The sequence below is a fragment of the Bubalus bubalis genome, chromosome 3 (assembly GCF_019923935.1).
Source record: "Bubalus bubalis isolate 160015118507 breed Murrah chromosome 3, NDDB_SH_1, whole genome shotgun sequence".
Classification (NCBI taxonomy): domain Eukaryota; kingdom Metazoa; phylum Chordata; class Mammalia; order Artiodactyla; family Bovidae; genus Bubalus; species Bubalus bubalis.
The window spans coordinates 21,963,351-22,035,439 of record NC_059159.1 but is presented as its reverse complement, the minus strand read 5'-3'; the positions used below and the strand labels follow the sequence as shown (position 1 = coordinate 22,035,439).

Below are 72,089 nucleotides of genomic sequence, written 5' to 3'. Positions count from 1 at the left end.
GCCGCATGTGGGGCAAAGATGTTTCACCCGGACTGAGTAGGATCTGAAGGAAGTGGTCCTCAAACCTCTCTTTGAATCTGTTCTTGTGTAGCAGCTTTATGATTCCTAATTCATCCTACAAAGTATGCCATGAACATCTGAAAGAAATGTCCCTTATTGTTAAAATAAACTGGAATTCTAATCTGTACATTAGTGTTGTATAAATATAATCATTGTCAGTCTGTCTTCAAATGCCAGGTCACCTTGGGTATACTAGTAAAGTCAAGTTTTTGGACATGAAAGCCTGAGAAAGACAGATTATAGGCTGTAGAAAGTTTTTCAAAGTCATTCTTATTTATATCACTTACAAACCTTCTTGATAATTAGTCTCATGGACAGCCTTCTGTCTACATTGTGTATTTCCATATCCTCCGCCACTAGTTTTAGGAATGCTATCAGTAGTCATCAGTTTCAACAGTTAGTTGGTAAAGAACATAGAGCTTGTATTCACTCAAGAACTGAATGAAAACATGTAGACTAGAGATGAGAAATACAAAGCATTCTTGTTACCACTCTTCTGTCCTGTATTTGTGCAAACTAATTGATAATGACATTCTTTCCTCATGAACCTAGACTGACCATAGAACTCTTCTTAATGACATTAACCCAGAAAATCACAACCAGCAGCCTAGATTGGATCCATGTGAGGTAAAACTCTGCCCTTTCTAGTTTAGATGGGTTGTCAGGGATTCTGGCCATCAAAATTACAGAATTCATCAGGAAAAGATGGAAAGAATGGTTAATCCTTTGAGTTTGATGTCATGGAGAAAGCAGATAGGCTCTTTGACCAAAAGTCCCTGAATATTTTGACAGACTAGATAAATTGACAGAAATTATCAGAATGAAATTATTTAGACAGTGAATGCATTCACTGCCATGGGGGTGTCAACCAGAAAAGAATTTGCAAGAGACCTTACAGGTCATCAGTTGTTCAGTTGCTCAGGTGTGTCCCAGTCTTTGCAGCTCCATGGACTATAGCATGCCAGACTCCTCTGTCCTTTACTAATACCCAAAGTTTGCTCAAACTCATGTGCATTGAGTGGGTGATACTATCTAACCATCTCATCCTCTGCTGCCCCCTTCTCCTTTTGCCTTCATTCTTTCCCAGTTTTAGTGTCTTTTCCAATGAGTTGGCTCTTTGAATCAAGTGGCCAAAGTATTGGAGTTTCAGCTTCAGCATCAGTCCTTCCAATGAATATTCAGGAATGATTTCCTTTAGGACTGACTGATTTGATCTCCATGCAGTCCAAGGGACTCTCCAGAGTCTTCACCAACACCACAGTTCAAAAGCATCAATTCTTCAAGGCTCAGCCTTCTTTATGGTCCAGCTCTCACATCCATACATGACTACTGGATAAGCCATAGCTTTGACTATAGAGATGGACCTTTGTTGACAAACTGATGTCTCTGCTTTTCAATATGCTGTCTAGGTTTGTCATCGCTTTCCTTCCAAGGAGCAAGTGTCTTTTAATTTCGTGGCTGCAGTCACTGTCCGTAGTGATTTTGGAACCCAAGAAAATGAAATCTGTCACTGCTTCCACTTTTCCACCTTCTATTTGCCATGAAGTGATGGGACCAGATGCCATGATTTTAAGTTTGTTTAATGTTGAGTTTCAAGTCTGCTTTTTCACTCTCTTCTTTCACCCTTATCAAGAGGCTACTTAGTTCCTCTTCACTTTCTGCCTTGAGTGGTATCATTTGCATATCTGAGGTTGTTGATATCTCTCCTAGCAATCTTGATTTCAGTTTGTGATCATCCAGCCTGGCATTTTGCATGATGTACTCTGCATATAGGACTTCCCAGTTAGTGCTAGTGGTAAAGAACCCTCCTACGAATCCAGAAGACATAAGAGACACTGGTTCGATCCCTGGGTCAGAAAGATTCCCCTCGAGGAGGGCATGGCAACCCACTCCAGTATTCTTGCCTGGAGTATCTCTTGGACAGAGAAGCGTGATGGGCTATAATCCGTAGGATTGCCAGGAGTCAGACATGATTGAAACGACTTAGCACGCACGTACTTTGCATGCAAGTTAAATAAGCAGAGTGACAATATACAGCCTTGTACTCCTTTCCCAGTTTGAATCAGTCAGATGTTCTGTGCCTTGTTCTAACTGTTGCTTCTTGACCTGCATACAGGTTTCTCAGGAAACAGATAAGGTGGTCTGGTACTCCCATCTTTTTAAGAGTTTTTCAGTTTGTTGTGATCCACACAGTCAAAGGCTTTAACATAGTCAATTAAGCAGAAGTAGATTTTTTTCCTGAAACTCCCTTGCGTTCTCCAGGATCCAACGAATGTTGGCAATTTGACCTCTGGTTCCTCTGCCTCTTCGAAGTCATCCCAGGTTTTAAATCCTAGCTCTTCCTCTTACTGGGAATGTAGTAAGTTAAGCCTTAGTGTCTTCATATGAGAAGTCATATCCATTTCATAAGTTTGAGACTGCCAATTCAGATAGCATATAAAAAGTGTTTGCAAAATGAGATCCTTGCAAATGTTGGCTCCCTTCTTGCTTCTCTTGTTTAAAATATTCAACAATGAGCTACCTTATCAGAACTACCTTATCAGATGTCTCCAGTCTCTACTTGAATATTTCTAGTGAAGGGAAGCTCATTGTTTCACAAGGTATTCAATTTTGATCTGCTGTAATTACTTAAAAGCTTGTCTTTCTATTGAATGGGAATCTGCCATACAATATAACTTGCTTTGCCACATAGAACTTAGCTTTGTAGTCTTTTTGATATTTGAAGAGGAATACTCAACTCTTTTAAAATATTTTCTTTTCTAAGCTATAGCGTCACCAGTCCATTCAATTCTTCCTAAATGACACTTCCATTATCTCTAGGTTGCCACAGCTTGGATCACTTCCAAATTTGCAGGATTTATCTGGCTTTTTTGTTTCTTTCTATCTCTAGCATTAGTTCCAGGAAAAAAAATATATGTATGTATGTATATATATATATATATATATATATACTGTGTTTTATTTCATTTCATCAATTCCCAGCATAATATTACTTCTGGAGCTAGAATACAGTGCAGAATTTCTTGCTTTAAATCTATAAATTTAGATTTCTATTAAACCTATAGAAATTATTTAAACTTAATAATTAATAACTAATCAGTAGTAACAAAATTCTCTTCCTTGTGGTTTCAGGGCTTTCAGAATGGCTCAAGTGCCTTGAACACATTTTAATGGAAGCTCGTTTTACTCACTTTTTGGGTTCACCACTTTTCTTGGGTGTGGGACCAAGGCTTGTCCCTTAGATATTTCTGATTGTGGTGTTGACTAACTAGTTGGTTCCTAAGCTGTAATTATCTTCCTCCTTCAATTAAAATTACATTTCTACATTACAACATGGGCTATTGCAAAATCTAACAATACACATTGGATTTTTATTTCCCTCTAAGCAACTTTTCCTGACAATACGTGTTTTTATCTTTGGGTTTTTCAATTGTTAAGTGCTGAGGAGGACACTCTTCCTAACAAAGATCAATCAGTGGGCACTTTGCAGTATTGTTATTTTTGGTTTTCCTGTGTCCTCACTTGCTGTTATGTAGTAATTCAAATACATGATTATTTCCAGCTTAGAGAATTTTGAAAGACTCATGAACTAGAGCTCATCACATACTGATGTGATAGCATAATTGGTGCCAATGAAACATTCAGTCAACATATGCTTTTATTTTAAAATGTGCTGAATGATGGACTTGATTAATAGTTTATGCAAGATATTAATTCCCCAACCAGAGATCAAACCCTGTGTCCTCTGCAGTAGGAGCAGAGTCCTAACCACTGGACCACCAGGGAATTTTCCCTTGATGAATAGTTTTAGTTGAATTTTATCCAATACTTTCCCCTAAATTTTTAAATTATTTTGACAGTGTGTAAACTGAGTATGATGTTTCTAAGCATCACTTCAACCAACATGTATTTGGCGTACCTACATTCCACCAGACCCTGCCTCAGTGCTGGGTATTTATTTCTAGATGATCAACAATACACGGTCCTGCCTTTGAAAAGGAATCAGACACACACAGTCAGTCAGTCAGTTCAGTTGCTCAGTCGTGTCTGACTCTTTGCAACCCCGTGAACTGCAGCACGCCAGGTCTCTCTGTCCATCACCAACTCCTGGAGTTTCCTCAAACTCATGTCCATTGAGTCGGTGATGCCGTCCAACGAGCTTATCTTTGGTCCTCCCCTTCTCCTCCAGCCTTCAATCTTTCCCAGCATCAGGGTGTTTTCAAATGAGTCAGTTCTTCGCATCAGGTGGCTAAAGTACTGGAGTTTCAGCTTCAACATCAGTCCTTCCAATGAATATTCAGGACTGATTTCCTTTAGGATGGACTGGTTGGATCTCCTTGCAGTCCAATAGACTCTCAACAGTCTCTCCAATCAGGAAGCTTCTGTAAGCCTCTTATCCTTCTCCATCAGAGGGCAGACAGACTGAAAACCACAATATGAAAATTGGTTAGAAAACTAACCAATCTGATCCCATGGACCACAGCCTTGTCTAACTCAATGAAACTATGAGCCATGCCATTTAGGGCTACCCAAGACGAACCGGTCATGGTGGAGAGTTCTGAAAAAATGTGGTCCATTGGAGAAGGGAATGGCAAACCACTTCATTATTCTTGCCTTGAGACACACACAACTCTTTTAAAAATAAAGAGATTGAGATTTTATATACTCATCTAGGCTCTGCTCAAATGCTTCTTTCACCAAAAGAGTGGCCCTAGTCCTCGTGCCCCAGCCTTGTGTATTCTCTCCCTCTTCCAAACTTCTCTGGCCCCTCGTCTGCACTTTCTCTCATAACCAAGTCTCCTTATACCTCAAGGTAAGGTTATTTGCATGTATGTCTATGTTTGCTCACAGCTATTTCCATAATGCCCAATAAATGTTGGTTTGATTGAGAGAAAAGTCTATTTTAGGTAGAACACCTTGATTAACTAAGGGAGAACAAGTTCTATTTTGGTTTTGATTGCCAGGAGTGTTAAAATTTTAGACTCAATGTTTTTTTTTTCATGAAAAACCAGTCTTCCATAAGTTTCTTCAAGATAATTGAGTTTCAGTTTGTATCCACAGTTTGTGAATTTCCTATGTACAGATCACACTCTCATGTTTACTAAGAGGTTTCTGAGGTTTTTTCTACAAATGAATGTTAATGGATACATATTTTTTTTTCTTATAAAGACTTTCTAGAAATCAAGTAACTATTTTGTGAAAACAACTCCTAGTACTCTTTAGACAGATGGGAAAAAGTCCTCAGATTAGTTTGCTTAAAAAGTCATAAATTAAAAGACTGCCCATTGAAACTGAAGGTAACTTTCTACTGAGTCATCAGAAGCAATGTATTGAGCAATATGATCTATATCAATATGTCTTATGAAATTGCCAAGTTAAGAGTTGTATATTTTAGATAAAAAATTTATGTCTCCACTGAGTGTCAAGTATCTTTAAAGTTTCCTGAAAATATTAATAGAATGCAATTAATTTCTCAGTAAAATGCAAACGACATTAAAAAAATTTTTTAAATGTGACTTTTTATTCTGAGACTTTACTTGGGTTCCCAGAGACTATGAGAAGAGCTTTTCTTGCTCTGATAATTATCACTTTAGCTCTGGAGTTTATGGTGGCTGGATTATGATTCCCTCTAGGGGACTGATGCAAACAATTTCTTAATGGTGTTTTGGTCCCTGACAGCATGATTCCTTTAAAGAGAGTGCAATAAGTGGGATTTATATCCATGTGACTCATGCATTTAAAGAAATAAAGTAGCCAAAATTAATAGATTCAAATTAAATATATTCAGAGCATCCTCTTAATGCCACCTATGTAATGGCAACCACTTATTCTCTGTGCATTGATGATTCTGTTTGCATTTTGTAAGTGTTGTATATTTATTCTGTATTTTGTAATCTGCTGCATGTGTGCAAAGCATTGCATTGACACAGGATTTTTCTAAAGGTTATTCTATGCTTGTCAAAAAAAAAAAAAAAAAAGAAAACAAACAACAAAACAAACAGATCCCTAAGATTATGAATGATAATCCCCAGGAGCCCTGAGGTTTTCCTCAGCCTGTTTTCTATGCTCTATATTTACTTGTTGAATGAATGAATAAATAAAGTGATGGATTCAGGAGACATGGAACTTGACCTAGTGGAAAAGCTGCAGTTGAAGGATTTTTAGACCAATGTTGATGATGGGATAACTTACTTGAATTATTTAGCTAAAGTTCCATTTGAGATGCAAAATTTTGTTGAAATAGTGCTTTCCTATTTGGTGATTTTTCTTACCAAAACAAACAAATTAAGTGACCCCAAACATCCTAAATGGAGATAAGTTATAATGATGCTGTAAGACGTCAGGATATATGTGTATCTAGCAAGTGTCTTGTGATGCACATTACCCATTTTTGGGATGAAATTTTGCATGATTTAAGTTTTCAGGGTCCCATTGGTTGGAAAGTGCAGCTAATCAAGAAATCATTGTTTAACCTGTTGCTCAAGCTTTGTATCATGGGAGTTAACAATATTATATCTTCCTTTAACTCCTCAGATCATCTCCTATTTGCTGTGTATCCTGGAGGTGACAGATAATGCTGATAATGATGATTAAATGTTCACTGGCTTCTCCCTACTGAGACCTACCTTCCCCTAGAGCTGTTCTGGTCTTCCCACTGGTTAACATTCAAGTATCCTTGCTCATTCCAACTCTACAAGCTGTAAAAACACCTGCCAGAGTCACATAGGAGTGGGAGAGATTCCACTGCAGGCTTCAGTGGGGAACTGAGTCAAATTCTCCCACCTTTATGTCACCCCTTGGAGGACTTTTCCTTCCCTTCAGCCTCTGACTCATAAAACAGTAAAGCCAAACTTTATTGTTTTGTTTTATCTCTAACACCACCATCCAATGAACTCTGAATTAGTATGGATCTAAATCTGTGCTTTTTGTTTCAGGATTATCTATTGATTAGATGCTGATTGTATATGTTTGTTTTTTTAAATAATGATGAAAATTTATCTTAAGCCTACTCAGTCATTTATTAGGTAAAATAGAGAAGTTAGATATCGAAATTGCTCTATTCAGAACCAGCACATAAGACTGTTTAAAATGAGTGTAGGATAAAAATAACTTAAAGTACATTGGAGTTAATTTTACATAATGAAACATGTAATATAAAATGTAATTAAATATTTAAGAGTATCATAGTTTTAAAATATGCCCTCAAAATATCGGTTTAACTTATCAAACCCATAAAATGCTTCTGCTGCTGCTAAGTCGCTTCAGTTGTGTCTGACTCTGTGCGGCCCCATAGATGGCAGCCCACCAGGCTCCCTCATCCCTGGGATTCTCCAGGCAAGAACACTGGAGTGGGTTGTCATTTCCTTCTCTAGTGCATGAAAGTGAAAAGTGAAAGTGAAGTCACTCAGTTGTGTCCGACTTTTAGCGACCCCATGGACTGCAGCCCACCAGGCTCCTCCATCCATGGGATTTTCCAGGCAAGAGTACTGGAGTGGGGTGGCATCGCCTTCTCCATAAAATGAATGAGGAGGTGTCATATCTTCTAGGAGGAATTGACCAAGTCTCTCACACTTTTTAAAAATAATCAGTATGTACCATATGTGGAGCAATGTCACTTCTGCCAATGAAAAATGGTGATGACTTACTTTATTCCATTTATGCCTATTCAGCAAAGAAAAATAATGTATGAAACCTTATCATGCATTTACCTTTAGTTCATAAAAACTGAGATTATTGTCACTAGATTATGTAAAGACTTACCTATAATTGGTGCTAAATAAATATTTATTGAATGAATGAATACACAAATAAATGAATACAGGATGCTTTATTTAAACATTTAGTTTAAATTTTTTAAAATTTAAATTTATTTATTTTAATTGGAGGCTAATTAATTTACAATATTGTATTGGTTTTGCCATACATCAACATGAATCTGCCACGGGTGTACATGTGTTCCCCATCTTGAACCCCCCTCCCTGTACCATCCCTCTGGGTCATCCCAGTGCACCTACTAAACATTAAAAAAAAATAAATATTATACTTCAACTGGTTGTGTGTGTGTGTGTGTGTTCAGTTGCTCAGTTGTGTCCGACCCTTTGCAACCCCATGGACTGTAGTCAGGCTCCTCCATCCATGGAATTTTCCAGTCAAGAATACTGGAGAGGGTTGCCTTTCCCTACTGCAAGACATCTTCTTGACCCAGGGATCCAACCTGCGTCTCTTGTGTCTCCTGCATTGCAGGCAGGTTCTTTACAGCCTTAAGCAATTTTTTTAAATTGCATGATATTTTTCAAGTAAATGAAATATTTCAAAATGGATACACTTTCCTCAGCAGAAACTTCATGTATATGTAATTTTAGGAAGTGGTTTACAAGAGGATAACTAAAATGAATATATTCTGACCAGCCAAGTTCACAATACCCTGTATTTACAGTGTTTTTCCTGAGAATTCCAAATGCTGGGCTAATGTGATTATACATGCTATTCTTTTGTCTTTTCCAGAAGGTGAATCATCTCAAGTTGAGTAACTTGTTTTGAGTAAAATAATGACTCACTGAATGAAGCCTGAAATACCATCTAGTTTCTGGTAGATCCCCCTACCTCTCTGTGGACTATTTTATTTATAAGTCTGCTTCTAAAGTCTATTTCCATGATTTTGAAAAAAATTGCATTTCTTTAAGAATATATGCATTGTTAAACATAAGCAATAGCATCTTTCAGCAACTGAAAATTCACAGGTAATTTAATTTGAAGGAAGATCAGAGTGTAGAAATGGTTTCTAAAAAGGCTGGTGGAAAGCAGGAATAGAAGGAACATACCTCAACATAATAAAAGCTATATATGACAAACCCACAGCAAACATTATCCTCAATGGTGAAAAATTGAAAGCATTTTCTCTAAAATCAGGAACAAGACAAGGGTGCCCACTTTCACCATTACTATTCGACATAGTTTTGGAAGTTTTGGCCACAGCAATCAGAGCAGAAAAAGAAATCAAAGGAATCCAAATTGGAAAAGAAGAAGTAAAACTCTCACTGTTTGCAGATGACATGATCCTCTACATAGAAAACCCTAAAGACTCCACCAGAAAATTACTAGAACTAATCAATGACTATAGTAAAGTTGCAGGATATAAAATCAACACACAGAAATCACTTGCATTCCTATACACTAATAATGAGAAAACAGAAAGAGAAATTAAGGAAACAATTCCATTCACCATTGCAATGGAAAGAATAAGATACTTAGGAATATATCTACCTAAAGAAATTAAAGACCTATATATAGAAAACTATTAAACACTGGTGAAAGAAATCAAAGAGGACACTAACAGATGGAGAAATATACCATGTTCATGGATTGGAAGAATCAATATAGTGAAAATGAGTATACTACCCAAAGCAATCTATAGATTCAATGCAATCCCTATCAAGCTACCAACAGCATTCTTCACAGAGCTAGAACAAATAATTTCACAATTTGTATGGAAATACAAAAAACCTCGAATAGCCAAAGCGATCTTGAGAAAGAAGAATGGAACTGGAGGAATCAACCTACCTGACTTCAGGCTCTACTACAAAGCCACAGTTATCAAGACAGTATGGTAGTGGCACAAAGACAGAAATATAGATCAATGGAACAAAATAGAAAGCCCAGAGATAAATCCACGCACATATGGACACCTTATCTTTGACAAAGGAGGCAAGAATATACAATGGATTAAAGACAATCTCTTTAACAAGTGGTGCTGGGAAATCTGGTCAACCTCTTATAAAAGAATGAAACTAGAACACTTTCTAACACCATACACAAAAATAAACTCAAAATGGATTAAAGATCTAAACATAAGACCAGAAACTATAAAACTCCTAGAGGAGAACATAGGCAAAACACTCTCTGACATACATCACAGCAGGATCCTCTATGACCCACCTCCCAGAATATTGGAAATAAAAGCAAAAATAAACAAATGGGACCTAATTAACCTTAAAAGCTTCTGCACATCAAAGGAAACTATTAGCAAGGTGAAAAGACAGCCTTCAGAATGGGAGAAGATAATAGCAAATGAAGCAACTGACAAACAACTAATCTCAAAAATATACAAGCAACTCCTACAGCTCAACTCCAGAAAAATAAATGACCCAATCAAAAAATGGGCCAAAGAACTAAATAGACATTTCTCCAAAGAAGACATCCAGATGGCTAACAAACACATGAAAAGATGCTCAACATCACTCATTATCAGAGAAATGCAAATCAAAACCACTATGAGGTACCATTTCACACCAGTCAGAATGGCTGCGATCCAAAAGTCTACAAGTAATAAATGCTGGAGAGGGTGTGGAGAAAAGGGAACCCTCTTACACTGTTAGTGGGAATGCAAACTAGTACAGCCACTATGGAGAACAGTGTGGAGATTCCTTAAAAAACTGGAAATAGAACTGCCTTATGACCCAGCAATCCCACTGCTGGGCATACACACTGAGGAAACCAGGAGGGAAAGAGACACGTGTACCCCAATGTTCATCGCAGCACTGTTTATAATAGCCAGGACATGGAAGCAACCTAGATGTCCATCAGCAGATGAATGGATAAGCAAGCTGTGGTACATATACACAATGGAGTATTACTCAGCCATTAAAAAGAATACATTTGAATCAGTTCTAATGAGGTGGATGAAACTGGAGCCTATTATACAGAGTGAAGTAAGCCAGAAAGAAAAACACCAATACAGTATACTAACGCATATATATGGAATTTAGAAAGATGGTAACAATAACCCTGTGTACGAGACAGCAGAAGAGACACTGATGTATAGAACAGTCTTATGGACTCTATGGGAGAGGGAGAGGGTGGGAAGATTTGGGAGAATGGCATTGAAACATGTAAAATATCATGTATGAAACGAGTTGCCAGTCCAGGTTCGATGCACGATACTGGATGCTTGGGGCTGGTGCACTGGGACGACCCAGAGGGAGGGAATGGCGAGGGAGGAGGGAGGAGGGTTCAGGATGGGGAACACATGTATACCTGTGGCGGATTCATTTTGATATTTGGCAAAACTAATACAATTATGTAAAGTTTAAAAATAAAATAAAATTAAAAAAAAAAGAAAAAAAAATAAAAAGGCTGGTGGCCCTATGTTTGCATTCTATAGAGTTTAAATATTTACTCTGAAATTTGCTATCTATGACATATATGTAAAGCATTGCATTTACTCAGAATTTTCTTAAAAGTTATACCATGCATGTTAAAGGAAAAAACAAAAACCCTGAAAATTGTGACAATCCCCTGGAGTCCTAAGGTTTTCCTCAGCCTCTTTTCTATGTCCTGTACATGTAGAACCCTTCCATTCAATCTGAGCAGTGGTGTTAAAATTAGTGTCTTACAATTCTGACATGATTTGCAGCTTACAATACTCTTTCACAGAAATTGGTCTTTTTGATGCTCACAACAGCTTGTGATGTAGGGAGGATAGATATTATTACACCAATATGTCCTGTTAGAAAATTTGACCTTTTTAGCAATCAGCTAAGGAGAAATACTTCAGGTGAAAAAGAAAATTGCACATTTCTTTTTTGAGATTGAAATTTTTTGGGAGTTAGCATGAAGAGAAGGGAAAGAATGAATAAGTCTAGTGGTCTGAAAGAAAATCTGCAAATTAATTTCTTTAGTTACAGAGTGACTTTGTTTCCTCTTTCTATAACAACAGTTACCTTTTAGTTAATGCTTATTCTGTGAAATGAGAATTAACTCACTGAAGCCTCATAGCCTTGATTTTTACAGACCAAAGAACTGAAGAACAGAAGGGTAAATAAAACCACTGAAAAGTAGCGGAGCTGGAACCCAAACCCAGGCGTCAGCTTCCGCATCTGTGTTCTTAATGACTGTGCTGTGGTGGGCGGGTTTAAGCCACCTCTCCAGCAGAACACATAAGCAGAGCCCAAAGCCCATAGTGCAGATATTCCCATTAAGGCCAATTTCAGGTTGTTGTTTAGTCGCTAATTCATGTCTGACTCTTTTTCGACCCCATGGACTGTAGCCTGCCAGGCTTCTCTGTTCATGGGATTTCCCAGGCAAGAATACTGAAATGGGTTGCCATTTCCTTATGCAGAGGATCTTCCTGACCTAGGAGTTGAATCCAATGGTTTAATAACCAGCTTGTGAAATTGCCGAGTATTTATTGATCAGCACTTAAGAGCAGGTACAACCCTGCCCTAGTACATTGTCGATTACCCTACATGGTGCTTTCAACACAGCACTGTCATGAAGACAGACTATTTAATTACTACTGTTGTTTAAAAATCAACTTTGAAATATGATTTACATACAATAAAATATACCCATTTTATGTGTATTGTTTGAAGATTTTTTGACAAATAGATATACCATCTTCATAATCAAGCTACAGAACATTTCCATTAGTCTTAAATGTTCTCTTGTGACCCTTCTTAGTTAACCAGTTAATCTTCACTCCACCACCCATTTCAGCCCTGGCAACCACTGATCTGTTTTTTTTCTTTTTGCCACACAGTATGAAGGATCTTACTTCCCTGACTGTCCAGGGATCGAAACTGTGCCCCCCTGCAGTGGAAACATGGAGACTTAACCAGTAAATCACCGCCACGGATCCATTCTATGTCACTGTAGATTAGTTATTTTCCCCCCTAGAATTTCATATAAATGGAATCATATGGTATGTATTGTGTCTAGCTTCTTTTGTTCAGTAGGACAGTCTTAAAATTCATCTATGGTGTTTTTGTGTCCATTCGTATCTACGGGTAAGTTGTATTCTATTGTATGTATGTACCATAATTTATGCATTCACCAGGCGATTATTTTTCAACTGTGAATTCTGATCATAAAAAGTCCTTTTATAAATATGTTGCTGAATGTTGCAGCCATAGCTTTTATTAAAAGTAGTGATGGAGAGACAGAGAAGGCAATGGCAACCCACTCCAGTGTCCCTGGAGAATCCCAGGGATGGGGGAGCCTGGTGGGCTGCCATCTATGGGGTCGCACAGAGTCGGACATGACTGAAGCGACTTAGAAGAAGCAGCAGTAGCAGCAGTGATGGAGAGAATATATTTAATAATGGTTTTTAGTTTGATGTTGAATTTATGATACTAATATTAAGCAATGGTACTTTAATCTTAGATCCAGTACCAAGATTTAAGAAACATTTACTACCTCATTAAAAAGTCTTTTACTTAAGTATATGAATATAGGTTTTTATTTGATGTTTGGATATATTTTTAAAAGACTCTTGAGAGTCCCTTGGACTGCAAGGAGATCCAACCAGTCCATCCTAAATCAGGATGGACTGAATCAGTCCTGAATATTCATTGGAGGGACTGATGCTGAAGCTGAAACTCCAATACATTGGCCACCTGATGCGAAAAATTGACTCATTGGAAATGACCCTGATGCTGGGAAAGACTGAAGGCAGGATGAGAAGGGGACAGAGGATGAGATAGTTGGATGGCACCACTGACTCAATAAACATGAGTTTGAGCAAGCTCCAGGAGTTGGTGATGGACAGGGAAGCCTGGCTGTTCAGACTGGGAATTTGCCTCCTTACCGGTGGACTTTTTGGAAACTAATACCACTTATTTAAATAAGAAAGCTTTAATTTATTAAGCTGATACTTTTAAACAGACTTGCTTTTTTCCTTCTCTTCTCTTTCTCTTTCTTAAGCAAACAAATTCCAAACCCATTTTGTAGTATTCAACATATCTCAGTTAGTCAGTTCAGTCACTCAGTCGTGTCCGACTCTTTGCAACCCCATGGACTGCAGCACAACAGGCTTCCCTGTCCATCACCAACTCCTGATGCTTGCTCAAACTCATGTTTATTAAGTCAGTGGTGCCATCCAACTATCTCATCCTCTGTCCCCTTCTCATCCTGCCTTCAGTCTTACCCAGCATCAGGGTCATTTCCAATGAGTCAATTTTTCGCATCAGGTGGCCAATGTATTGGAGTTTCAGCTTCAGCATCAGTCCCTCCAATGAATATTCAGGACTGATTTCCTTTAGGATGGACTGGTTGGATCTCCTTGCAGTCCAAGGGACTCTCAAGAGTCTTTTCCAACACCACAGTTCAAAAGCATCAATTCTTCGGCACTCTGCTTTCTTTATGGTCCAACTCTCACATCCATACATGACTACTGGAAAAACCATAGCTTTGACTAGATGGACCTTTGTCAGCAAAGTAATGTCTCTACTTTTTAATATGCTGTCTAGGTTGGTCATAGCTTTTCTTCCAAGGAGCGAGTGTCTTTTAATTTCAAGACTGCAGTCACCATCGGCAGTGATTTTGGAGCCCCAGAAAATAAAGTCTGTCACTGTTTTCCCATCTATTTGCTGTGAAGTGATGGGACTTGATGCCATGATCTTGGCTTTTTGAATGTTGAGTTTTAAGCCAACTTTTTCGCTTTCCTCTTTCACTCTCATCAAGAGGCTCTTCAGTTCCTCTTGCTTTCTGCTATAAGGATGGTATCATCTGCATATCTGAGGTTATTGATATTTCTCCCGGCAATCTTGATTCCAGCTTGTGCTTCATTTTGCATGATGTACTCTGCATGTAAGTTAAATAAGCAGGGTGACAATATACAGCCTTGATGTACTTCTTTCCAAATTTGAAACCAGTCCATTCATTGTTCCATGTCTGGTTCTAACTGTTGCTTCTTGACCTGCATACAGATTTCTCAGGAGGCAAGTAAGGTGGTCTGGTATTTCCATCTCTTTAAGAATTTTCCCCAGTTTGTTGTGATCCACACAGTCAAAGGCTTTGATGTAGTCAATAAAGTAGAAGTAGATGTTTTTCTGGAACTGTCTTGCTTTTTCAATGATCCAATGGATGTTGGCAATTTGATCTCTGGTTCCTCTGTCTTTTCTAAATCTAGATTGAACATCTGGAAGTTCTCGGTTCACATACTGTTGAAACCTTGCTTGGAGAATTTTGAGCATTACTTTGCTGCTGCTACTAAGTCATTTCAGTCGTGTCTGACTCTGTGCGACCCCATAGATGGCATTACTTTGCTAGTGTGTGACATATAAAGTGGCTTAAAAGGCAGGATTAATTTTTAAAATCTCATATCCTGAATTTCCAGTAGGTGGCACTCTTACAAAGCCTAAAGACTTCTGTTTTGGCAATCCATGGTTGCTTTCTAGATGATTCTCTTTCTACCCTCACCTGCTTGCAAACCCATTTGTTCTGGATAACTTAAATTCATTTCCCTCTAATTATCAGGGTTATGCATACTGTTTGTTAAGCATTTAAAAATGTTCAAAAGAAGAAATATTCTTCAAACCCCTTAATTTCCAAGAGATAACCACTGCAACAATATAGATGTACAATATTTTCCAGACCTTTCTCTAGCCCTCACACACAATAAGTGCATATAAAAGTTAAAATTTACATTAGTAAAAGTTTAGATTTTAAAATAATGATATGCTTGCCTTTGTTTTCCGATCCTGTACCTGGGCTTTTTCTTATGCGTAGTTTCCCTTTAAGAAAGACCTCTCATTTCTGCAATTCATTAATTGCTGAGTCCAAAAGGACCTTTCCTGTTGGTGCTGAACTAGGGCATGTGGTCCAGTGAATGATGCCTGGACTTTCATGATAAGAATTCTGTGCTAATTGCATTTCTTGGCAGTGAGAGTGGAGTAAGGAGAATTTAAATAAGAAACCTAAAGCTTCCTTTGCCAACTGAAGAGTATAGAATATTCTAAGATTTTATCTGAATAGGATTGTGATTTTTGAATTTGCTGGCTGTTCCAGGAGATGTTCACTGTTGGTGTATAGTAGGAAATTTTATGAAATCACTGATTTTTTTATTAAAGGTAGATTCCGCCCCCCACCCCCTCCCGACAGTATTACCTTGCTGCTGCTGCTGCTAAGTCGCTTCGGTCGTGTCCGACTCTGTGCGACCCCATAGACGGCCTCCTACCAGGCTCCCCCGTCCCTGGGATTCTCCAGGCAAGAACACTGGAATGGGTTGCCATTTCCGTCTCCAATGCATGAAAGTGAAAAGTGAAAGTGAAGTCTCTCAGTCATGTCTGACTATTCGCGACCCCATGGACTGCAGCCTACCAGCCTTCTCCGCCCATGGGATTTTCCAGGCAAGAGTACTGGAGTGGGGTGCCATTGCCTTCTCCAATAGTATTACCTTAAGGGCAGCTAATTTCCCCCAGAATGAGCAATCCAAGAGACCAAGTCAGACAAAAATGCTTTTGTGACCTAACCTTGGAAGGTATACACTGTCACTTCTTCAGCAAAGTGAAGTGAAGTGAAGTCCTCAGTCGTGTCTGACTCTTTGAGACCCCGTGGACTGTAGCCCACCAGGCTTCTCCGTCCATGGGATTCTCCAGGCAAGAATACTGGAGTGGGTTGCCATTTACTTCTCCAGGGGATCTTCCCGACCCAGGGATTGAACCCAGGTCTCCCACATTGCAGGCAGATGCTTTAACCTCTGAACCACCCTGCTGTATTCATTGTGGGAGAGGACAATGCTCAGGGGCTTATGTACTAGGAGGTAAGGCTCCCTGGGGCCATCTTGGAGGAACCACAAGGAGTAATCAACATAGGTGGTTACCTTATCTGTTTACTTCACTGAGGTATAATTGATACCTAACATTATATTAACAGTTTTAGGTATACAATGTAATGATTTAATATTTGTATATATATTGGGAAATGGTGACTGCAATGAGTCTAGTTAATATCCATCCACAGATGGTTACTTTAAAGCCATGAGATTAGATGAGATCACCTAGGGAGTAAGAGTAGAGAGAGAAGATAGCACAATTAAGTCAGCACTCAGAGGTCACAAAGAAGAGTCAGAGAAAGCCTCCAGGGAGGTGATGATGCCTTTGGGAGCCCAGTGGAGAAAGTATTTCCAAAAGAAGAGAAGGCAGAGAAACTAAGATAATAGCTAAGAAATGATCACCAGATTTATACCTATGCAATACCCATTTCTCCTTGGAAGTGAAGTGAAGTGAAGTCGCTCAGTCGTGTCCGACTCTTTGCGACCTCATGAACTGTAGCCTACCAGGCTCCATCCATGGAATTTTCCAGGCAAGAATACTGGAGTGGGTTGCCATTTCCTTCTCCAGAGGATCTTCCCGACCCAGGGATCAAACCCAGGTCTCCCGCATTGCAGGCAGACACTTTACCGTCTGAGCCACCAACAAAGGAGTCTCCTTGGAGTCTCACACAATTCAGATGTAGTTGTAAGGAAAACAGGTGTTGTTTAAAACAGTAACTATTTGCAGCCACTTTTGAGTACCAGAAAGTAGCCTCATGTATTATTTGTGGGTGATAGAGCTTGTGCAGGAAAGACCTTGATAATCTCTTTGGGTCTGAACAGTAAGGTTCTCCTAGAGTTAGTTCTGGAAGGTGAGGGCTGGAGAGTTGAGTTGCCATCCATAATAAAGGAAGAAGAATGGAGTATCTGAGACTGCTAATGAATTTAAAAGAAAGTGTGACTTCAGAAAGCTGCATATGAAGCATGTCAGCTGAGAATGACAAAATAACTAAGCTTCTGTGGGCTTTTGCACCCAGGACTGGAATTCCTCCAGGCCTCTACGACCCTCTTCTCTCCATTCTGCTCCTCTGACACTACTTGTTCCCCTGGTTTCTCCATAGGATTTTGGTTACACACAAAAAGCAATCATAGGACAAAAATACTGAGTACTTGCTAGGTTCCAGGGACTGTGCCTACTGTTTTATGTACACTACCTCATTAAATTTTCACAAAGCCACTCCACTGTAAGAATAGGAACCTGAGGCATACAAGAGGTTAAGTTACTTGCTGTTAAGTATTAAGGTCAGAATTTGAACTCAGTCTGGCTTCAGAGATTTGGTTCTTAATCAGTAAATTTTGCTCGTGTTCTCCTTTTAGGGTTTTGAATTTGGCAACTCAGACTGAACCAGTCTGAATCACCGTCTACTCAGGCTTAGACTTTGGCCATCTTCTGCCCTAGCCAAGAACTTGACATCTGTTATTGACCTGTGGGTCTGACCCACCCCAGTAGAAACCCCACCCTGGACCTTGCTGGTGCCAGATAGGAGAAAGGCCGCCAAAACAGTGTGTGTTCATGCCCCTATGTCCTTTCATACTTGCTTCCTCTGTTCCCTTTCTCCTTTCTCTGCCTGGTTGGTTTCTGCATGAAGTATTTGGTTGCCTCGTCACAAATTTTTCTTCCTCCTTCTAGTGCCCTTTGATCTTCTATCCACCCTGTCTCAGCATATCACCATTCCTGGTAGATGTCTATCTCTGCCCTCAATCTCAATTGTGAGCTTCTCCAGGCAAGGACTATACCTCTGAGTCTCCAGTCTGGCACACTATGAGGGTTCAATAAGAGTTTCTTGACTGAATGAAAGAAGGTGCTGGAAAATGAACAGGGCAAATGTTATACCCTGCAGTGAACAATACATTTTTCTTATTTTTTTGTAACCTTGATGGGCTCATGTAAAAAGGAAAGAACTATAAGAATCTTTTTTGTTGTTGTTAATTATTCTATATAAGTGCTTCTTTTATTTTTTTTGATGTGGACCATTTTTAAAGTCTATTGAATTTGTTACATTATTGCGTCTGTTGTTTATGTTCTGGATTTTTGGCCATGAGACATGAGGGATCTTAGCTCCTGACTGGGGATCAAGCCTGCACCCCATGCCTTGGAAGGTAAAGTCCCAACCCACTGGACTGCCAGGGAAGTCCCAAGAATCTTCTTAACTTAATCTCCAGCCTCAACATCTTTAGCTCAGTGTTTATCGACTTCATCAGTAGTATTTCACAAACCTCTCTCTACGCCCTTGACTGTATGGTTGGCGTCAAGAAGGTACACATTTCACATTATTACCTGGAGAAGGCACTGGCGACCCACTCCAGTATTCTTGCCTAGAAAATCCCATGGGCAGAGGAGCCTGGTGGGCTGCAGTCCATGGAGTCGCTAAGAGTGGCGTCAAGAAGGTACACATTTCACATTATTACCAGTCACCTTTTATTAAAATTAACTTTATTAAAACAATACTACTTGATTAAGGTCCTATGATTAAAAATATGTTCTAGGTCAATAGAAAAAAGTTTATTAAAGGACTACCTCAGGTCCAGAAAGATGTAAGGCAATTTTGATTTGTTATCAAGACCCACATTTCCACAATTATTTGTAATTAAATTTTGTTTGAAGACCAAGAAAAAAAAAAAAAACAGACTCAAAGTTAATCGGGAATCCAAAGAAAATGAAACAAACAGAAGCAGAGATTGAACTAATATATCATCTTACTCTAAAAGGAATAATTTCTACTTATAAATTTCTTGTTCCTAAGGAACTAATCATGGGGCAGATCTTGTGAAATTTTACATCAGTTCTTCAATTTCCTTAACTTGGGATGAGACCACCTCACCATTCACCACTTCCTGCACAATTGTCTTGATTTTCCGGGCTTTGTTAGGGTCTAAAGATTAAACATGGAACAAACGGAGCAAAAGTTAGTGCTTCAAATATTCATCTAACATTTGTTGTTTAACTTAGGCTTCTAAATTAGGTATTGACTGATACTCTAAACAAAATGCATTTTATTTAATAAAATGTATTCAGTGTTGTGTACAAATGAAAATGATTTTCTTTTTAAACACTTAAAAATTGTTTATGATTCTCATAATACCTCTTTGTAGAGTAGATTTTTTTTTCCTTCCTGAACTTACTGAAAGTTTTAACCCTGTGCAGACTACTCAGTTTATCTGCAGGAATGCATAAATATTTTTTCTTGGTTCTAAATACAAATATACTTCGAATATACATGCTATATTTAATGAGATCTTACAGTTTTGGTCATTAATAGATGTGATTCTGACTTGTTCTACATGATTCCTAGGGAATCTGCATACCTTTAGAGGAATCAGTTGATGGTGCTTGAGATGTGGAGGCTGTCACATATGAACTTTCCACCAGAGAGTCACTGTAAAGAAAACAAGGGAGTTGATATCACATGATGCTTTCTGGAATGAGAAGGAAGAACGAATTTGCTGTTTGGGCTTTTAAAATGGCCAATGAGAGAAGGTATTCTAAGTTTCTTGATTAAGAATGATGGAGCGATGCATCCTGAGAGTAATCAGTTGTGCAGCTACCTTTGTTTTCAAACCCTGCCTAAAAAGGGTTCTTGAAGTGAAGCCAACTGACAATTAATGGAAGATGTGGTTTCCCAATTTATGATCCTGAATTCTTCCCACCAGTCCAGGCTGCTGTTACTTTTGGAAAGTTCCCTACAGTAGTTTCAAGGTGGTTGCATGGCTGATATTTGATGTGTCATTCTTAGCATTAAAATCAGAACTCTACTGGCTGATTGTTCTAATACACGTCTGCAGTATGCCTCTGTCTGTGGTGCCATTTTTCATCCCAGCATTTTATGAACTTTTATCAAGGAAGATAATGGTGACAACCCTTTGCAAAGTGTAGAGGATTTAATAAAGCTAAGGCATATTAAACATGTCCGACTCATTCGCGCCGGACTCTGCGACCCCATGGACTGTAGCACACCAGGCTCCTCTGTCCATGGGATTTCCCAAGCAAGAATACTGGAGTAGGTTGCCATGCCCTCATCCAGGGGATCTTTCCCACTCAGGAATAGAACCTGCATTGAAGGTGATTCTTTACCGCAGGGCCACCTAGGAACCCCTATGTCTTTACCAGATGTGTTCTTTTCTGTCAACTAAAGACTCCTTCCCGATTCTGTTGCCCTTATACTGCATCTGGTGTCCACTGTCGGTCAGCCATTGAGGTTATTGTCAATCCGTTATCTGTTTACCCTTGGGCCTCGCCGTCCAGCAGGCGGCGGTAGGTCTCGATTTCCAGCTCCAGGCGGGCCTTGACGTTCAGCAGCCGCTGGTAGTCGGCGCTCTGGCGCTCGGCGTCGGCGCGCACTTGCAGCAGCTGCTCCTCCAGGCTGCCGATGAGCTGCTGCACCTGGGACAGCTGGCCGCAGTAGTCGCCCTCGGTTTCAGCCAGCGAGTCCTCCAGGGATTTCTTCTGCACGTGGGAGAGAAACGGCACAGACTTAACAATGAAGGGGACCGAAATTCGGAAGGCTGCCAATGGCCCGTCTTACTCATTTGGATGCATCTCTTGGCACGCGCCCTACCATGGCGAGCTGGGACTGGAGCTCGATCTCCAGGTTTTGAAGCGCGCGGCGCAGGTCGGTGACCTCGCTCTTGCTGGACTGAAGCTGCTCCGTGTTGCTGCTGATCTCCTTCCTGAGCTCCCCGCTCTGCCGCAACAAAGAGGGGTGAGGGGACGTGAGTCAGCTCAGCTCCCCTTTAATACAAGCGTATCCACGCCTCTTGTTTTTGTTAGCAGTACCTTTTCAATGAACCAGGCCTCCGCATCCTTCCGGTTTTGCTCAGCGATGGTTTCATACTGTGCCCGCATGTCGTTGAGGAGCCTGGTGAGGTCCACTCCGGGGGCAGCGTCCATTTCTACGCTGACCTGGCCTGGGCCGCCGGCCCGGCAGCTTTGGAGCTCCTGGGGACAGCGGGTGAGAGGGGCGAAGGGGCCCATTGTGACTTTCGTGGGCCTCTTCATCCACAAAAAATAGGAAACATTACCTTTTACAACTGCGTTGGCTTAAAGACAAACCAGTTAATAAAAACTATTCAAACATCTTTTATCTAAACATTAGTAGTTTTCTCCTGATTTTTGAAAGAGCTTGAGATGGGCCCCTAAACTCACTGCGGGTCCTTGGTGCTGTGCCTGATGGATGAGCTGGCCCTGCTTCTTGGGGCTCCATGGCCTTCACAAGATGGGAAGGCCTGGTGGAATTGGTGCCCCCTGGGCTTTCAACCGCAGCTGCTAAACCGAGGGCTGCAGACAGTCCCTGGGTTTGCTCACCGGTTGTACCATATTCATTGGTTTCCAGTAGAAAGCTCTTTAGGAGTCTTGTGCAAGGGTTATGCTTAATTACTGACATACATTGTGGTATATCAGAGTTCCATGTGTGTACTACACTGGGTATAAACAGTTTCTCTAGCATATTTAACAGTATGTATTATTGGTAGACTTTTATTTTTGAACTTTAAAAATACTGTATTTTTGGAACTTCCTTGGTGGTCCCGGGCTTCCAATGCCAGGGGCACAGGTTTGATCAAGGGACTGAAATCCCCACATGCCACTTGGTGTGACCATAAACCAACCAACCAAACAAAAACACCAAAACTATATTTTTAAAATCATGAAATCAGGACAATTAAAATTCTGATTGTCCAATGTATTATGCATATCTCTTCTAACTCCATATTTATACATTTGAAATGATAATTGTTGAATCTGGGAGAAAAAAGCTGCTTAGAGAGCTGTCCTTTCTGGCTCTCACCTCCTCGTGGTTCTTCTTTAGGTAGGCCAGCTCTTCATTCAGGGTCTCAATCTGTGTCTCCAGGTCAGCTCTGGCCAGGGTCAGCTCATCCAGCACCCTGCGCAGGCCGTTGATGTCAGCCTCCACATTCTGACACAGGGCCAGCTCGTTTTCATATCTGAAAATCAAGTGCAAAACAGTCTGGGAATCCACACACCCATTTGAATAAGGCCCCTGCCATTTCAGGGCTTCTTTGCAAATAAATCTGGCAGCAGTGTAATGAATGATCTAACTTTTTATTTTCTTTTTTTAAAAAAATGATAATTTACTTCTTAGTTGGAGAGAAGTGAAAAAATTATACTTTTCTATCAGCAGTGAACCCCAGCAGCACTGCATCCCAGGCTTACAACTTCACTTCTGGCTGGCTGCTCTGGCTATGAACAGTAGCAACCCCTCTCTAGGTGGAGTTCCTGACGGAAGCTTAGAAGTGGTTGAAAATAAAACAATCATTTAGTCATCTTGCTTAACTTTTATTCAAGATTTAATTTAAAACAGCGATATTCCTTTAGTAACTTGTAATAGGTTTCAGGATCATCACCAAAGCAATATCTTGTGTGGAAATTCTGTGGAGCAAACAGGACCTTAGGATTTTCCTCCTTATATCTGAGGGGAGGGGGTGGTGTAGAAAGGAGGAAGGGATATAAAAATAAGTACATGATTAATATTTTAGTTGTTTATGTGTCATCAGGAAAAAGATCATTTATTTAACTCCCAGGCACAAACATTATTAATTCATTTTGATGCATGGAAGACTGAGGTTTAGGATCCTGGTGGAATTATCTTGGCACTTCATGAGTCAACAGCAAATGTCAGATATGGTAATCCACAGCCCTGGGTTTAAGCAACTTATAATTAAGGACATGTAGTGTCACTCTATTGAATCTAGATACTTTCTAGAATGCCCAGTGTAAATTTACCAAAACATGTGTGGAACCTGTGAACTGAAGAAGGCTTGAAATATTTGCCATCAATGAAGGAAGGAAAATAGAAAGTAAGAAGAAATGCTGGGACATGTCAGGTATCATTAGTCATTTATCTTACTCACTTCATTCTGAAGTCATCGGCAGCCAGTCTTGCATTGTCGATCTGCAAGATGAGCTGGGCATTTGCGATGTTGGCAGAAATGATCTGGCGAAACAAGGGAAGACACACAAAATGATGTCACTAAATACTAGTGTTTTGCAAATTTATCTTTGGCAGGAAAATTTTAGGTAATGTTAAAGTGCTATTTTATGAAGAGTATAAAGCAGCTTAACTTTTTAAAAGAGAATATATGTGGAGAATCTTACTTAAAAATTAAGAAACATACCTATCCCACAGAAAAGGTAGTGGGAATACAGTTATTTTATGGTAAATGATAAAATGAAACTATAGGCTTCCCTGAAAGTTCAGTTGGTAAAGAATCCACCTGCAATGCTGGAGACCCCAGTTCGATTCCTGGGTTGGGAAGATCCCCTGGAGAAGGGATAGCCTACCGACTCCAGTACCCTTGAGCTTCCCTGGTGGCTCAGATGGTAAAGAATCCTCCTGCAGTGCAGGAGACCTGGGTTCAATCCCTGGGTTTGGAAGATCCCCTGGAGGAGGGCATGGCAACCCACTTGAGTATTCTTGGCTGGAGAATCCCCATGGACAGAGGAGCCTGGAGGACTCTATATAGTCCATGGGGTTGCAAAGAGTTGGACATGACTGAGTGACTAAGCACAGCCCAAATATCTTGAGATGAGAATTTACTCCAAATACAGTTGAACGGAAAAATATCTAAGTTTTAGGTGATTTATCACTGTAAAATCTTGAAATAGAAAAAAGGAAAGTAAAAAATAATTCCCAAAGCCCCCCTTGAAAGAAACCATTTTGTTACCTTATTCCTGAGGTCTTCAATCAATGGATAATATTTACTGTAATCATTCTGTGACCCGGGGTCTCCAGTCCCAGAGCCTCGTGTTTCATACCACTCTCGAATTTTGGTTTCTAGATCAGTGTTAGCCTCCTCTAGAGCTCGAACCTTATCCAGATAGGAAGCCAATCTGTCGTTAAGATTTTTCATGGTTTCCTTTTCTGACCCAGAAATAAGGCCTCCATCGATGCCAGGGAGAATCCCTAGAGAGCCCCCTCCTGAGCTTCCTCCGAATCCAATCCCCAGGCCTCCAAAGCCCCCTCCCCCAGCTCCTCCATAACCAGCACCCAGTCCTCCTGCAAAGGAACTTCCACAGGCACCACCGAAGCCAGAACTAGAACCAAAGCCAGAACTAGAACCAAACATGGAAGCAGCAGAAAATCCTCCCCCAGAGTTGCCTCCGAAGCCAAAGGCGCTGCCCCCGTAGCCGCTTCCAATGCTCGAGGCAGACATGCCCATGGCTCTGCCCAGCGTCCCACTCTGGGAGGACAGCCACTGAGGCAGCCCAGAGGTGCGCACAGAGAGGGACATGGTGCTGCTCGAGGGACCTATAGCTCAGGAGGGGGCAGTGTCAGCAAGGCAGGAAGGCTAACCTTTTATAGGTCTCTGAATGGGTGTTGCCTTGGAAAGTTCGCTCTCTCCATCCAAAGTATAGTGGCCCCCCTTTTTTGGCCAGCTTAACAAGAAAATGATTTATGCATATTGACAATTCACTGGTATAGATATAATTGAATTATTTTTCCCATTACATATTTGTGATAGAAAGAAGAAATCTGGGTGGAGTGCAGATAGGTTGTCATAAAGAATTTTTCTTCTCCAAATTATTCTGTTGCTCGCATTCTCTGCACTGCACAGTGTCTTATGCATAGTGGGGAAGCAGTGAGTGATTGTTGAGTGGGTAAATTAATGAATACTTCTTCCTAAACATTAAGCTTCTTAATGTTCTTCCCTCATATCTCCTATTTGTTTCCTTTTGAAAACTCAGTATGAACCATCTGATCATGATCTAGTCTATCTTCTAACAGAATATAGTTTCAGAAACAGTTGTAAAATTCACTGGGAGAAATAGGGAATAAATGCATTTTCCAGATTGATACTGGAGTTTGAGTTTCCAAGGATTTAAAAATCTTGTCATTAGGTTGTTGCATTTTTTTTTTTCTGATTCAATAAGAATACCTCTTAAACATTGAAAATACTCTTTTTTTTAAAAAAAATCTTTTTACTGCACTCCATTGGATCTTAGTTCCTCTTAGTTCCTTGACACTGGAAACATGAAGTCTTAACCACTGGACTGGACCAGTGGTTAAGGGAATTCCCACTGGACTAGGGAATTCCCTGAAAAATGCTATTTTTGAGTAGAATATGATACTAGTAATATTTCCAGCAGATCTTCCTTTACATAATATTTGACCTTAGCAAACTCTGTGAAATCAGAAGCCTTGTCCGACAGCTCACTACTGCCAACTTTGTTAGTACATATATATATGTGTGTGTGTGTGTGTGTGTGTATATATATATATATATATATAAAACCCAGTTGCTCTTTTTGTTATTGAAATTGTACCAATGCTCATACAGTCAACCCCTGGACCCCCAAATATCCAGATATTGTCTGAATATTATCTGGCTCTGACTCCAACCTCTCTGAAGGTAAGGTTCTTCAGTTCTGTGAGCACTCCTGTGAACAGCTGGATCTACCTGTGCCCACTAGTTGATTTGGGGGCAAATCAGAGGGGTTCCACTTGAAGTCCATGTCAGACCTCTAGAGGGAATGCCCAATGTCAATTCTCACAAATGGAAGGACCTTGTGACCCTCTTTATATTTTCCTAGGGACAGGGATTGATGAACTCAAAGTGAAATCCTACTACAACTTCCTTTTACCTTTTTATAGGAGACACATATGCCAAAGGACATATTTTCTCCCAACCTAGACACATCACAAAGAGCAAGCTAGTGGGACGCCTAAATAAAGGATTTTTTTAAGCAAGAAATTTGCAGAAATTGCATGTTCTTCTTCACAATAGATATAGAAAGGAAGCAGCAGTCTAAAGCAGACTCAGCTTGAAGAGAGGGGCCATCATACAGCCATTTGTTTCATTTCTTGAGAGAATGGAAACTTGTTAAGTTGAAATGTCAGGGGTCCCAGTTTCATATGGAGATTTTTACCAAGAATTCCATTCATCTATGTTACCAGCACTTTGTCTGAGCTTGTCTTTTTTGAATCATTAATAGTTATTGTATACTTACGATGTTCTAGACAGTGGGCAGGTGAACTACAGACATTATTTTTAACCTTTCATGGCAACCTCTTAAGATGGCAAATTTTACCCCATTTTATAGATGAGTAGTCTGAGGGTGAGGATGTTAAGTGGCTTATTTAAGGCCACATAGCCAGGAGATGACCAAGACAGGATCTGGGGCTGCAGATAGACAACACAACCCTGCCTCTAACAGAACAAAAAGGACAGAGGGTCACTCTGACCCCCAAATTGTGAAGCTAGGTTTCTGCCCTGCCCACCAACCAGGAGTTTCAGTGCTTTCCCTTTTCAAAATTGAACTTCATTTCTCAGTGTTTAGCATGAGACCCAGCAATTTACTCTTTAAGGTTTGCAAGAAATGGCATCACACATGAAATCCTGCAAACCTCTAGGCAAATGTGTTTTTACTTACACATTTTGAAATGTAACCACATCTCCAGAGATCTTATGAAGTACTAGTTAAGTGACAGCTCCCCAAGACAGAGTGATTCCATTTTTTGGCCCTGGAAATGAAAGCAAATATTACTTGCTTACAGAGTCAGAAGGAATGTGCCAAATTCTGAGCTATAACTTTGTGATATCAGATAATATGGAAATATGATTAACTTGAATTTTTGAACTTGGAAACAATTTTGTGCTGAAATGTATACTTTCTAAATCTCATGCCTACATGTAAAATTTAAATAATTTGGTTCAATGTATAACACTGTTTGCACATATACCTTTGTGTTTTTATACATATTATATATTATCCTAGACTGAAAGCTTTTCAGGCGAGGACTATAGCTAATTCATTTTGTATCCTGACTCTTAGCCCAGTGTTTGCTAAACTTCATTCTTGCATACTTAGAGTTATTGCACTTGAAAGAACTTAATCCTTAATATATTTGAATCTGTCATTTAAAATTTATTTCACTTGAAAAAGACTTTGCTCTAATTTACTGGTTTGCTTTGACCAAGATTTATTCTGAATCCAATTGTGAATGGGGAGCAACTTCAGAAGTGGAAAAGAGAAATATTTCTTCTTCAGTGGATTTTTTTTTTAATAGGGAGAGGGAGGGCTAAGTTAAATAATTAGGCCTCTATTTTAGAGATTTTTTTTTTCTTTGGCTACACAGCATAGCATGTGGGGTCAGGGTTTCTTGACCAGAGATCAAACCCACATCCCCTGCATTGGCAAGGCAGAGTCTCAACCACTACCTCAATTCCCATCAGGGAATTTCATATTTTAGAATTTTTAGAAGTGCAAGTAACTTTTCTGACAGCTGTAAAAATATAGGAAGGTGGAAATGTATAAAATGGGGTTGTTGGCAAAATGAGGCACAGGGGAAAATGACTACAACCAGGGTGAACTGTTCAAAAGAATTATATCTCCATTTTTTGGTAGAGTTTAGGGAATATTCAAAATAAGAACTATTATTGACACGGCATTTGTAAATCTTTAGACTTTATTAAGTAGAACGTGTGCTCATCTTATGTCAGATTGGTGAGTTTCCTGGTCTCTGACTGCAGAATCTCCTCCTGAGTTCTTTCTCTTAAAGACAGACCTTTCACTTTGTGCAATTCACTGATCAGCTTTTCTTTTTTTGGTCCGTAACAGCTTTTCTTTTTGCTTTGAATAACATTTTATCCTATCAGTGAGTGAAAGACTATTGAATTACTGATATAGAATGCTTTGCTTTTGAGATGAGGATGAACAAGAATCCTAGTGGTCATGATTGAGGTTGGTTTCTGGACTTCAGAGCTCAGTGGTTCTCAGAAGCAGGGGAGGATTGTACGTGGTAAGAAAGAGAAGCAGGAAGATAAAATAATACCCTGGTAAGGTGAAGTTGGAAGTGAGTCTAGGAGAGAAAAGGGAGATTAAAAAAATAGAGATCACTGAAAGTGAAAGTTACTTAGTCATGTCCAACACTTTGTGACCCCATGGACTATACTGTCCATGGAATTCTCTTGGCCAGAATACTGGAGTGGGTAGCAGTTCCCTTCTCCAGGGGATCTTCTCAACCCAGGGATAGAACCCAGGTCTCCCACATGGCAGGCAGATTCTTTACTGTCTGAGCCATGAGGGGAACCCAAGAATACTGGAGTGGGAAGCCTATCCCTTCTTCAGGGGATCTTCCCAATCCAGGAATCGATCTGGGGTCTCCTGCATTGCAGGAGGATTCTTTACCAGCTGAGATACCAGGGAAGCCCAATGCCTTAAGTTGGAATTGTTATTTGAGGGTGTAATCAGGTACCTAGAGTCGGACACGACTGAGCGACTTCACTTTCACTTTTCACTTTCATGCATTGGAGAAGGAAATGGCAACCCACTCCAGTGTTCTTGCCTGGAGAATCCCAGGGACGGGGAAGACTGGTGGGCTGCCGTCTATGGGGTCGCACAGAGTCAGACACGACTCAAGTGACTTAGCAGCAGCAGCAGCAGTAGCAGCAGCAATCAGGTACCTGAGATCACTCCCAAGTGAGAGTGAGAGCAGAGGGTATCCTCAGGTAAAGTTTTGATTTCATATCATTTCATTTTTTTTTCTTTTTATATGTTGTAACGACTCTGTGTGGAAATAATTCCCAAAGCCCAGGAAAAAAAATGTTCTCTCCACCCTAACTTCACCTCTAGGGATTCTCTCTGCATTGGGTAGCTCCATGTCTGCACTGATAATCTCATATTAAGTCACAAAACACATTGATGGTGATTCTAATGTATGATAAAGAAACCTGTATTTACTGACTATGAACCTACTCTGGATCTGTATGTCTGTCAGAAATTGGATTGTCCTGTTCTGGTTCTTAGCTCCTGTAAGAAGTATATAGATAGATACAGAGGTTAATGCTTAACTCTCACACAGTTGCTACTGGCAGAACTGGAGATAGAACCATCTGTTTCCACGAATATGTATGGTCTCATCTACTTTCTTTGAAAGATTACTTGGAAGAAACTAGAGTTAGACCAAAAGGCAAGGATTGATCTTCATTTTTTATGACAGGATTGAGTCAAAAATAATAGTCCCACCTCTTTTTTAACAAAGCATCATTATTGTCATATGACAATGGCCGTGTGTAGTGAATTTCAAAAGCATCTCCTGTAAGTTTTTTATTAGTTAGACTCCCAATGTCAGATATTTGTATGTTAGAGCTTCAGACTCTTCCGGAACGTGTCTCAGGATGTGAAAAAGAATTCACTTCTAAATATTCTTAGCATCTTTAAAAGCAATTTACTAGCTGAAGTGACTTGGAAGGAAATTAAGAAATGAGAAAGAAACCTCTTTACTACTTTGAAAAGTAATAGATTGAGAAGGGACGAGAATAATATCTTTTCTGACAAAGGCTGTGCTGAATTAAATCTTGTGTGTGATATAAGCTGGACATTTGTGATAATTGGATATTGTAAGTGCCTGGCTAGTGAAAAATGACAATTAGTAAATGACAAAACAACTAAGGATAGGCATTCATTTCAAGTGTGACTCAGTAAGTGTTTGACAACGTAATTAGTTGCTGAAAAAGATATGATTAATTTAGACAAACAGCTCTGAGTTCAAACTTGCTCTGTTACTTGGTAACTGTGACTTTGGGAAAGTACTTATTTAGTGTCTTCATATATAATTCTCCAGAGAAGGCAATGGCACCCCACTCCAGTACTCTTGCCTGGAAAATCCTGTGGACAGAGGAGCCTGGTAGGCTGCAGTCCATGGGGTCTCAAAGAGTTGGACACGACTGAGCGACTTCACTTTCACTTTTCACTTTCACACATTGCAGAAGGAAATGGGAATCCACTCCAGTGTTCTTGCCTGGAGAATCCCAGGGACGGGGAAGCCTGGTGGGCTGCCGTCTATGGGGTCGCACAGAGTCGGACACGACTGAAGCGACTTAGCAGCAGCAGCATATAATTCTCATTTGTCCTTACGTGTAAAATGGGAATAATATGGTAGGTCAAACCAGGTAAAATTGCTATTTCTGAAGGTCAAAGATGATCATATATTGGCAAGTTCATATGATTCAATCCAATTCCCTCTGCCTCACAGGCAGAAGACTTTCATTGTAAAGATTAAATGGGAAAGGCGTATAAAATGCTTGCACACTGTTTAGCTCATAGGAAGTGCTCAGTAAATGGTAGGTGTTACTATCTTAAGTGAATCACATTATTATTTTCAATATAATAATCACTCAAAATCCTATTTATTTATAAACGTGAATATTACAATTTAAATTTGAGCTATCCATTTACTAGAATACAATGATAGAGGGCAAATTAATTTTTTCCTGGAAACATTTGCAAGGCAGTTATTACAAAAATGCAAATTCAGTGAGATTTAGAATTTAGAAGTCTCACTAGAATACAATATGTGACCTTCCGTATCTGGTGTCTTTCACTTAGTACCATGTTTTTAAGGTTCGTCCCTGTTGTAGATGTGTCAGTGCTTCATTCCTTTTTATTGCAGAATACTGTTCTATTGTGGGGCTTCCTCAGAGGCTCAGCGGTAAAGTACCCTCCTGCCAATGCAAGAGACACAGGAGTCAGAGGATTTGATCCCTGGATCGGGAAGATACTCTGAAGGAAGGCATGGCAACCCACTTCAGTATTTTTGCCTGGAGAATCCCGTAGACAGAGGAGCCTGGTGGGCTACAATCCATAGGGTCACAAAGAGTCAGACATGACTGACGTGACTGAGCATGCAAGCGCTATTCTATTGCTGAGATATACCACATTTTGTGTATCTGTTCATCAGTTGATGGGAGGCATTTGAGTTGTTTCCATTTTGGGGCTGTTATAAATAATGCTGCTATGAACATTTGTATACAAAAGAACACATTGTATGATTCCGCTCATATGAAATGTCCGGATTAGGCAAATCCATAGAGGGAGGAAGTGGATTAGTTGGTTTTCAGAGGTTGAGGGGAAGAGGATTGGAGTGACTGCCAAAGGAGCTTCTTTTTGGAGTGATGAAAATGCTCTAAGATAAGATAGCGGTGATAGCGGCACAACTCTGTGAACATACTAAGAGACAGCTGAATTGCATACTTTAAAAGAAGTAATTTTATGGTGTGAATTATACTTCATTAAAACTATTATTAAAAAATAGTGAGAAACATTTAATAACATACAATTACTATGTAAAGAAAGAGAGCACCCGATGATGATTTATGCGGTTTATTATATCATAAGGAGAAGCATTCTGCCTTGAGAAAGGTTTTGCTAATTTTGTTTTTAGTCTATTCCCATTTCAAGCATAATGTACTTCATTCTTATTCTGCTCAGCGTTTATGATTGGAATTTGACTCTCAAATTATTCAGAGCCGACTTGAGTTTTAAAGACAGCCAAGACAATAAGGGGGGAAGCAAATATAATTTAAAGCTAGCAGAATTATACTGATATTAAAAATTCAGTGAAATTAATCAAGAAATTGACTCAAGAATCCAGGAAGCCCTGAAAGGAGATTTTTGCAGTTCAGAAATGGAAGGTGTTAGAGAGGTTCATTTGTAGTTTGCATAGCCTCCTCTGTTTTGTAAGGTTTAGTAATGATATTAGGTGGTCTATAGCTTGTGATTAATGCATTTTGTGTTAAAGGTGGCAGTAATGATATTTTAAATATCCCAGTGATCATTGGATTTCATTTTTGCAGGCAATTTGCAGCTTCTCTGAGTAAAACATATATATTCAATTACACAGACTGGTAAATGGACTCCCCTCTCCCCCCTCTAATCACCAAGAAACATTAATAGTGCTTTCTGATGCCACTTTCTTGAAGGGAGTGAAAGTTATAGCTACATGTCTTTCAAAACCTCAGCAGCATCACTTTCTGCCAGCCCTTCATATATTTTCTTCCATTTCTTTGACTTCAGATGACACAACCTTGCCATCCACTACTTCTTGCACGACTGTCTTAATCTTCCTGGTTTTCTTTATATCTGAATTGAGATTTAAATATAAAATGTTAATTCAGACCCAAGATGCTACTATTTTAGAATACTCAGCTTTAAATTATTATTTTGTATGTATTTCCTTCTTTTAGAAAGGCGTTGAACCCATTCTCTTTCTGAAATGATCTTAAGTCCATTTTCTAAATAAATGCAAAAAATTTTCTACTCTCCCCACTCCCCACAAAAGAAATATGTCATATTGAATTAAGTAAAATGCACATTTTCATCTTGTTTTTCTCTTATAGGATCTTAGGATGTCTCAGGACAGTAATAATAGCCTGGGCCAAGAAAATCACCCCGTCAATGGGAGTGTGAGAAATTTCCCACATGGAGGGTTTCTTTATATGATGTGCCCCATTTTCAGAATCCCTAAGATGATATCTGTTTATTTAAGAGCTGACTTTCCTTTACTTTTTACCAGTGGCAGGTAAGTGGTAAACTACTGAGTGAGAATTCAGTCTTATAGGAAGTGTGTAAGAATTTAGAATACTTACCTTTCTCATCCAGAGTGCTCAACTGATATTCTCTAGTTTTGTTTTTCGTTTTTTTAAGAAAAGAAAAAAAAAAAGAAAAACAGAAAAATGTGTTATTGCCATTTTGCAAATGAAATGCTCTCCTGCCTGTTCTGCTTAAAAATAAAGTCTGAGTGATGTGTGTTTTACTACTGTTTGTCTCCCCCACCTCCCTTTGCAGTGCTTGCTCCTTCAAGCTGGAGTGTCTTACTTTTTAACTTGAAAAATCCATAGCTTCAGAAATGACTGGTTTAACATACACTAGGGATCTTTAATTACTAGAAGTTTCTGTAATTAAAATAACAAAATTATGAAGGCAGTTTACATCTTGTGTTCTCTTGTTGCCTTTTGTGGGGGTGGTATTTGAAGACAGTTGCTGCTACCGCACTGATGATTCTCAGACTGGTTCCCACGGACCTCTGTGGCCTGTTTTTCAGTTCATGATCTTGCAATGAGAACTCTAAAAAGTTATAGTGCTTTCACATGGAACTCTGCTCAGCCTGGATGGGAGGGCAGATTGGGGGAGAATGGATACATGGATATATATGGCTGAGTCCCTTCACTGTTCACCTGAAGTGATGACAACATTGTTAATCGGTTATACTCCAATAAAAAATAAAAAGTTTAATAAAAAATTATAGTGCTTTCAATTATGTATTAATCATAAAAATTAACACCAGCATATCTGTATCAGATATGCTTAACCGTCTTCTATCTCAGCCCTACAGCATGACCTCAAGTACAAAGGATCAGTATTTTTTTGGGGGTGTGCATACTAGTATACTAGTTGGTAAAGTTTTGTTCTGTTGGTGTTGTTGGTGGGGGGGTGTGTAGTTGTTTTTCAGCTAGGGATTACATTGGTGCTGGGGAAAGAGTTACAGAGTTTAAGGTATGGACATTAAAATAGAATAGCAGATAGACATAGACGCCTATCCTTTGATTCTAAGAGCCTTACTTGACATCTTCTCCTTCCAGAAGATGACGGTAGGTAGCAATTTCCTGCTCAAGCCGGATCTTTATGTCAAGGAGGATATTATATTCATGGATCTGGCGTTCTGTGTCGGTCCGAACCTGCACCAGTTGGCCCTCAAGGAAGTTTAGCTGTGCCTGGATTTTGGCCAAGTGGCTACTATAACGAGCATTGGTCTCCTCTAGTGTACGCTCCAAAGCTTCTTTCTACGAGCACAAGAAAAAGTGGATGTTTCTTATTTGAGGACCTGATTTAAGAGGTGCCTTGATGTTAATTTCTCTTGAGAAGAATTCTTTTATCTAGTCATTGTGGGAATCATGCATATTTCTAGCTTTATCTCTCACTTTTTCCAACTAGGCAGCCTCAGCCAATCAACAGGGATAACTGGCTCTTCAGGTTTTTGTTTGTTTATTTGAGTTTGCAGTCTGTGGTTTATGTATTTTTGTTCTCTGTATTTGCTTCTCCTCACTGTGATTTGTAGTGCCTTTCCATTAGGAGGATTGGACTTGCTAAACCTGTTGATGGTAGGCTTGGTTATATGAGTTTCTTTGGCTAATGAAATGCAAGTGAAACTGACCAATGCATTTATGCAGAGACAGCTTTAAGAGCTATCACATGGTCTAGCTATTGCCCCTTTCCTTCTGGCACAACACTGGCATGTCCACTTACCCTGGGGTGGAAAAGTCATGGAGCAGAGCTGAAGCCAGCCCATGATGGATGTAGTGTTGTTACAGGGAAGAACAAAATCTGACCACATGTTGGATCTGTTTCTTTTACTTTAACCTTTGCTTCCTGTTGCTTTTGTTCACTGTCTTATATATAATGGCCTGCCTCAGGGAACCAGGCCTCTCTGCCTGAATGTTAAACCAAAGTGCCTTTGCTTAAGGAAACATCCTTATCCTGTCCACCTGTGGTGGTTTAGACACTAAGTAGTGTCCGACTCTTGCAACTCCATGGACTCTAGCCTGCCAGGCTCCTCTGTCCATGGGATTCTCCAGGCAAGAATACTGGAGTGGGTTGCCATTTCCTTCTCCAGAGGATCTTCCCAACCCAGGGATTAAACCCGGGTCTCCTGCATTACTGGAAGATTCTTTACTGATTTCCCTGGTGGCTCAGATGGTAAAGAGTCTGCCTGAAATGTGGGAGACCTGAGTTTGATCCCTGGGTTAGGAAGATCCCCTGGAGAAGGAAATGGTAACCCTCTCCAGTGTTCTTGCCTGGAGAATCCCATGGACAGAGGAGCCTAGCAGAATACAGTCTATGGGGTTGCAAAGAGTTGAACATGACTTAGCAACTTTACTTTCACTTCTTTACTGACTTAACTACAAGGGAAGCCCTGTCCACCCATATGTAAATGACTACAAGAAAGAAGAAATTAACAGCCTTCCCTAGGCTAAACATTCCAGGAGATATTTGTAAGACTTACGACCTTTTTACTTTGTTTCCTCACCTCCTCCCCATCTCTGTTCTATGAAAGAAACTGCCATCCAGACCCCGGATGAGATGGTTATTTTGAGACATTAGTCTGCCATCTTTCCAAATAAAGTCTTTATTCCTTGTCTCAACACCTGGACTCTGATTTATTGACTTGTGTGGTGAGTAGAGTGAGCTTGGATTGAGTAACAGTCATTGTAAGCCATTGTGATTTGAAGGTTGTTACCGCAACATAATTCATCATGAGCTGACTGATATCCTAGCCTGGAATGTCTTGACCCCTCTTCTCCTATTAAAAATTGCACCTTACTCTTTCCAGTCTACTTTAAATGCCACTTTTCCTGTGACATCCTCCAACTCTCTTTGGCCTCTGCATTCTTGTAGTGTCTTGTCCTTTACTTTGACTTCTTTCTGTCTTTTCATTATCATCAGTTGTTTGATGTGTTTCCCTGACTGCTCTGCAATGGGAGGGATTATTTCTTATAGGTATTTGCATTTCCAGAGTTCCTGACACAGGTGCTTAGTAAACACACACCCCGTGAGAGTTGAAAGTTAGATGTGCTTTACCATGTTGAGAAGGGACTGGAGCTCTAGTTCCAGGACCTGGTAGGTGTGTCTCTGCTCTTTTATTTGATCCTTGGTTCCTTTTAACTCTTCAGTGCTCACTGTGACTTGCTGTTGCAGATCATTAATCTAAAGTTCCAAAATGAAAAAAAAAAAGGAATGAAAGAAAGAAATTAAGGAATAAAGGGAGGAAAGAATGGAGGGAGGGGTGGAGGGAGAGGGGAAGGAAGGAAGGAAATGAGTTATCTGTTTTTGGAAGACAGCTTCCTCACGTTTGCTTACCCATTAGAATTATGCTATTACCTGTATCTCAAACTGTTCTTTGGCTTTCTGAAGGTTCTCCTGGGCCATGGCATCATATTTCTGCCTCATTTCATTCATGATGGCACCAAGGTTCAGGCTCGGAGCAGCATCCACCTCTACATTTACATTATTGCCCAGATGAGCGCGTAGGCTCCTCACTTCCTACAGGGGTGAAAATTCCAATTGATTATGGTCTGAAGTACATTCTCAGATGAGGCTATGCAGAAAAGACATAGTAAATCTTAAGGCTTCTTTCCTTGGGGATGAGTAATAGAGAAATAGAACAACTTAGCTAAGGCTTATTATGGTCCAGAGACTGCTCCAAGTCATTCAAACCTGGCAGCAGCCATATTGAAAAGATGTTAAGGCTCATGTCAATCTCGTTGTCATCTTTTTCACCACCACCACAATCACCAAATCTTCCTCTTTTTCCTCCTCCTCCTCATTATTATTAGAGCCATTCTGTCATTTCCAACACTGCTTCTGAATATTTTCTCACCTCCTCATGTTCTTTTTGGAGGAGATGCAGGTCTTTAGTCAGCTCTTCAATTTGAATCTCCAAGTCTGCCTTCGTTAGAGTTAACTCATCAAAGACCCTTTTCAGGCCATGAAGATCAGCCACTACTGTTTGGCAAATCCCCCGCTCAGCTTCATACCTGTGAATTAAGTAGTATGGAGAGATAATTGAGTTCTTCTTAAGCCATTATAGAAGAGATGAGCTTAAAATGATAATAAGATCAATCTTTATGTGGTATAAGAAGAGATCAGTTTCAATACATCATTGTGTCTCTATACATTTTAAAATGTTCTGGAGAACCTTGGGCTCAGATCACTTGCTTTATAGTGTCATCTCTGTGATTTGGAGCAACTGGTAAAATAACCACTCTGAAATTATTTTTAAAATTTCCTGAATTCTGGAATATATTGTTTTAAAAGTTAAAAAATTGCTCTAATTACTGTGCTAGCAAAAGATTCACATTATCGATATTAAATAATGGTTAGTAGAAACAGAGTCACAGACTTAGAGAATGAATTTATGGTTGCCAGGGGTGAAGATAGGGGGAAGGAATAGTTAGGGAGTTTGGAATTGACATGTACATTGCTGTATTTAAAATGGATATCCAACAAATTCCTACTTGTTGGTTAGCACAGAGAACTCTGCTGAATGTTATGTGGTAGCCTGGATGGGAGGGGAGTTTGGGGGAGAATGGTTATATGTATATGCATGGCTGAATCCCTTTGCTGTCCACCTGAAACCATCATAACATTGTTAATTGGCTACACTCCAATATAAAATAAAAAGTTAACTAAAAAATGGTTAGTTAGATTTACTTAATGAATGCACATGACCAGTTTATTTTTATGACTTTGTAAAAAGATGCATCTAAAGTGAATTATCTTAAAAATTCATGCATTCTCTTCTATGATCTTATATATTCCCATTTTTATTAAAATAGTAAACTTTAAGAGGTGATAATGCAATGAGACTCCCAGATGCTGAGTGGAATTAATGAACTTTTACTGCTTTAATTTCCAGATCTGCTTTCTCATTTCTTTCTTTTTGATCCCTTATAGCATTATAATGCTGTGCTTTTAAACCACCAAAGACTCTTCAGTGCCAATGTGTTGTACAAATTCAGGATGAGGAAGCCCTAGTGTGGAAGCAGTTAAGAGGAACAGCTCTGATAGCATGTAATGTGATGTGACTACAAGAGAGTGAACACAAATTGAACTGCTTTAATCCACCTGGTTCTTTGGTTGGTCAGACCTTACTGTAAAACACTGTCAAACTGGAAGGATTAAGAGCCACCCCTGGAACTTCGGTCATTTACTTGAAGGAACATGGATGACTCAGAGAATCACTAAGCGTAAATAAATGACTCGCTAGATAACAAAAGGGTACAGGCAGAAGGGAAGTTGTAAACTGCCTTTCTATTACTCCAAAGAGCAGAATTAGTTTCAGTAGGTGAAAAGGTAGAACTAAAAAAGAATGTTCTAGCAATCAGAACTGACTAAGGAGAACAGTAGTAATTACTAGAGGTGTTCATTTACACTCTGGGTGACCGTATCTTAGGACTACAGGAGGAGAAGTCCAGTCCTCATGCTAGATCAGAAAGCTTCTAACACCCTTTTAACTCCAAGGTTCTGATACTATTCAGTGGGAGCTCCTTTGCCAACAATGCTGTGGGGAGTCAAGTGTCATGAAGGACCACTGAAAGGCCCTCCTTTTCAGGAAGTGTCAGTATGGTATCAGAGAACCTACTTCAGCCTGAAGTCCTCCATAGCCAGTTTAGCATTATCGATTTGCAGGACACATCGAGCATTCTGCAGTTGAGCATCTTTAATCTGGAAAATACACCAGAAAGAGTGATATTTTCAACTGGGCAGAAGTCTAAAATGATTGAGTTGATCCTCAGATAGGGCCTCTCTTGAACTGAAGACGATGTTCATCCCAAGGATTGCCACATGAAAATAGAAAGGAGAAATATTGGGTTGGAGCTTTAACACAACAGATTCATAAAATGCAACTTGAGTCCTGAGGGTTTGGTCAGTTTCCTTATGACTCTACAAATGAAGAGCTTAGTTCAACTTGAGCCATCAGACCTTACTGAGAGCCTTGTCTTTGTTTCTGCTTAGAACCTTCCTCTTAGCCCCTTTCACTTGGTGAGCTCCTCCCTCCTCTCAGCCTCAACATCATTGCTTCAAGGAAGCCTTCACTGGTTTCCTCAAAACAGAGCTGGATGAACTGCCTGTGCTTTCACAGCCCTACATAGCCCTCCCTTTATCCTTCCATGTGGGACAATGTTGCCTTTGTCCATCTTTGTTTCCCTCTAAATCACATTAGGGCTTTCCTGGTGGCTCAGATGGTAAAGAATCTGCCTGCAATGTGAGAGACCTGGGTTTGATCCCTGGGTTGGGAAGATCCCCTGGAGGAGGGCATGGCAACTGACTTCAGTGTTCTTGGCTGGAGAATCAACATGGACAGAGGAGCCTGGTGGGCTACAGTCCATGGGGTCTCAAAGAGTTGGACATGATTGAGCGACTAAGCACAGCACACAAATCACATTATGTTCACCATCATATTCCCCAGTGCCTGCTGCTGCTGCTGCTAAGTCGCTTCAGTCATGTCCGACTCTGTGCGACCCCATAGATGGCAGCCCACCAGGCTTCCCCGTCCCTGGGATTCTCCAGGCAAGAACACTGGAGTGGGTTGCCATTGCCTTCTCCAATGCATGAAAGTAAAAAGTGAAAGTGAAGTCGCTCAGTCGTGTCTGACTCTTAGCGACCCCATGGACTGCAGCCTATCAGACTCCTCCGTCCATGGGATTTTCCAGGCAAGAGTACTGGAGTGGGTTGCCATCGCCTTCTCCGAGTGCCAGCACTTAGTGTCTATTAAATACTCACTGAACGAATGCACACTTGCTATGTGGTGTTAACTTGTGTAGGCACTGGGGCATCACTGATCTTAAGAAGTGGTTACCTAATGGATGAATCCTCTAAGATGCATATAGATCAGAAGTCTGCTTGTAAAAGATGCTACAAAGGCATGTCTCTTTCAGTAGATCTAGTGTAGATCTAGTCCTAGAGAGAGTGGTCTTCTTTCATATACTGGGCCTGCTCAGGTAAATGGAACATTTGGCTGTGCCTATGTGTTCAGGATGGCCTGAAATAGCTTCATAAACATGAATCATGCGATGGCTAGGGGAGAATGGTTGGCTGATTTTGAATATTTTAGTGAAAGCCTGAGAAAAATGAGCTGTTGGCAGAGGGGCAATTTAAACACCTTTGCCTTCACATCCCCACAATTCCAGAAATCCCAAAGTAACTTCCTGTAGAATTAGAATCAAATTGCACTGATGTTTAATATAATGCAAGAAAAGAGAGACTTGCTGGCAAGTAAGTGGCCTTTGCTCTAAAGAAAGAGGAATGTTAAGATAGAAATGAAAATGAAAGGAACAATTTTCTTGATTAGATAAGAATTTTAAAACAGAGTAAGTGTTCTGTGTCACATTTGACATCTTCAGTTAGGAGCAAAGTCTTCTTTTATTCCATGCTATTGATAAAATGGAGCACTCCACCTTTCTGGTATGACGTGGGAGCAGGTATGATTGCAATAAATTTGAATTGGGGCAATAAAACATTTTATGACTGTTGAAATGGTTTCTGAACTTCTTGGTGAATGAATGATGATCAGATTATTAAACATTTTAAAAGTATTAAAAAAACCCAGATATCATTAAGACCTATGCCCCATCCCCATTACCACCTTGAATCATTTCATCATTGAAATTTATGATCCAGTATTCTGACACTTGTGGAGCTTCCCTGGTGGCTCAGACAGTAAAGATTCTGCCTGTAATGCAGGACACTCAGGTTCAATCCCTGGGTTGGGAAGATCCCCTGGAGGAGGGCATATTCATTTGGAGGGCAACCCACTCTAGTATTCTTGCCTTGAGAATCCTATGGACCGAGGAGCCTTGCAGGCTACAGTCCATGGCGTTGCAGATTGGGACATAACTGTGCGACTAAGCATGCACACACACACACACACACACACACACATACACACACACAAAGTCATCCTATTATCTAGTCTGATTCTTCAGCAATAAGGGTAGATGGCATATAAAATATAGGATATAAAAATATGCCATTTTTATAGATGTGGCATTTAAGCCTAATTTGCTTTACAGTGCCCATTTGGACCACCCAACATATATGCCCTTCTTGACATGTGATACAGCTGGACAGTGGAGAAGAAAGCAGAAGCATCCTGCCTCACCTGGTCTCGCAGCGCTTTGATTTGTCCCATATATGCACTGTGGTCCCGACCTGTGCTAGGTGTATTGGTCTCATACCAGTGCTTGATCTGCTGTTCAAGGTGGGAGTTGGACTGCTCCAGTGACCGCACTCTTTCCAGGTAGCTTGCTAGGCGGTCATTTAGGTTCTGCATGGTCATCTTTTCATTGCCAGCAAGCAGGTTTCCTCCAGCAGGGTCGCTCCCATAGTTTGCCAAGTGTCTAGACGTCGAGATGCGGGTGCCGTGGCCTCCAGCCCCTCCATACACGCTGGGTGCGACCCCCCTCCTATATATGGAGCTGCTCATGCTGAGCGCAGGGCCCTGGGAGGAGGAACTCAGGCTTCGGTGGGAGCTTCTCTGACTGAAATCCATTGGGGGTTGTAGGAGGAAGCAGCTGTTGTAGCTTCAGGATGGATGGAGCAGAGTCCGTCTCTTGGTCGCATATGAGCTGACCTTTTATAGAACTCACAGGAGAAACGCCTCCTCCGCTGACATGTCACTTTACAATTGACACCACAATCCACCTTGCCTTGCCTCTTTTCTTTCCCCTTTGTACAGCAATCTGTTTAATACCATTCCAGAAATTACCACTAGAGGCCTTTCTCAGAGGCTTTTTTCAGGAGTGATTTCTTTTTTCAACAGAGGAAACAAAGGGAAACTGGAGAGTATTGTTTTAGCCCTTGCACCTGCCTTGGCACATTTTCTTTCATCCTAACGTACACATAAAGCATATTTGCAATCTCCATGAATAATTTATCTGAAAAGAAAGATGTGTGTACCTAATAGTAAGTCACAGTAGTGATAAAAAACAATGTTTAAAAATGAAAAAAATAATCTTTTCTTCTTTTTGCTGAGAGCATTTAAGTTCTACTTTTTAAAAAATAAATTTCAATTATACAGTATAGCATTATCCACTATAGTCACCACGTTTTAAATTAGGTCTTCAGAACTTACTCGTCTTACAAATGAAAGTTTGCATCCATTTACCAACCTCTTCCATTGACCTCATCCCTCCACTCTCCAGCCCCTGGCAACTACTTTTCTACTCTCTTTTCTATGAGTTTGACTTTTTTTTCTTTAAGGTTCCACATGTAAGTGATACCATGCAGCATTTGTCTTTCTTGGCTATTTCACTTAGCACAGTGCCCTCAAGGTCTATCCATGATGTTACATGTTCTTACATTCTTCATTATCCATTCATCCATTGATGGACACTTAGGTTTTTCCACATCTTGGCTATTGTGAATAATGCTTCAGTGAACATGAGAGGGCAGATATCCCTGAGACAGTGATTTCATTTCTTTTGAATATATACCCAGAAGTGAAACTGCTGGATCAGAGAGTAGTTCTATTTTTAAGTTTTTGAGGAAACTCCATATTGTTTTACACAGATGCTGTACAAATTTACATTCCCACCAATAGTGCACCAGTGTTCTCTTTTCTCCACATCCTCACCAGCACTTGTTATCCTGTCTTTTTGATGATAAATATTCTAATAAGTGTGAGATGATATCTCATTGTAGATTTGATTTGCATGAGAACAATGGTATTGATAAGTCACTCTTCAGAATCTCTGTTCTATGCTTTTTTGGGGGCTAAGTTTATCCTGTTAAGGGTCATATTTTAGAAGACAATTAAAATACTTCATACAACCACAAAATCTCAAATATTTAAAGCAGGAATAAGACACTTATACTTTTGGAGATATAATTTAGGGAAATGAATTAAATGAATGTAGGTGCATATATGCAGGTCAGGAAGCAATAGTTAGAACTGGACATGGAACAATAGACTGGTTCCAAATACGAAAAGGAGTATGCCAAGGCTGTATATTGTCACCTTGCTTATTTAACTTCTATGCAGAGTACATCATGAGAAACGCTGGGCTGGAAGAAGCACAAGCTGGAATCAAGATTGCTGGGAGAAATATCAATAACCTCAGATATGCTGATGACACCACCCTTATGGCAGAAAGTGAGGAGGAACTAAAAAGCCTCTTGATGAAAGTGAAAGTGGAGAGTGAAAAAGTTGGCTTAAAGCTCAACATTCAGAAAACGAAGATCATGGCATCTGGTCCCATCACTTCATGGGAAATAGATGGGGAAACAGTGGAAACAATGTCAGATTTTATTTTTTGGGGCTCCAAAGTCACTGCAGATGGTGACTGCAGTCATGAAATTAAAAGACGCTTACTCTTTGGAAGGAAAGTTATGACCAGCCTAGATAGCATATTGAAAAGCAGAGATATTACTTTGCCAACAAAGGTCTGTCTAGTCAAGGCTATGGTTTTTCCAGTGGTCATGTATGGATGTGAGAGTTGGACTGTGAAGAAAGCTGAGCGCCAAAGAATTGATGCTTTTGAACTGTGGTGTTGGAGAAGACTCTTGAGAGTCCTTTGGACTGCAAGGCAATCCAACCAATCCATCCTAAAGGAGACCAGTCCTGGGTGTTCATTGGAAGGACTGATGCTGAAGCTGAAACTCCAATACTTTGGCCACCTCATGTGAAGGGTTGACTCATTGGAAAAGACCCTCATGCTGGGAGGGATTGGGGGCAGGAGGAGAAGGGGATGACAGAGGATGAGATGGCTGGATGGCATCACAGAATCGATGAACGTGAGTTTGGGTGAACTCCGGGAGTTGGTGATGGACAGGGAGGCCTGGCATGCTGCGATTCATGGGGTAGTGGAGAGTCGGACGTGACTGAGCGACTGAACTGAACTGAGGTGGATAGATGATTTTGAAGTTCCCCCCGCCTCCAACTGTAATGTCCTATGGAGAGGGCAGTGGCACCCCATTCTAGTTCTCTTGCCTGGAAAATCCCATGGACGGAGGAGCCTGATAGGCTGCAGTCCATGGGGTCGCAAAGAGTTGGACATGACTGAGCGACTTCCCTTTCACTTTTCACTTTCATGCATTGGAGAAGGAAATGGCAACCCACTCCAGTGTTCTTGCCTGGAGAATCCCAGGGACAGGGGAGCCTGGTGGGCTTCTGTCTGTGGGGTCACACAGAGTCGGACACGACTGAAGTGACTTAGCAGCAGCAAGACTAAACAAAGAGTTTAGCTTTCTCAGTCATTGCCTGGCTTTAGGTCTTCTCTAGAAACTTAGATACTATTCTAAGTATCTATTTTGCACCTGACATGGTGAATGGGGAAATCTCTCTCCCTGGGTAAGGTCAGTGTGACACCGTGTGACAGACTCTGTTCCAGCCATCCTAAAGCTACAGCTGTTCCCTCCTAAAATCCTCAGTGGATTTCACCTGCAGAAGCTTCTGCAGAAGCCAAATCTTTCCCACACGTCTCCATACTGACAGCTTGAGCAGAACAATTCCATGCACAGGAGGGAGTGTGTGCAGTGCCTCGTGGCTACACTCTGCCTGCACAATTGGACTGGAAGCCACTGCAGATGTGTTGACCTCCATGCTCATTTGAGCTGGGGGTATGTTCTCCCCGGTGGGGATCCGAGGAACGGAATTTGTTTGCTCCACCTCATTCAAACTCCCTGACCAAAAAAATTCATACCTCCCCTGAAGCATTTAAATTGTTTCCTTCATCACATTAAATGGAAGTGACTGGGAAAATCACAGAAAAGTCTTCATTGATTCAATCCTGATCCTTGAGTTGAACTGAGATTTGCATATGATTAAAGCAAGCAAACAAATAAACAAACAAAAAAACCCGAAGAACAGGCACATACAAAGTCCCTGTACATTCTTTCTGAAGATTTTGGAATTTACTTGTATTGGTGGCTTGCTTTTGTTGTTGTTGCTTTTTTTTTTCTCTGAAACCAATAGTTTTTTTACTTTTGAAGTTGAATTTTTTTTTGCAAATATCTAAAATAAGATGATACAATGTTATTTCTCTCTTATAAACAGTATGCTGCATTTGTTTTTGTTGGAGTATAATTGCTTTACCATGTGGTGTTAGTTTCTGCTGTGCAGTGAAGTGAGTCAGCCATATGTGTGTATATATACAGATACATATATATATATACCCACCCCCCACCCCATCCCACCTGTTTAAGGTTATCACAGAGCACCAAGCTGAGCTTCCTATGCTTTATAGCAAGTTCCTACTTTACACATGGTAGTGTTTATACATCAAACATAATCTCTCGGTTTGTCCTGCCCCGCCCCCCATGTCCACATCATGTCATTCTCCTTGTCTGTATCTCTATTCCTGCCCTGTAAACACATTTATCTGTATCATTTCTAGAGTCCACATATATGTGTTAATATATATATTTTTTCCTCTGACTTACTTAACTCTGTTATGACAGACTCTAGGTGCAGCCACATCTCTACAAATAACCCATTTCCATTCCTTTTTATGACTGAACCCACTCCAGTGTTCTTGCCTGGAGAATCCCAGGGACGGGGAGCCTGGCGGGCTGCCGTCTATGGGGTCGCACAGAGTCGGACCCGACTGAAGCGACTTAGCAGCAGCAGCAGCAATGCTCCATTATATATATATATGTACCACATTTTAATCCATTCATCTGTCATTAGACATTTAGGTTCTTCCTGGAAATGATAAATAGTGCTACAGTGAACACTGGGGTACATGTATCACTTTGAATTTTGGTTTTCTCAGGGTATATGCCTAGTAGTGGGATTGCTGGGTCATATATTTTAAAATAATACTATGTATTAGACTTAACTTCAGTTATGAAAGTAATCATTACAAGACCAAGTTAGACCTATTTCATGCACTTTGTAGTATATGTATGGACAGTTCTTACTTATATTTTTATCCACTCAAATATGCATCAGTCAACACTCACTGAGAGTTCACCGAAAATGACTGTATACTGTATTTATCATAGAGCTGAAAATGACCCTGTGCACGGATGTCCCAGCTAAAATCTGCAACGAGGAACTTTCTATAAACTCATGAACTGGGTTCTTTATATATGTGTGTATTCACACAAATAATGTGGTTTTTTGTTGTTGTTTCATGAGGGAAAGGGTTGTTTGACTGCAGTCACTGGGACAGCATACTGTTTAAATTGTACAAGTTTTGCCCTGAGTTAGTTTCAGCTAAGAGTTTTATATACTAGCATATGTGGTAAAGGTAGACAGACACATTATTTAAATCGAGTTTTATAATTAGAAAGGAATATAAAGTGAAGTTGTTAAACATGAAAATTTTGTTCTCTTCCTTATGACTGGAACCAACTTAGTTTAAGTGAACGAGTTAAAATCTCATGAAAATTATTAAAATAATTTTTAATTTTTTGGAGAAATAACTTTGTCTATGTGTTATTCCACAGATTTTTGGCTAGTATTTATAAGTTTTTGAGGCTTTACCTTTAAATTAAAATATGATACAGTAGGGTTATTAATATGGGTTCAGTTACCCAACCTACTTGTTTGTTGCAGTAGAAAAATTCATATTTAGAAGATTTCCACATGTTTGTGTAAGGACAGGAGAATTTGCTGTCTCTATTACACCAAGTTTTATGCTTTATATTGGCAGATTATTATATCTTATAATGCAACCATAGGAAATCAGGCTAGTATTTCACAACAATTAATTTTTCTGAATTATACCTAAGGACTAGATGCAGATCCTATTAAGTCTTCTTAATATACAAATCATGAGTTTAGAGCCCTTGATATTCCAGTCTGTTGCATGACTGTATCTGTTAATAAATATTTTTAAGATCCCAACTTTCTCATAACTAATAGGAAGTAAAGTGCATTTTGCCCTCTGAGATAGACTTTGCTAAGGGCATTAATGATTAATATTTAATTATGGCTGGTAATTTGGCAAGCTGTCATAAGTACTATAGTTTCCAGAGGACTTTCAATTTTTTTCCCATTATGGAGAAGCTGATGGGAAACCCTGATGTGGTAAGTATAGAGTCTGCAATTTCGGAGAGGTGTGTTGGTGGAGGGGGGAAGATGGAGACGTTCCCAGACCTCTCAGCTGGGATGCCTGCTCTCACTGGTTGAGAAGGATGACATATAGGAACTGTGGGTATTTGTAGACATTGTGGTTCTAGACGCCAGACGGAGTTAAGTCAGGAAAAAACATGACCTTTGTGCTCAATGTACTTACTGAATTAGTTACAAGTCAAATGATATGATGTCTTCAATTTTCTTCAAAATAATGAGAGAGAGAAAGAGGTTGGGTGTATAGATGAAGGATGTTTAGGTATGACTTATTTGTTGAAGCTGGGAAATGGATATGTGGGGATTTATTACACTGTTCTAACTACTCTGGCATTTGTTTGAAAATTTCTCTAGTGAAACATTTTGAGATACTGATGTAATAAACTTATATTATTGTATTTTACACAGTTAATCACTCATATTCAAGTTTTTTTTTAAACAAGCCACAAACAGGCTTTTTGGTTTTGTTGTTAAAAAATCTTTTTATTTTATATTGGAGTATAGCTGATTAAAATGTTGTGATGGTTTCAGGTGGACAACAAAGGGACTGAGCCATACATATACATGTGTCCCTTCTCCCGCAAAGTGCTCTCCCATCCAGACTGCCGCATAACACTGAGCAGAGTTCCCTGGGCTATACAGTAGGACCTGGCTGATTATCTATTTTAAATATAGCAGTGTGTGCATGTCGATCCCAAACTCCCTAACTATCCTTTCCCCCCCCATCCTCCCCATCCTGGAAACCATAAGTTCATTCTCTAAGTCTATGAGTCTCTAAGTCTATTTGTATCATTTCTTTTTTGATTCCACACATAAGATATGTCATATGATAGTTTTTCTTCTCTGTATGACTTGCTTCACTCAGTATGACAATCTCTAAGTCCATCCATGTTGCTAAAAAATGGCATTATTTCATTCTTTTCAATGACTGAGTAATATTCCATTGCATATATGTACCATATCTTCTTTATCCATTCCTCTGTCTATGGACATTTAGGTGGCTTCCATGTCTTGGCTATTGTAAACAGTGCTGCAATGAACATTGGGGTGCATATATACTTTCGGATCATGTTTTTCTCTAGATATATGCCCAGAAGTGGGATTATTAGATCATGTGGTAGCTCTATTTTCAGTTTTTTAAGAAGCCTCCATACTGTTCTCCATAGAGGCTGTATCAATTTACATTTCCACCAACAATGTAGAAGGGTTCCCTCCCCATATTCGGGTTTTTTTGATTTGTACTTATTTGGTGATCCTGCCCTGCTGCGCTTCAATGAGTTATTGTCTCACAGTGGGTCAAACCTCATTGGCACTCGAATGAATAGAAGTGCTGATGCCCACCTTGGAGGAGAGGAGAAGCGTTTGCCAATATGGAGAGGCTCTTCTTGCATTGACTGCTGTTTCTGCTAGTCATGTTAAGAAAGTAAAAGTGTTGCTATCCAGGATTCATGTCATGGGGTACGGCAGACAGGATACATCTAATGCCCCTCTCCCAAATGTTTTCATGGAAAACTAAAGTGCGTTACACTGTTTCCTCCCTACCTTCATCCTTTCCCTCTCTCCTCTCTTTCCTCCTTCCCTCCCCTTTCCTTCTCTCCTCTCTACCTCCCTTCCCCCTCATTCTCTCCTTTCCTTTATTTATTTTTCCAAGCCTATTAAAGACATATTATGAAGGGAAAGATTTTTCAAAGATCAAACAGAAAATGAAAATAAGAACCTTAGGGGAGATGTAAGTGAGGAAGTTGTCTTGCATTCTGTGGGTTTCTGCTCAGTCATAGAGATACTGTTTCCTTTATGACATTTGTAAGAGCACAGGAGAGACAGAGTCCGACACCTGCCTAAAGTGGGAATACTAACAGGGAGCATCCATGTAAACCTAGTATCCTGAAGTGGGTACTTGTTTTGTATTGGCCCCAGAGAAATCCCAACAAAATTCCTCCCAAAACAGAGGAATAATTTGTTCCCAGGACAAATTCCAGCTTCTGTCCTTAGACTCACAGTTACATTATTGATGGTTTAAAAATAGCACCTTAGAACTTCCCTGGTGGCATGGTGGATAGGAAGCCACATGCCAATGCAGGGACACGGATTCGATCCCTGGTCTGGGAAGATTCCGCGTTCCTTGGAGCAACTAAGCCCTCAAGCCACAACCACTGAGCCTGCGTGCCACGACTTCTGAAACCTGCTCGCCTAGAGCCTGTGCTCTGCAACAAGAGAAGCTGCTGCAATGAGGAGCCTGTCCACTGCAGTGAAGAGTAGCCTCTGCTCGCTGCGACTAGAGAAAGCCCGTGCACAGCAAGAAGACCCAGTGCGACCAAATATAAATAAGTAAATAAAAACATAACAGCTTAGTTCCTGCTGCTTACATCAGTGGTTCATCATTGTTGAGGTCCACTCTCAAAACACCTATCCAGGAATGCACATCTGATTATTTCACTTCCCTGAACAACACTTGGCACTTATGTGGTCAAGTCCAATACACAGCTCTCCAAGACCCAGCCCTTTGACTACCTTTCTCGAGTCCCCTTTTCACCCCTCCATGCCTCAAACTCTACTCTTCAGTAACACTTGCCCCAATACTCCTCTCTTTGATCATTTTGCACACACTGTTCCCTTCCCTTTTTCTGGGTGTCCTTTCTTCCAGCTTTCTTTCTTCATCTCTGTGCTCCCCAATTCCTTTCTTTCCAGGACTGCCCCTGGTTTTAATACTGGAAGTCTCACATCCCAGAAAACCTCTCGCACTTAGGCAAACAAAGACAGCTGGTCACCTGATTCATCTCTCCTGTGCCCTTGTCTCGAGGACAGCCTGTGTACTCTCCTTGTTGAATGAATGGGTGTGTGGCATGGGCAACAGGGTAAGAATGATTCCCAGGATTCTGACTTGGTGACTGGGTAGTGATAGTGTTACTGAGTCCAAGCTCACTCTGGCTTCCTGCACGACAGGCCAATGAATCTGAGACAAGGTGTTGAGGCAAGGAATATGATTTTATTCAGAGAGCTGGCAGACCAAGAAGATCACAGACTAATCTCTCAAAATAACCATCTTATCTGGGTCTGGATGCCAGGTTGTTTTATAGATCAGAAGTGGTGGGGGGGAGGTGAGAAAACAAAGTAAAAAAGGCCATTAATCTCACAAATATCCCCTAGAATGGCAAGCCTCAGGTAGGGGTATGTGTTAGTTTCTTCCTTCCTGCCATCTATAGGAGGACAGGGTTCTGAACAAAGGCACCTTGGTTTAACAGTTAGAAAGTGAAAGTGTTAATTGCTCAGTCCTGTCACACTCTTTGAGACCCCTTGGACTTTAACCCTTCAGGCTCCTCTGTCCATGGAATTCTCCAGGCAAGAATACTTGAGTGGGTTGCCATTCCCTTCTCCAGGGAATCTTCCCAACCCAGGGATTGAATCTGGGTCTCCTGCCCTGCACACAGATTCTCTACCATCTGAGCCACTAGGGAACTTGAGCCAAGCCTCTGCGTTAACAGACCACAAGTGACTGGGAGAAGCTGCCTTGCAGAGACCTCATTGCTACCTTGAAGTTTTCTCTTTCTCTAGACTACTCTGCTGCATCACCACTTTAGTGAGCATTTCATTCATTGCAATAATGAAAAAAAAATGTAGTATTTATGGTGCTGGTATAATTTGTGATGGATCTAGGCTACCTTGCCTATATTTAGCTGAATGAATGGTAATAACCAATTAACATTGAACTTTTTGGACTATATTTTAAGGGAAAAAGTGATCAGTGATTCAGTCTTATGGGCATTATTTGAACAACCCAAACTTAGTGTATTTCAAAGACAAATAAGCACCATGTATTTTTACTACTCCTTGTGTTTATTTTTAAATACAAAGAACTATTAACTCACATCTCGAAGGGACCTTAAGCATAATGTCAGGCAGCCTCCTCATTTTACAAACAAGGAAAAGGTGTTCATAGATTAAATGACTTGCCTACAGCAACAATACAAATATACAAAGTTAAGATTAATCAATATAGTGTTTGAGCTCTAAATTGATTTTCAGTAAGTTTGCCTGACCCAGGAAAGCTGTCTTGTAAACACCATGCTGATGTATAAACAAAACTGTCACCAATTAAACTACTGATTAAAAAGCTAATGTAAGGTATATGCCCCACACATTCTAGTTTTCATCCTTGGTCTAAAGATCTAATCTTTCACTGTCTTCCTTCATTTGTTCCTAATAGCACAAAATTGAAACAAGTGCTCTAAAATATGCCTATGATCACTGGCTCCAGAATACTAGAGCAAGGCACAGTATATACAGATACATCAAACTAGATAAAGAGATATATTATTAATTAGTCTTTCAGAACACAAACAGTAGATGTGTTCTCATTTGGGTGTTATGTCATTAGCTTTTAAAGCGCACACAGTTAAACTAGGGGGAAAAAAGTGTACAAAGCAGGATATTGATTGAAAGAGAAGCTCTAGATGCTTGTATTGAAAATTTGTTGAGGATTCAGAATAGAACTTGAAACTGACACTGAGCAGGACCCTGTGGGGCTCCTGGGCACAAAAGTCTTTCTGGGTCTTCCATTTTTTCATTACAAGAAATAGGCTTCATTCAGCTTCCAAGAAGCAGGTTCAAACAATTGCTAATTAGGTAAGGGAGAGGATGCAAGACATGAGAAACAGATAATCGAGAGACATAGTAGTGCAGCCCTGAGGCAAGGTCCTGGTTCCCCATCAAGGGATACACACAACAGTATCTTTGAGCCGTTTGCAGGTATTGAACCCCCTCCAGGTGGGAGAAGTATGTTGCTTACAAGCCGGTAGACCCCAGACCAGTTGGAACCAGAAAGTTGATGATGCTAAGTCCCACTTACCTCACCATTATCCCATCAGAAGAATGTCCACAAGCTGATAGTGCCCTCTTTGAACCATGAATGGAAAACATCTCACTACCTCCTTCAGGCTGGGATACACAGTTTTAAGGGCATTTGCCCACTGTGACCCCCTTTGCCTGGCAAAGCAATAAACTTATTCTTGTCTATTTCACCCCAGACTGTGTCTCTGAGGTTTAATTTGGTGTCAGAGTACAGAGGCCAGGTTCAGCTTCAAAATGAGGGGTGTGGAAGGGAGACAGAAAGGGGGGTTGGAGAGAGAGAGAGAGAGATGTTGAGAGAGAATTATCTTTTCCTAATGTCTAATTTTGGAAGGAGGGGTTATAAATAGGTTTGAGGGAAACTTGCCTATAAAGATCAACATGTTCTGAACCAAGTAGTTGGAAAAGCATGAAATGACATTTTGAGAACTAGCTTCTGAAAGTAGAAAAATTAGTGTGTAAATGAGTTAGATCATTTATTCTTCAAGTATTTGTTGAATACTTACTTGGTGATCAGACTCTGCTCTCAAGGAGCTTATGGTCTAGCAGAGGAAATACATGGATTTCAACATTAATGTCAGTGGATAAGAAAGATGAGAAAATGTGGAATGTGACAGCGGAACAATGAGACCCAAGAGACCTTAAAGGTAAAGAATTGGATGAGTTTGGACAGTCTGCAGGCTCCAAAGTCCAGGTTTCAGATTAATTATAGACTTGGGTTGTCAGCATGGAATAAGGTAATAAATCCTCAGATAATCCTACTTGGTTATCAGTGAGTCAGGAGGAAGCAATCTCATTGTGAGGAACCCTGTTTAACTTGATATATAGAAATGAAGGTAGCAAGCCACCATTATCACAACAAGATTCAGTAGTGACAATAACCATTGCAGATAGCATAGCTTTCTGCAGTTTTGCACTTTGTTCCTGTGATATGTTTCCTACCCTTCTAACCAGGGGCTTGTGGAGACTTGTTTCATCAATATTTTTTTTTTTCCCAAGAATGATATGTTACTACTCAACTCTCCTGATGCAAGTAATATTTTTGACACCCTGTGTTCCACAATAGCCTCTTTGTTTGGTGTTTTCTACCTTTTTAAGCAATGAACAGGTAGAAAAAACCTGGAGCAATTTCTTATGTGTTTGACACATATGTTGAGCGATACTTTATAATTGCTACCCAGAGCAAAATATAACAGAATTTTATGACCTAGTCTTCTGCTGATAGAGTGGACTGACTGGTAGCTACACACAGTTTTTCAAAATAAATGCATCTCTGTGAAATGAGCTGTCAAGAGGACTCCCGGTTTTGAAAGCCTAGAGTAATTAAGGAGCAATGCGTTGCTTCTGAGGAACTGACATTAATGTTGACACATGATATTTCTGGGCAATTTGATCTGTACCAATAATTCACTTTGTTTCCAATAATTCACTTTGTTTCCTACTGCAGAACTCATTCTGTTCCTAAGTCATTTGAGGCTTTATTAAAAATTTACCCAGTAGCTTTTTAAAAGCACTGTATTTATTGTGGTGTGTGTTCACTTATCATTTATGCTTGTTGAACATAATAAGTATGACATTTGACTAGAGTTCAGTCAGATCTCTAACTCAGATCTTTTTCCACTCCTAGATTACACTGACCTAATGCCTTAACGTTGTCAAAATGGAAAACCGATATAGCAAAATCGATCCCAGAAGCAATGATCAACTAGTTGAAGAGTAAGCATGAGAATCGATTATTCTGGCCTGCCACACATGTTAAAACCATGATCCTTAATCTGTTTTGTCACAATGATTATGATCACTTTGTCTCCATCATTTTGCATCTTAGTATTCCAGGAATTTTATCCAAAATTTTTATGTGGAAACTTGAATGAAATATTATTTTGGCAGAACTATAAGAAAAATTTCAAATGACTTTGTCCTTTTTATAGTTCTGTCAAAGTGGATTTAACAAGTAGTTCGTATATTATTTCAAAGCTTTGATGTTTTACAATTTTACTGCAATATTTATAAACAGGCCATAATCCTCAAAGTATAACTGTCATCATTGAAATCTTCCTTTCTGGATAAACCAGCTTTTTTGATGAGGAAGGAATAAAGTCACTAGAAAAAAATGACTTCAAAACTGAAACCAACTCAAAAATATAGTCTGTTTTTCAAAGACCATTCCAGTAGAAGTGACTTTGCTGTAAAACAGTTGATTGGTGATTGATTTTGAATTATTCTTCCATTTTTTCCTTATAAGCCTATTTGTCCAACATATCACTCTGATATGATTCATATTAATAACTGAAATGCAGTATATGTACATACACACATATTTGTATAATACATATATATATATATGCATACACATGTTCACAAAATTCTGGTGTAAAGGAAATGTCAGATTTGCATGTTTCTTGGAGAAAAAAAGATTGATGACATTTCTCTATTTTCTTATTTACTGAGAAACATGTACATTTAAAAAAACAGACTCAGAAAAAGAATTAAAGTATCTTTGCTTTGGTATGGCTATGAAAAAGCACCATTCAAAACCATCCAACATCACTTTTGCCTCTTTGCTGCACAGGCCATCCTGAACACGCTGCCAGTATTATAGATACCAAGAGTTGAAAGTACAGACTTTGGAGGTCTGGATTTGAATCCTGTCTCTGCTTCTTGTTTGCCATGTGAGGTGAGCAAGGTTCTTAACCTCTCTGAGCCTCACTTTCTTCACAGGAAGGTGGAGGGTGGGGATGACACGCAGCACAGTATTGTCATGAGGCTTAAATGAAATGACCTTTTCCAAGTGCTCAGCCCAACACCTGACATGTGGGAGGCACTCAGTGAATTGTAGCGATCATAGTAGAAGGGCAATAATTATAAACTTGGTGACGGCGGCATGGAAAGGGCCACTCAGGCTTACCATTCAATAAATACTAGACTAATAGCATTGTGAAATTGATGTTGATTGATGTAGCTAATACTAGATAAGCTGAAGGACAGCCTTCTGGATGAAAATGTAATTGAGGAAGCATGTGCTATCTTTGAAATCTACACAGTGACCCAGAAGTACAATGTCACAAGTAGGGAGAGCTGTGAATGATTTACTAATGCATGGAGCATCAGTACATCAGATATTCATAGGTTACTTAGATAATAGGCTCTGTGCTGTGCTCTCAGTATAGATAAGGTCCTGTCCTTATGCATTCTCCACTCCCGTGTGTGTGTGTGTGTGTGTGTGTGTGTGTGTGCTGGCGTGGAGGGAACCAGAGAAGCAAGCTTGGTGTGGTGAGACCTTGAGAGATGAACTCAGCTATCAAGTTATTCCCTCCCTGTGGTTTCCAGGCTGGTCTCATGTTCTCATCCCAGGTATAGTTTATAACCAAATGCAGAGGATGGATAAGTGAAGTTCCAACTAAGCTCCCAGAATGATGCTGTCCAATAGTGAGCCACATAAGTCATTAAAAATTTTCTAGGAGTCACATTTAAAAATGTGAAAAAAGGTGACTTCACTGGCGGACTAGTGGCTGAGACTCCGTGCTCCTAATGCGGGGCATGTGAATTTGATTCCTGGTAACATGCCGCATGCAGCAACCAAAAAAAAAAAAAAAAAAAAGAGAGAGTTTAAAAAAAAACCAGGTGAAAGTCTTTTTATTATATATTATACTTAAGCCAATATATCTAAAACAGGCAATCAATATAAAAGTCTTAATGAGATATTTTACCTTTTTATTTTGTGGGGGCTGTCTTTAAAATGTGGTGCATACTTCACACAGCAGGTCTCTGTTTAGATGAGTCACAGGCCTGTGAGGTTAGCGGCTACCTTAGCGGATGGGACGATTCTAGAGCTCCCCTATTCAGAGTGTGGTCCTCAGTCTCATGCCATGGTGCCCCCTGGTCCCTTGAAGAAAAGTGAAAGTGTTAGTTGCTCAGTCATGCCTGACTCTTTGTGATCCCATGGAAACTGCCAGGCTCCTCTGTCCATGGGATTCTCCAGGCAAGAATACTGGAGTGGGTTGCCATTCCCTTCTCCAGCTGATCTTCCTGGCCCAGGGACTGAACCTGAGTCTCTCACACTGCAGGCGGATCCTTTATCGTCTGAGCCACCAGGGAAGCCTCTGGGTCCCCTAACCACCTCCTTAATTCAGGATCTGCATTTTAACAAGGTCTTTGTGAACCAATGAAATTTGAGATGTGCTGCTTGATGACTTGAAAAGTTTGTTACTGGAGATTACACATCTCCTCTAATTACATTTGTGCCGTACGTTCCCCTATCATAGATTAGGTAAATTAGCTTATCATAGTCAACCAAAGGTAGGGTTCAGTGTAACTCTGAATCAGTGCCATCCAGTTAGGGCTTGCCTGGTGGCTCCGATGGTAAAGAATTTGCCTGCAACGCGAGAGGCCCAGGTTCAATCCCTGGGTCGGGATGGTCCCCGGAGAAGGGAATGGCAACCCACTCCGGTATTCTTGCCTGGAGAATTCCACGGACAGAGGAGCTTGGCAGTTCCCACAGGGTCATAAAGAGTCAGACACCACTGAGCAACTTTCACTTGGTGATATTTCAGCAAAGATGGAAGGAAAGGGAGGCCAACGATAAGACAAGAATAATTTTTGATTCAATGATATAACGAACGACAACACTGTTCTCAGCAAACCTCTTCTTTTCTGGTACTTTTTGAGAGGGGGAAAGAAGGGAGGAGAGTGAGGGAGTCTGGTTAGTTTCTCAGTTCAAGAGTTTTTCATTCAGTCAGAGTCTCTTCATAGACAGATGGCCTTAGAAGGGCCTGGTGCTTGTTTTAAAGCTCAGCTCTTCCAGTGTTGAAATTCTTAATAATTTTGAACAACCACCCCACATTTTTATTTTGCGCTGAGCCCTGAAAATTATGTAGCATGCAATAATCTGCAGCAGTAAAAAGGGCAAGTGGATGAGGGAGGTTTTGGGAGGAGCTAATGTTCTCTTTCACTTTCCCATCACCCCAGTCTCTTTATAATCTCAGAAATAAAAAAGCGATATCCCAGGTCTTAGGGGGATTTGGATTCAATAGTGCATTAGATAATGGTGTTCTAAAGCTGGATGTCAGTGAAGGACTAAATGCTGTAAACATGTAACAAGACGCCATTCACCATGGAACAAAGAGTAAATTTCTGAATCAACATGTATAAGCAACCCCACCCTCCCAGCCATCGCCACCAGGGTTACTATCATCTACCCTGTTTGCACAGAGCTTGGGTACACCTGGGGAGCGCCAGTGAGTCAGCTGGGCCTATTCATATGGGAAGTTTTATATGGATGAGGGTTAAATGTTAACTTGCTTTGGTTTTGTCCAAAGTCTTAACAAAAGGCAAAAGTGTGTTAATAACTCTAGTGCTCAGACCCAAAATCAAATGCTCTGAACCAACTCAAAATTTTGGGATCTACGTTATTTAGTTTTATACTCTTCTACTTGGTACAGTTTGTGATGCCTTAACCTCAGTTTGCTTCCTGCTCTAACACACTGCTTTCTTCCTGGGCACTGGCTGGAAATGCAGATTTGGGGCTGTACCTCAGACCTATTGAATAATAACCTGCCTTTTCAAAAGATCCTTGGGTAATTTGTGTGCATATTAAAGTTTGAGAGGGGCTGCAGTCATGTACTCAAAGCTGGCTAGCTTGGTTGGGATTGGGGGCAGGATATCTAACCTTTCAGAGGTACGTGGACTCAGTGCCTGAGTCCTCTTGGAGGGTGATGGGGAAGCAGTGTTCTCAAAGTGTGGTCCCCAGATGGGCAGCATCAGCATCACCTGGGAACTTGTTACAAATAGAGATTCTCAGACCCTACCTGATCCTCTGAGTTAGAGACCCTGGGGCCGGGGTCCTAATCCTCTAGGTGATTCTTTTAGGATGACTGCTAGAAAGTTACGGTAGTAGTGACATAGGAAGATGTTTCAGTTGGTTGTACATTTCAAATTTGAATGCTTTTATTTTGCTTGCTATTTTGCTAAGTCACTTCAGTCGTGTCCGACTCTGTGTGACCCCATAGACGGCAGCCCACCAGGCTCCCCCGTCCCTGGGATTCTCCAGGCAAGAACACTGGAGTGGGTTCCCATTTCCTTCTCCAATGCATGAAAGTGAAAAGTGAAAGTGAAGTCGCTCAGTCGTGTCCGACCCTCCGCGACCCCATGGACTGCAGCCTTCCAGGCTCCTCCATCCATGGGATTTCCCAGGCAAGAGTATTGGAGTGGGGTGCCATTGCCTTCTAAGCAGAGCCTAATGTTGAATCAGACATTTCATAAAAGCAAAAATGTTAACTTCGAAAGAAGCTGTGATGCTTTAATTCTATTAGTTGAAATTTATTTTGTATTTTTGAGGGAGATTTGAACAAGATACAGAATAATGGTTGAAAAATAAATTGAAACAAATGACCTGGGATTAGTTAGCCCAGAGAAGTGAGTGGGTAGAGGAATAGCAGTTGTCCCCACTTTATTTCTGCAAATAGTGAGTGTCTTGTCCTAAGGGCTCCCCTGGAACAGGAAAAAGTCATTTCTCTCTTGCCTAAAAGCCACGAGCAGGCTGCGTGTCCTTCGTTCAGAATCCCTGGAGACTCTTTTACAATGGTAGGTCTGACGCTGTGATAGACAATGGGGCTCAGAGATGACCAAGACACTCCACGATGCCAAAGAGGCTGCAGACTAGTTGGAAAAGCTAATTAATAAGTCAGTAATTATAAATCAGTGTAAGTGTCAATGAAAAGTTTTGGGATATAGAAGAGAGATTCCCAAGAAAAACTGGCTGGAAAGGAATCACTGGATATTTCCTGGTGGTGGTCACATGCCAGTGCCGTGCCCAACCAGCCAGGAAACTGGAGAGGACATGGGGGAGGCCCAGTGCCTCCTGAAAATGCAGTAATGAATGACTCATGGGAAAGTCACACACTAGACATCTGAGAAATAATTCATTTATTCAGCAAGCAAAATAGACACAAATTTCTGTTTATGGAGCTTCTTTCTAGCTAGAATTGTATCTAGAGGGATTGTGTTGTAGCAATCAATTGTATTGATACATCCAATTATATCATTATATCTAGATAAGAACATAGAAATAAATTATAAGATAATGGTATATATTCTGCTAGGAAGGTAGAGAAGTGGGGACTGGGGGTGTCTGGTGATATAAGAACACAGTGTCATCTTCCACAATAGGAATTTGAGTCTTTAATATCTTAAGTTGCATAATCAAGAAATAGCAGTATAAGCATATTCCTTAGAAATATGCAGGTTAATACCAGAAATGGTTAAGCAATTTTGGAGAGGAAGATTCAGGAGTGGGGAGACCAAGGACTGCTATTGTTTAGCATAAGCCTTGTAGAATATTTGATGTTCCATTCATTCATTCATTCATTCACTTGTTCACAAAATTTATAAGTACTTTAAGTGTGTGTCAGACTGTATTGTAGGTACTGATAATACAGTAGTGAAAAAAGATCAAAATTTCTGCTCTTATGGAATTTAAATTCAGAGGAGGGAGCCAGAGGTGAAGAGAGCATGTTAGAGGGTGATCCATGCTATGAAGACAAATGAAGGGGTCTGGCCTGGGGCTGTTGGGGGGGGGTGCACTTGTAAACAGAGCAGTTAAGACTGGTTTCACGGGGAGTGATATCTGAATGGGGTGAGGGACCTTCAGGTGCAAAGATCTGGAGGTGTGAGTGGGTGGGATAGTGGGTGGCCTGGCCCAGAGCTGGTGCTGAAGAATGGAAGGGAGGGTGGTAAGAAAGAGGTCAGAAGTAAATGCTGATGTAGTGCAGATGACTCTGTCTTGCAAAGACTCTGGCTTTTACTCTGTGTAATATGGGAAGTCATTGAACTATGTAGAGTGATTCCCTGTAATGTTAAAAAGAGATTTATAGACCATACATTATAAATACTGATTTTTTAAGTTAACAGAATAGACAACATACCGCTTTTTCAAATGTGTATATATATTTTTATAATCATTATTTGAGTGGGGAAAGTAGTATCAGTGATAACACACACACAGACACATGCAGTTTTGAATGTAAAAAACTTAAAAGCGAAAGAACAAGGTAATAATGATTCAGAGTGAGACCCCTAACATCTCCCAAATGGGATAAGAATCTTAGGACTCTGGAAACCCAGGCAGAGTCTAAGCAATGAGAGTTTCTTTTCATTCATCCATCCACCAGTCCATCCATCCTTCTATCTCCCCCTTTGATCACTAGAAATTGTGAAAGCTTAGTGTCATCCAGGTACAAATATGATTAAGCCTGTTCTCTCCTCGAGCATTCACCGTCCAGGCAGAGAGGCTGGCTTAGGGCTTGCAGGTGGATGTACCTGGAAGCACCTGGTGAAAGTGGAAAATAGGTGGGGACTGGAACAGACAACAGAATATTGCCCAACAGATGCCATCTGGCAGACAAGGTATTCTCATCACAGCAGAGTGTTACTTAGTACTGAAGCAGTTTTGACATTCCTTAAAAAAATGCCTTTCAAGCCTATTCATAGCCTTTGCTTTTATTCCATGATCACTAAACAGTTTTCTGATATCTAATTTAGTTGGCACATTCATCATAAGACAAAGCTGCAATGGATAATGGAAAAGCACCAATACCACTTCCATTGTAAGTGAATAGGAAACATTACTGAACCAAACTTGGATCCGTTTGCCCATAGGCAGTAAAGACAATCTATGGACAGTGGGTTGTGGTGAAGGAAAATGACCCTAATTCCCTGATGGCTTTCAGGAAAAGGTTTTTCAAAGACAGAGTGAGGGAGAGGGTTGTGGGGTACATGATCAACTTGTCATTTTTCTGACTGGTTGGTGGTGGTTTCTGACTGGGAATCAAAATTATCAGTCTTCTGGTTCCAACCTGTCTGGGGTCTATTGTTTGTGGTTAATATGCTGTTAATTTCTTCCACTCTGTGGGGGTTTCATATCCACAAAATAGCTTAAGTATATGGCTCAGAATATGGCTCTATATTGCTGCTGCTGCTGCTAAGTCGCTTCAGTAGTGTCTGACTCTGTGCGACCCCATGGACTGCAGCCTACCAGGCTTCTCCGTCCATGGGATTCTCCAGGCAAGAACATTGGAGTGGGGTGCCATTTCCTTCTCCAATGCATGAAAGTGGAAAGTGAAAGTGAAGTCTCTCAGTCATGTCCGACTCTTAGCGACCCCATGGACTGCAGCCTACCAGTCTCCTCCATCCATGGGATTTTCCGGGCAACAGTACTGGAGTGGGGTGCTATTGCCTCCTCCCGGCTCTATATTAGGAGGAACTAAAAGTCCTAGACTTTAGTGGTTAAAGTATTGTTTTGTCTCGCTTGATTGTTTTCCTTTGTTCCTGTGTTTTTTCAGTCTCTAACTCAGGAAAGGCTGAGGGGGCTAAAGTTTTTCTACAAACAAGAAACAGACAGACATAGGGGAGTCTGTCCCAGGTAGGCCCCATAGGGTCCTGTTGGGTCACAGGATCTCTTGGTAATGGGATTTATATGAGTTCATCCCCTTAACACCTATCAACCTTGAGCAAACTGATAAAGTCAAATATCTGAACCTTGAAGTCTGAGGACTGGACCTTTGCCTACAAATGTGTGTTGAATGAGTAAGCCTATAAAGTGCAATGACTTTGGAAAGCTCAGTCGGCAATATTCTGTCCTTATCTGCTGTAAATAATACCTACAGCCACAAGTGTGTAACACTGACAGCCACATAAGGAAACACAGCACAGTAATAGCCTGCATTGTGTCCCATGAAATATGCTGTCTTAAGAAGGGGCTGCTGCTGCTGCTGCCAAGTCGCTTCAGTCGTGTCTGACTCTGTGCGACCCCATAGATGGCAGCCCACTAGGCTCCCCCGCCCCTGGGATTCTCCAGGCAAGAACACTGGAGTGGGGTGCCATTGCCTTCTCCAATGCATGGAAGTGAAAAGTGAAAGTGAAGTTGCTCAGTCGTGTCTGACTCTTCACGACCCCATGGACTGCAGCCTTCAGGCTCCTCTTTCCATGGGATTTTCCAGGCAAGAGTACTACTGGAGTGGGGTGCCATCGCCTTCTCCAATCTGGGAAGCCTACTGAAAGGTTGTTGTTGACCCATGAAAAGACTCTGGGATTCTTGGCCTCCGGCAGAGAACAATTCAATCCAGGGCCAAAGATGAGGCTTGATCGCTCAGAGCTTTTGTGTAATCAAGTTTTATTAAAGTATAAAGAAGATAGAGAAAGCTTCTGACATAGGCATCAGAAGGGGGCAGAAAGAGTACCCCCCTGCTAGTCTTCAGCTGGATGTTATATAGTCACTAGGAGTCTGTTAATGAAAGAAAGGAATGTCTTAAAACTCAGAATGGCACCAGGCCCCTCATCCATAAGATGTATTTTGGGATAATCTTGGCACCAGACGATTCATCCTGGGCCATAAAACGATTGACTTGAGTCTTGTAGAAGGGCAGATTACCATACAAATAGTTTCGTTTACATAGATTAGGGGAACAATGTCTGAGTATAACATACTGGTTTGTCAAGTAGGTTCTGAGCCATTAGGCAGAACCAACTTTAAGACAGAGTTTGGGGTAAATGCATAATACATTAACATAGCTTAGGACAAACATTTCCATAAGAAAAATGCATTGGTTAACTCAAGGTTTGAGAATAGTTAACTTCAGGTGAGACCAGGTGTCATTATGGCAACACAGTATTTTAAGAGAAACCTTCTTTTAAATTTGTATAGAGAAGGGAAAAAATATCGCTAGTTTGTTTCCTCCTGCCTCTTAAGAGAGATAAAAAGGTCTCACACTTGCAGCCTGTATTTCCTCTGTTTGGAGACCCCTGGCCTTCCTGCCTGTTACCCTCTCACTACTATCAATTAAAATGTATTTTGCTATGTTCTCTCTTCTACATAAAGAATTTGATTGCATGTTTCTGTAGGTAAATGAATATAGAAGAATCATTTCATGTCAACTTTGTCCTGGGAGAGAATACAAGACCTGGAGTCAAGAGATGGAAGGTCTTATTCTCTGTGTTACTGCGGCCAAGTTTCTTTACCTTTCAGGAAATAATATCACTGAAGAGAATATGAATCATCTGGACTCTAACGTCGTAAGATTCCATTTTATGACTTTGAAAGAAGTACTGAGTTTATTTACCTCTTGCTCCCTCTGCTGGATAATTGGCTTTCTGTTGTGTTCTTATAATGAACAGTGTAACAAACTGTAGGATTTTCTTTTCTCTTTTTGTACTTAGAAATCTCCAAGCTTATATTGAATTATACCTAGACTCAAGAGAAATCCTTCCACCCAGTGGTCCCCATCCTTAAGATGGACTTTGGAATCCCTTAGAGACTTGATGCTATAGGCCAAGGAAATCTTCAGGCTTTTACTGTATTCCGTATTGTGTCCTGGAGGCTGGCATTGGCCACAGTTTCTTCAAATCTAACAACTCCGGGGACTTCCCTGGGGGTCCAGTGGTTAGGGGAACTTCCCTGGTGACTCAGTGGTAAAGAATCCACCTGCAATGCAGGAGACACGGGTTCAATCCCTGGGTTGGGAAGATCCCCTGGAGAAGAAAATGGCAACCCACTCCAATATTCTTGCCTTGGAAATCCTATGGACAGAAGAACAGTCCATGGAGTCACAAAGAGTCGGACACAACTTAGCGACTAAACAACCATTGGTTAGGACTCCAAGTTTCCATTTCAGGAGCCCGGGTGTCCAGTCCTTGGCTGGGGAACTAAGATCCTGCAAACTGGGCAGCAAGGCCAACAAAACAAAACAAAACAAATCCAACAGCTCAGAGGCCGTGACTCTGTGTGTGTGTGTGTGTGTGTGTGTGTGTGTGTGTGTTTAACCTGGGGACCATTGCCCAGTGGACACTAAAGGAAGTATTGGATCAGCTCAGGATATGGGCACTCTACTTTCTCCAACTTGGTCCTTCAAATAAGTCTACTTGTATAACCGGGAAGGGTTAATTTTAAATTTACACTGGATCTGCTCCCATGACTTTAACCCTATTTTGTTATTATAAACATATATAACAGCCCGCCTCAGGGAGATAACCTGAGCCTCCCACCTGGGAAGGACTGTTACGGAAATAAAACTAGCATATTCCCCAGCCTGAGGCTTGCCATTCCAGGGGTTATTTGCAAAGACTGAACAGTCTTTTTACTCTGTTTACTCATCTTCCCCCAATCTCTGATCCATAAAAGAACCTGGCAACCAGGCCCTGACAAGATGGTTATTTTGAGGCACTAGCCTGTCATCTTCTCGGTCACCTGGCTCCTGAATAAAGTCTCTTCCTTGCCTCAACCCCTCACCTCTCAGATTTACTGGCCTGTCCTGTGGCAAGCATAGCGAGTTTGGATTTGGTAACACTTGGAATTTGCTTTTTAAGGTCCTGCCAAGTTCTAAGACTGCTGTCTGACAGAGAATCAGGCAATGTGAGAACATGATGTTAAAATCTCCTTTTCTCTGAAGCTCCTTTATTAGGATACTTGTGTTAAAAGGAAAAAAAAAAGCTAATTAAAAAAATGCTTATGTATCATGTGGAGCAGTTTTCTAAATTACCAAAAACACTTTAAAATTCTAGCCTCTACTTTTCATTGGTTAGAGGAATTCAGAGGATGCACTCGGGAAAACTGTGAGGCCAGTGGGTTTACATCCTGCACCCCCAGTCCCATCAAGAAGGGAAGCCTGCCCCCAGCTCCACACCTTCAGGCTTTCCTGTGTGTCTTTGTCAGTGGTTGATGAGCTCATCATGTTCATGCTGTTTGTGGGTAAACACTGGAATACCTGCAATTTCATAGGGTTTGACCTATTTTGAACAAAACCCTTGGCCAATATTTTATCTCAAATAAGGAAATAAGTTCTTTTGCTCATTGTTAATGGAATTGGTGTTCGATGAGCTGTTGAAGAAGGCTGTAGTTTAGTTTATATTTTTAGTGGGGAGACAGGCTTACAGGAACCTTAATTCCATTTTGGTAGTCGTCCTTTGCTACTGTGCCTGTCATACAAATTACTGAGATCTCAAGTTGCTAGGAGTACGTCAAGGCTGTATATTGTCACCCTGCTTATTTAACTTATATGCAGAATACGTGGTGAGAAACACTGGGCTGGAGGAAGCACAAGGTGGAATCAAGAATGCTGGGAGAAATATCAATAACCTCAGATATGCAGATGACACCACCCTTATGGCAGAAAGTGAAGAACTAAAAAGCCTCTTGATGAAAGAGAAAGAGGAGAGTAAAAAAGTTGGCTTAAAGCTCAACATTCAGAAAACTAAGATCATGGCATCTGTTCCCATCACTTCATGGCAAATAGATGGGGAAACAGTGGAAACAGTGGCTGACTTTATTTTTCTGGGTTCCAAAATCACTGCAGATGGGGATTGCAGTCACGAAATTAAAAGACACTTACTCCTTGGAAGGAAAGTTATGACCAACCTAGACAGCATATTCAAAAGCAGAGACATTACTTTGCCAACAAAGATCTGTCTAGTCAAGGCTATGGTTTTTCCAGTAGTCATGTATGGATGTGAGAGTTGGACTATAAAGAAAGCCGAAGTGAAGTGAAGTCGCTCAGTCGTGTCCGACTCTTTTCGACCCCATGGACTGTAGCCTACCACGCTCCTCTGTCCATGGGATTTTCCAGGCAAGAGTACTGGAGTGGGTTGCCATTTCCTTCTCCAGAGGATCTTCCCAACCTAGGGATTGAACCTGGGTCTCCTGCATTGTAGGCAGACACTTTACCATCTGAGCCACGCCGAAGAATTGATGCTTTTGAACTGTGGTGTTGGAGAAGACTCTTGAGAGTCCCTTGGACTGCAAGGACATCCAACCAGTCCATCCAAAAGGAGATCAGTCCTGGATGTTCATTGGAAGGACTGATGTTGAATCTGAAACTCCAATACTTTGGCCACCTGATGCGAAGAACTGACTCATTTAAAAAGACCCTGATGCTGGGAAAGATTGAGGGCAGGAGGAGAAGGGGAGGACAGAGGATAAGATGGTTGGATGGCATCACTGACTCAATGGACATGGGTTTGGGTGAACTCCGGGAGTTGGTGATGGACAGGAAGGCCTGGCGTGCTGCCGTTCATGGGGTCGCAAAGAGACGTACACGACTGAGGGACTGAACTGAACTGAACAAGTTTCTATCCGGCCTTGGGCATGAATTGAGAAGGAATTCATTTACCTCCTCAAGAAGTTGTATGGATACAGATTTCAGCTAAACCTGAGAGCCCTGATCACGTAAAAGAATACGGACTTCAGGCCTAAATTGCCTCTGTGGTCAGCAGGGGGCGCTCTTGCCCTTCATATCACATCACTGCTAAAGCAACTCGATTTCCAGTGCATCTAGGGAAACCTGTTTGTGAATCATCATTGCTGCTCTTCCTATTTGGTTCAAATCGGCATTTTGCAAAGAGCAGCATTACTTCTCGGTGGAGCAACAGTTGGTCAGTCATCTCGAAAAGCATTTGGCAAACGTGACAATTTTAAAAGCAAAAAGCAAACTATATCCTTTATCTTGTTTTTAATTTTTTTGCCACAAGCATGAAAGATCTACAGGAAAAGCAAATCCGTTTCCATGTTTTATTTTTTAATTATTTATTATTTTTGGTTTCCATGAGTCTTCGTTGCTGCGTGTGGGCTTTCTCTAGTTGCGGTGAGAAGGGTCTATCTTTTGTTGTGGTGTGTGGACTTGTCACTGGGGTGGCTTCTCTTGTTTCGGAGCACAGGCTCTGGGTGCACCGGCTTCAGTAGTCGCAGCATATAGGCTCAGTAGTTGTGGCCCGCGGGACTTGCTGCTCTACAGCAAGTGGAATCTTTCCAGACTAAGGATCTTGTCTCCTGCACTGGCAGGCGAGTTCTCATCCACTGTACCACCAGGGACGCCCCTGTTTCCATCTTTTAAATTATTACACTACACCAACTATCGGGTGTTCTTTAAATTGGCCGTGTTTGTGTGCAAAAGAGTCAAAGCCCCTCTCAGTTGTTTAATTGCTAAGTTGTGTCCAACTCTTTGCCACCCCATGGATTGTATAGCCTGCCAGGCTCTTCTTTCCATGGAATTTCCCAGGCAAGAATACTGGAGTGGGTTGCTATTTCCTTTTCCAGGGGATCTTCCCAACCCAGGGATTGAACCTGGGTCTCCTGCATTGCAGGCAGATTCTTTACCACTGAGTCATCAGGGAAGCCCCGTAGTTAACAAGAAAATAGTCAGATCAGAATATATATCTGGTTCCAGCCCTATTTGGAATTGAAATCTGGTTCCCCTTACAACATTCCTGCCAAACACAATTACTCTCTGCTTTGCTTTCCCTGTCTCAAAGCAGGGACCCCGAAAAGCAGAGAGGATGGTAAAAGTCCATGGAGCTTTTTAAGTAGATAGCACAGCAACTTAGAACCCAGTGCTGCTGGAATTGTGAACTTTTAATCTTTTCATTTATCATGTCATTTAATCCATATTTTAAAAGAAGCCACAGTATAAAATAACAGGCACTGACTGGCCTGAAATATCCCAGGAAAATCTGGTTTGAGATTTTTCTGGGAGTTGATCCAAAAACATTTTTCTTTCTGCCTTTTGATCTGTTCAAAGATACACAAGATACTTGGATGCCTTGAAGACATAGATGCCAGTATGGAAATAATCCCTGACAAGTTGTCTTGCAAAGGGATCCAGCACTTACAATAGGGGATAATTGTAAAGGCAGGAACTGGAAAAAAATATTTTTATGCTGCTTAACTTCAAACCCATTTTTGTACTTGTTTTGTAAATGGATTTTGTCTCCTACAAGCCTGAGGGGGTTTGAGGGGAAAAGAGGTACAACAGTTGCTGCCTGCTCTAATTCCTCTCCCCCTCCTCCTAACTCCCCACCCCCCCAACTCCACTTCTGCTAGCCGAAGGTTACTTTGCCCTGTCTATGCCCTCAAAGAAACATTTAGCTGAGCATGGGCGTGCGACCTAAGTCGCCTCATTCGTGTTCGTCTCTTTTCGACCCTATGGACAGTAGCCCACCAGGCTCCGCTGTCCGTGGGATTCTCCAGGCAAGGATACTGGAGTGGGTTGCCATGCCCTCCTCCAGGGAATCTTCCCAACCCAGAGACCAAACCTGCGTCTCTTGTGGCTCCTGCATTGTAGGCAAATTCTTTGCCACTGAGCTGACTGCAGAGGAGCGGAAATGAGAAGAGACCAAGAGAAGGAGAACCTCTGCAGGTGCTTTTTATATTGAGATGATTTTACATAAGTATATAAATGTCAGAGGTTACTTGCAGGCACCGAAACAAAGCTTGGGTGGGGGCAGGCAGGATGCAGATATCTGTGGGCCTCAAGTCTCCCCTGCTCTGGGAACCAGACAAGCACAGCAGTGCCTTCCAGATGTCATTTGGATCCTTTAAGTGTTGCACAGACCACCTAGAAGGGGTTTCTAAAGGGGTATGGGAATAGGCCCTGAATTCTCCCCCGTACATGTTCCTGGTGGGGGAGGTGAGGCAGAAGATTCCAAACACTACCAGGAAGATCCTGGAAGAGAGTATTTGTGCATCAAAGCCTTGAACTCCCAGCCCTGAACTCCACTGCTCCCCCACTTCTTGTGGTGTGTTTCCCTCTCACCCAGCCGTTGAGTGTCTCAATACCTAAAGTGTCACAAGCTGTGGTTTCTAACCCTATGCCTGCTGTAAAAATGACCCTGATGCTGGGGAAAATTGAAGGTAAAAGGAGAAGAGGGCGGCAGAGGATGAGATGGTCGGATAGCATCTCTGATTCAATAGATATGAATGCAGGCAAACTCCAGGAGATGGTGAGGGACAGGGAGACATGGAGTGCAGCAGTCCATGGGGTCGCAGAGTGAGACACAGCTCAGCAACTGAATAACAACAACAAATGCTGTAAAAGTAGTTAGCGGGCCTGTGCTTGTCCTTGGGGGGCTTATTTCTTCCTTCTGGTTCCTGTGATTGGGGGAGGGACATCTGCTATTAGAAGGTAGCCCCACTGTGGCCTCCCTCAGAACCTGATCCTGGTCACTCTACCCTCTGCTTGGCCCAGGGACAGTGTGGCTGGGGTGGACAGCAGACTTGAGCGCTGTCATCTCCTCCCTTGGGTCATATTGGCCTCAGGGGCATCTACATGAGAGGTGGGGGCAGAGGAGGAAGATAGATGATACCTTGTCTCCTGTAGAGAGGTCTCTTCTAGAACCTTCTAACCACCTAACGTGGTAGAGGGAAGAAGAAAGGACACAGTGAGAAATGGAATCACCCACATCCCCACAATAAGGTCTCTTACCAGTGTTCCAGCCCTTTGTACACGCGGGAATGGTTAATGATGCTACCTCCTTCCCCAGAGCTGCTCATCCAACCCTTAGCTCTGTAGCAAATGAAGTTCATAAGCTTTTAGCTGACTATTGTCTTCGTGTGTATGTTAGATCTTTCTTTGGAGAACAAAAAGGTCAATAAATTTAGATTTTCCATGGCTTCCCCAAATGCTTGGGTTAATGTTTTCTTGGAATGCCCTTATTGGGTCTGTCAGTTGATTATTATTTTCGGAGGACATTAATGACAACTCGGGTGTGATGTCTACAAAGCCCCACATTAAGGCAGCTTGCATGGCAAACCTGCCATTCAGGTAATGACGGCTGCCCTCTGGAAAAACAGGCTGGGGCCTGGTGGGGGAAAGTCACATGGAAATGCCTGGATGCTTGGGAAGGGTGTGAGGTCAATTGTAGGACTTGACTTGGTGGAACTGGGCAGAAGGGTCAGGGATGGCTTTATGAAGTTTTTGTTGAGTGTGGGAGAAAATTCCAAGAGGGTGGAAAAAGCTTTACTGAAGAGACTTGCTTTCTTTTTTGTCTCTTAGCCCAAATCAATTTCCTTATCATGAAACCAGCAAAGGTAGTAATTATAATGACTACCTACTATGATTATGGGTGCCAGGAATGGCAGTTGGGCAAAAGGACTGCTTTGTATATTTTAATTTCCTTCTCTGAAGTTCTGACTTTACTAACTTCCTTGTTTTGTCTTCCTAATAGTGACTGGCTCCATAGTAGTCACATGTTAGGAACGTTATAAATATTTCTTGATTGGTTCTTATTCCAATTCATGCGTGAGTTCTTGAAAACAGAGACAATAACATCAATAACAATGAAAGCAACCAATCCAAGCTGGGTTAGTTTAGTGTGGAACAGGACATCATTTCACAGAATTGTTGGTTTCCTTAAAACTTCAGACATCATTTAGTTCTCTGAATAAAAAAATGGTCCTTGAAGATTATTTAGGAAGAATTTTGTAAGCCGATATTCATATGTAAATAGTGGCATGCTTGTTATTGCCATGTTTGATAAAGCAATAGACAACGTTGACAAGGCATTTTGCATCCTCATCAATGACTCTGGATAGTGGTGAACCTTTCAGGTCTTGTGCTAATACATCGACGCCAGAAATAGTTTGGGACAAGGTGATGGATCTCCTTAAGTTTCCAGACTATTCTGTTTTCTACCCTTGACTAGAACCAAGAAACACCTTCTTTCAAGCCCTCACTTAGTGCTCCGATAAGCTTCACTCACTTTGAGAAAGACCGTGCTAATGGGATTCTAATGGTGCTACCTTTCCTGCCTGACATCTATTGAGACAGCTTAAAGATAAGACTTTCAGTCTAGGGGATAGACTGACATGGATTGAATGCATATCTATAATCTTATGCCTCCAGGTGCGGTTGATAAATCAGCAGCCTCAGCATCATCTGGGAGCTTGTAAAAATGCAGAATCTTAGGCCCCTAACCCAGATCTACTAGAAACCCAGATCTGCATTTGTAATGAGTCCCATGTTATAGGTATGAATATTAAGATTTAAGAGGCGCTGATATATATATAATATATCATTGTTATATATGTGTTATATATATATATATATATATATATATATATATATATAAACTTGGAATTAGATATTGACTCCCAAACTACTACTTCCTAGAGTGCTGGAAATCCTTAACAGCATATTTTTGTGATGGGACTCTGATTAAAATATTTCTAACAGATGACTCTTGAACATATTCTGACTATGGCCCAGCCATCATGACCATCTTCTCTTTATCCTTCTCTTTTTTTCTCATTCTCTGAAAATATGGGGAGAGATATTTTTGGTAGAAAGTAGGAGTGAGTATAAGGTCAGACTAAGGGGTGAGGTTCTCTGGTTTTGGAAGTTAGATAGCATATTCAAAATCAGAGACATTACTTTACCAACAAAGGTCCGTCTAGTCAAGGCTATGGTTTTTCCAGTGGTCATGTATGGATGTGAGAGTTGGACTGTGAAGAAGGCTGAGCACTGAAGAATTGATGCGTTTGAACTGTGGTGTTGGAGAAGACTCTTGAGAGTCCCTTGGACTGCAAGGAGACCCAACCAGTCCATTCTAAAGGAGATTGGTCCTGGGTATTCTTTGGAAGGAATGATGCTGAAGCTGAAACTCCAGTACTTTGGCCACCTCATGCGAAGAGTTGACTCATTGGAAAAGACTCTGATGCTGGGAGGGATTGAGGGCAGGAGGAGAAGGGGACGCCAGAGGATGAGATGGCTGGATGGCATCACTGACTCGATGGACGTGAGTTTGAGTGAACTCCGGGAGTTGGTGATGGACAGGGAGGCCTAGCGTGCTGCAATTCATGGGGTCGCAAAGAGTCGGACACGACTGAGTGACTGAACTGAACTGAACTGAAGCTCCTCTCTGGTATTGACTAGTAGGGTTTTAGGTAAGTTAAGAGAATACCTCTAGAGCACAGAGGAGTGAATGCTTCAAAATTTGGGCAATAGGAAGGGAGCTCTCAGGTCAAAGACTCTGTTCCTGCCTAGTCCTGGGTATTTCTAACTCCTGTGTATTATTTTAGTACCATGCCCATTCGGATTTCTTATCCCTGGACCTTCACCTTAGATAAAAACCATTAGCAAGAGTTCATCAGAGCATGTTGCCTCTGTCTAGGTTTTACATAGCTCTTTAACAACAATTTTTGACTTTGTGCAACACAGTAGAAAGAATCTTGGGTACAAATGATGGTGTCATCATTTTTAGCTATGTGACCACAGGTCAATTAGTTCACTCCATTTGAGTCCCAGTTTCCTCAACTCTAAAATGAGGATAATAAAACCTTACAGGGTTGTGATAAGAGTTAAATGAGGCTATGGGTGCAAAACTCAGTCAAGAAGAGTTGTTACTGTTAAAAATTTTCAAAAATATATGTGTGTATGTATATCACATATATGAGTGTTGGGCAT

The 72,089-nt window shown here is 40.8% G+C and overlaps 2 protein-coding genes across 2 annotated transcripts; both read right to left on the bottom strand.

Annotated features, from left to right (window-relative positions):
• Positions 1–19,361: 19,361 nt before the first annotated feature.
• KRT12 (keratin 12) lies at positions 19,362–24,913 on the bottom strand. The gene is made up of 8 exons (XM_006068639.4): positions 24,332–24,913; positions 23,519–23,601; positions 22,435–22,591; positions 21,426–21,587; positions 21,208–21,333; positions 20,875–21,095; positions 19,958–20,028; positions 19,362–19,524 (listed from the first exon to the last, which is right to left on the bottom strand). The coding sequence occupies exons 1-8, from the start codon at positions 24,896–24,898 to the stop codon at positions 19,427–19,429; spliced, it is 1,485 nt and encodes a 494-aa protein (XP_006068701.4). The 5' UTR covers positions 24,899–24,913; the 3' UTR covers positions 19,362–19,426.
• A 7,273-nt stretch (positions 24,914–32,186) lies between these two features.
• Positions 32,187–41,574, bottom strand: KRT20 (keratin 20). Its single transcript, XM_006068640.4, has 8 exons — positions 41,107–41,574; positions 38,587–38,669; positions 36,823–36,979; positions 36,324–36,485; positions 36,024–36,149; positions 34,008–34,228; positions 33,035–33,066; positions 32,187–32,528 (listed from the first exon to the last, which is right to left on the bottom strand). The coding sequence occupies exons 1-8, from the start codon at positions 41,494–41,496 to the stop codon at positions 32,431–32,433; spliced, it is 1,269 nt and encodes a 422-aa protein (XP_006068702.4). The 5' UTR covers positions 41,497–41,574; the 3' UTR covers positions 32,187–32,430.
• Between the last annotated feature and the right edge of the window lie 30,515 nt (positions 41,575–72,089).

What these genes read in the sequence shown, in the direction of transcription:
- KRT12 (XM_006068639.4), bottom strand. Translation starts at nt 24,898, where the DNA reads ATGTCCCTCTCTGTGCGCACCTCTGGGCTGCCTCAGTGGCTGTCCTCC. An exon ending in TTGAAGACCTCAGGAATAAG is followed by an intron (nt 23,602 to 24,331) that starts GTAACAAAATGG and finishes TTGTTTCGCCAG; the next exon opens with ATCATTTCTGCCAACATCGC. An exon ending in GCCGATGACTTCAGAATGAA is followed by an intron (nt 22,592 to 23,518) that starts GTGAGTAAGATA and finishes CTTGATTTTCAG; the next exon opens with ATATGAAAACGAGCTGGCCC.
- KRT20 (XM_006068640.4), bottom strand. Translation starts at nt 41,496, where the DNA reads ATGGATTTCAGTCAGAGAAGCTCCCACCGAAGCCTGAGTTCCTCCTCC. An exon ending in ATGGAGGACTTCAGGCTGAA is followed by an intron (nt 36,980 to 38,586) that starts GTAGGTTCTCTG and finishes CTTAATTCACAG; the next exon opens with GTATGAAGCTGAGCGGGGGA. An exon ending in CTGGAAGGAGAAGATGTCAA is followed by an intron (nt 33,067 to 34,007) that starts GTAAGGCTCTTA and finishes AAACAAAACTAG; the next exon opens with AGAATATCAGTTGAGCACTC.